The sequence below is a fragment of the Excalfactoria chinensis genome, chromosome 1 (assembly GCF_039878825.1).
Source record: "Excalfactoria chinensis isolate bCotChi1 chromosome 1, bCotChi1.hap2, whole genome shotgun sequence".
In the NCBI taxonomy this organism is placed as follows: domain Eukaryota; kingdom Metazoa; phylum Chordata; class Aves; order Galliformes; family Phasianidae; genus Excalfactoria; species Excalfactoria chinensis.
The window spans coordinates 53621391-53687425 of record NC_092825.1 but is presented as its reverse complement, the minus strand read 5'-3'; the positions used below and the strand labels follow the sequence as shown (position 1 = coordinate 53687425).

The 66035-nt window shown below is 44.4% G+C and overlaps 1 protein-coding gene across 1 annotated transcript; it reads right to left on the bottom strand.

Annotated features, from left to right (window-relative positions):
* Positions 1-9796: 9796 nt before the first annotated feature.
* AKR1D1 (aldo-keto reductase family 1 member D1) lies at positions 9797-43758 on the bottom strand. Its single transcript, XM_072338180.1, has 9 exons — positions 43464-43758; positions 28039-28206; positions 23474-23590; positions 18824-18901; positions 17091-17213; positions 15334-15443; positions 14737-14902; positions 13911-13993; positions 9797-9972 (listed from the first exon to the last, which is right to left on the bottom strand). Exons 1-9 carry the CDS (start codon positions 43554-43556, stop codon positions 9930-9932), a joined length of 981 nt encoding a protein of 326 aa, XP_072194281.1. The 5' UTR covers positions 43557-43758; the 3' UTR covers positions 9797-9929.
* Positions 43759-66035: the final 22277 nt, after the last annotated feature.

The following is a 66035-nucleotide window of genomic DNA, read 5'->3' as shown; positions in this document are numbered from 1 at the left end:
TCATTTTAATTTGCAGAAGGCTGAAAACTCATCTGATTGAATTTTTTTCCTTTTGCTGGAAATAATTTATTTTTATATTTTGTCTAGCCCAAAGTGATCTCTTGTATTCATCAAACTCATTTTAGTGTAACTTTCCCTCACCATTTCAGGGCATGACCCAGCCTAATATCTAATTGGCATTTAGAATGAAATTTCTCCAATAGGCAAATTTTCCCGTAGTTGTTCCCTTTCATTATTTTTGCTGGATGACCTGATCTGATCTAACTGGTGGTTTGTGTACTTTGGGAGCGTAGGCATCCTGCTTTCTCAAGTGCTCAGGCTGTGCCCTCAGATGACACAAAGTGGAATTGGTGTCCAACTCGAGCTGCTCATCACCAAAACATGCTGGAAGCAACCAGGTGAGTCACTGAGACCGGATCTCCAGTACTGGCTGGCAACATCTGCCACAGATGTTTAGTTCAAAGGACTTGGTAGACCGTGTATGCCAAGTGGCTCAAAAATCTTCCCAAGGGCCTCATGACAATCTGGAGGTCTGTGGCAAAAGACCCAGCCCAGCAGCTGCTGTGTGTTATTTGAGGGCAACAAGAGGGAATGAGGGCACCAGGATGGCTGAGTCTGTGTTAGACAGAGGAAGAGGCATAGACTGAATGGCAGCAGGGGAAGATTTGGTTTAGACCTTGGAAAAACATTTTGTACCAACTCAGCCCTGCTGCAAATTGCTGAGATTCTCCAAAATCTTGCATTTGCTAATATTTCTTCGAAACTCGTGGGGACTCGTGTTAGTGTTGCAGAAGTGGCTTCTGTAAGACAATGACATCTATGTTGTTATTGGTGCAGGCAGGCACTGCTGTTGAATGCAGCCCTGAGACACTTGCCAGGGGCATTACAGTGTTTGGCTATCCTGACACCAGCAAAATAAATCACTCAGAGTTAGCAATCCATTTGTGTGTGTGGCTGGGAACAGGAAAAGGAGCTAGTAAATAAGACTGGATATGTTATGGCTAGCTGTCTTTTGTCCTATTTGATTACTTGAGCAGATAGATGGCTGCTTACTTTAGGCTATTAGGCATGTTTGGTATACATATAGATTCATGGACTTTGTTATCTGATTTAAAAAAAAACAAAACAAATTGTTAGGATTACACTGTGTATTACAGGACTCTGCTTAATGGGATATGAAAATCGAAATGAATACCAAAGTTCCAGGCAAATGCAGTCCCCTCTGCACTATGATATGGTGCCTCCTTAAATTGAAAGACAACAGAGACTCACGGAAGATAAATGAGGATAAATGAAGTGATAAACAGAATGGCAACGTATAAGAACATACATAAAGAAATAAACATTTATAACTTTATTGTACATGAATTACCAATGCTGAAAAGTTTCCAGACTGGTAATCGTCTTTTGAATGATAAAACCCTCTGTAGCACTGTAAGAACGTCCTCACCACCTTGTTTGGAAGAGGGAAGTTTTATTGAAGTACAGCAGGACAAGTAATTTTATTTCATGAATTACTAGAAATGCAGAAAACAGCTAAATATAAGCAAGTCCCGAGAAAGAGCTCTTCTCAGTGCTTGTTCAGAGACATGCACTGCTTTATTCATAGGAGGTTCATACAAAACATCACACTAACAAGCAAAATACAGCTTTTAATGATGTTCACATAAGATACAGGGAAAGCAAAAAATCAATGCAAGGAAAGAAAAAGAATGAGGTTGCTTTGCACATTAATCTTTTCTGCAAAGCTCTCCGTCAAGAGTTTTCAACAAAGGGGCAGCTCAGAAGAGAGACTGATCCCAGCAGGACTGCAGTCTTTGGGAAATTACACCAAAGCATGGTGTTCCCCGAGCAGGTGGAAAGTCCCATCTTAGTGTGCCATAGTAGTTACAAATAGGCATGAGCAATTGCATGTGGGATCCTGGGAGTGCTCTTTGGGTTTCCTGTTTTAAACAGCAGGCAGTTAAGGACAAGCAAACTTTAACCCTGATGATGAACTGAAGTGCTGGAAGTAATTGTTCTGAAGGCTGCAAAAGTTGTTGAGCGCAGACTGTTGTGATTTGCTTAAACTTACCACATAGCCAAGGGAAGCAGTGGGAAGAAGGCTTCGTGAGATTTCCTGAAAACTTGTTCTAGGACACAAAAAGGGTCAACAAGATTAAATATTTTAGGGCAGGAAGAAGTGAAAAATGTGGTCTTCTATGATCTTGACTTACACTCTGCTTAAAAACTATGGAGAAGAGAGCAGGTTAAAGAGTGGTGGAAATTACTTTTGTTCTTCTCACTGTGTTTCAAAAGACCAAATATCCATCGTCCAGATTTTCGGAAGGAAAGACTCCATGCTTTTCTTCAGAAGAGACATCACTTGGAAATGGAAGTCTTCCAACAACCAAAACTTCAGTGTTTAATTCATGGATTAATTAGGCTGAGGCTCATGTCTCATCTCTGAACTTTCTTCTGATGCTTGTGTTCCTTGTAGGCCCTCTGAGGTCCTGCTGCCCACTGGAGCCCTAAGTGCAGCCTTAGAGACACAGATATTGCAGGACCTAAGCTTGATGCTGTGGTGGTGGACACTGCACCACCCAAAGCTTCCACCCTGCAAAGCAAGCCATGCAGTAGCAGAACAGCTTCTACCAAAATCACACCTAAACAACCCAATACAGACCATGCATTCAAGCCCACTCAAGGAACTTGGAGTTATTTATCTCAAACTTTTCTTTGTGCTTTTTCTTAGCTGCCTGCTTTCATTTTCAAAAGACAGCTGCAAATGCAAAGACATCTCACCCCCAAAAGTGAAGGAAGTGTGAGAAGACTGTGTCTATACCACACTACCCTATGGGTATGGATTCCCTTGCTGTCTCATGGAACCACAGGAGCACATGCAGGGCCCTGGCCAAGCACTGGGGTTGATGCAGCCCACTTGGAGCAAGCTTCCTCCAGAGTAGCCATAGCAGAGCTATGCAAAAGTTGGTTTCCCGCAAGGCCACCCTGGGACAATCTCAATGGCTGAAGCACTCTGCTTCAGCTTCCTTCTCTTGAGTAGCACGTGGAAATTAGGGGGAAGAATTTATTTCATAGTGATGCCTGTAAAGGGTGTGATTCATTTATTGTTCCTTTTGAGAATATCCCAGCCAGGTGACTAAGGCAGATATATCTACTGGTGACCCAGAAAGAATTGCGATAAATTTCATGAATAGGGGAAAGAAGAGAATGAGTTAAAAGAAAATAAAGTGTATATGGACTTTTACTTTCCGTGTTCACTTGTTTACCTCACAGCCTGAGCCCCAGCCAACCCAGAATTTGCTTTGAGGCTTTTTTCTATCTCTTTCCTTTCTCAGGTCAGGGTAACTGAGTATAGCTGCACCTGTGACTTCTTAAATTAGCAGTATGTAAGCTCCCTATAGCCTCTGGGTCTCCCACGTGTGAGGGCTTGGGTGGCCTGTTTGCTTTCCTGTATTTTTCTTGTCCTTGTTCCAGTTCAAGCTGCTGAGATGTGGGTTGCTGGCTTTACTGCACCTTCTTGTTCCCTCAGGTAAAATGTTTGCACTTTGTGCTTGCTGGGGCACAGAGATGGAAAGAGGAAGGAGGGAAGTGCTTGGTGAAGCAAGCCTGCCTCAGAGGTTTGGACCTGCTGAGCAATTCTGGGAGAAGGCAGGAGAACTTCTGCTCCTTGCTCAGAGAATAGGCTGGTAAGACTGGAGGCTGAGCTGTTTCCTGAGGAAGGGCTGGGAGTGTGCAGTAGTAAAAAATATCCATTGGTTTTGGAAAACAAAAAATCTCTTTGAGGACAGTCAGTAAAGCTTTGGCTAATGCTGAGCTAATGCAGAGGACTTGGGTACGCTGTTTTATTGTTTAAGCTCCTCTGAGATTCCCTGCCAGGTTGGGTCTGCTGTGCAAGTCTTGAGCTACTGGGTGCTCAATACCTGTTGTTGCTGGGTGCCTGAGAGGTGCTGTGCATGTCTGTGGCAGAGGAGATGTTCAGGGTGTATGGAGAAGCTGGCAGACCCCATCCCATCACCTCCTTCATGGTGATGAGCAGCAGGCCTCTGCAGAGGGGTGGGTTCTGCAGTCCTAAGTGTCCTCTGCCTCCTGGCTAAAAAGCTCCAAATCTGTTTTCTAGTATTATTGGAGCCCTGGTCTTACCTTCTTAAAAATGTTCTTTTATTGAATGTGACTGCGCAACGTTAAGTCTAAGCAGCCTGTGGGCTTGGACCCAGGCAAATTCTCAAGAGAGAGTTCAGTCACCTAATCCCATGTGCAGCATGCAGAGTGAGGTGGAAAAGTTCTCATTTTCCCACAGCGTTCCTGCCTAGCTGTCTCAGCAGTATCAGATAGAGTGGTATCATGCACTGGCCTATATACAAGCTGCTAAGTTAAAACTCCAACAACCTTATTCAGCTTGTAGCCATGAATTCCAGAGAGTGGCCCTGCATAGTTAAAAAGTCATATCTTGACTGATCTTAATACCCTTTGATTTCTCTAAATAGTTCATCGTTCCTGTACCATGATACAAGTTGTAAATAGAGAAATGAATCTATATCCCCAATTATATAGTTTGAAAAATGAGAATTGTGCCTCTTTCCTTACCACCCTAAAAAGGCCAGTCTCTGGAGCTCTCAGCTGTCTTCCTTGGCTTCCCCACCACTGTTTTTTTACCCCTTTTTTGCTTTGGCTCTGCCAGAAGCTATATTCTGTTGGATATGTCTTGCCTTTACATGGAATGAAGTTAATCCTTCACAGGGTCAAAATGACTGAGAGACATACAACATTAGTTGTCATGCTTCCTTTCTATTAAATTAAAAAAAAAAAAAAGTTTTAATTTGAAATTTTCATTTTCTAGAACAGCATGTCCGTGTTTCCAAGACAAAAGCTACAAGGAATAGATACTTCACATGCAATGTTGTTTTTAATTGCCATGTTTTAATGGAGCTGGGAAATAGTTTGGAGGAATGACCTTTTCCTGGAGGTGGACTGTACTGAGGCCTTTCTCTTCACAGGATGGGAAGAAACCAGAAGGATGGAGACAAGTGGCTGAGAGAGCTTTGCAGGGAGCAACTGCATGTGAGGGTGAGTCTTCCTTGGCAAATAAGCTTGGCCAGACTTGTTATTTGGGCAAAATATAACTACTGCAAAATAAACTTGGGAAAGAGCAAAGAGTCAGCATGGAGGTGTTTGGCTGGAAAGAACACACAAGGAATGAGGTTTGAAGAAGACAAGGTTGATTACACAAGGTCATCTGCTAACAAGAGTGCTGGAGCATTTCGGTGAAAGATATTTATTTGGTGGGTGAAAATCAGTGCCTTAATACAGACAGATCAGTAATATCTCTGCAGCCTATTGGGAAGGAGTGCTTGGCTACTCCAAGCTATAGAGTTTGCTTTCATTATGGTAATAACTTATAGGCATGCAGGGAACTGAGATTCGTGTTTACACATATAGTGATGAATGGGGTACGTACATCATCTTTTCCGGTACACAGAATTCTCTTTGATAATATGAATGATGCCATGTCCAAAAGAAACAGCAAAGAGAACAACTTACATAGCATAGGAATGAGCTATAGTACAAGGCGGAGCGGAGGAGGGAGAGAGGAAATCTTGATTCTTTTTCTCTGGGAATATTTCTTAGTCAGTAGTGAGAGAGTAGAGAGAGGACTGCAGTACATATCTCCTTCTTCTCAAGAAAACACATTTATATTTATCAGTTACCGAGTCCTTCCTGTTTTTGTCTTGATCAATTTCTTATTCAGAGTTGAAAAGCTTGATGTGGTGGATGGAGAAAGATCCCTTCCAAAAGTTTATATGGCTTATTAATTGAATGAGGTGAGACATGTAGGTTTAAGCCTCCATAACAAACCTGACTTGCTGCATCACTTCTGTGCTTTAACTGCTGAGTGAATGGAGCTGTGACGTTCCCCTCACTTGCTGCCTTTCAGCCATGCTCTGACAACACTTTTATTGCCTCCAAGTCTTGCATGCTAAGCAGATCAATTCTTGAGCATGGGAATGAACCAAGCAACTTGATGGTCTCTGAAGTGGAGAGCTCTAGTTTGCTGGGGAAAAATTCAGTGTTACTTTGCTTTAAATACTAGGTCAAAATAAGAAATAGAATCTTGAGATGACTGTACCTCCTAGGGGACCAGGGGGTAGCACTGGCTTGTTGACTAGGAGTATGAATTTCTGATCTGAGACTTAGAAGAACCTTTCCAAATGTTGGAGTTTCCTTTTTGAAGTTTCTTGAGTATGGGTCAATGAAGAACAAAGCAGAGTTCTGGAGACAAAGTGCTCTGTAAGCTTTCCCCAGAGTCTACCCTGTCTTGAGTGGACTGCGTTTGTTGGACTTAACAGGGGAAATGTAAAAGGATGGGTTTTCTTGCATCAAGAGCCTGGGGCCTCTGTTTTCTTTCCCTGTACTGGTGTGAGCCTTGAGTCAGAAGAGTGGCTCCTGCATTTCATATGCTTAAATTTTAGAAGAATCCTATTCAGTGTCCTAAACAGCCTGCAGTAGAAGAAATGCCTTTTTGTTATGTACAAGGCTACTCTGAAACTTGTTCTAGATTGTGAGCTCTCACATCATTTGTATTCGAGTGCAGATTTGTCCCAAAGCAGCATTTTGCCTTTGCTATATCCAGTGAATTTGGACTGATCTGAGGACGCCATCCAGGTAGTTTTACAGTCTACAGAGAGAAAAACTGAGTAGCTTTGAGTAGTGCCTTCTGTGCTGCATGTGTGTACACACGTGTGTTTTCATTTCCACCTCTTTCTTTGCCTTTTTAATTTTATTTTTATTTTTATTGCCATTTGGTTCTGCTTTACATTTTATTTGCAATGTGTTGTCCTGTTGTAACTATTGCTCATGCATGTTGATTTAAGGTTCCCTGAGGAGTCTGTCTGGCACTGAAAAATTAAAACGTACTCTTTTGGTTTCTGGACTCTCAGAGCCCTTTATAAGCTGGGGATTTTGCTCCAGGGGAGTAGGAAGTTGGGAAGGACTGAAATATGGCACTTCTGAGAATCAATTAACAGAAAACTTGCCCTAATACCTAACTGCGTGCTGATTACTTTACTCTAAAAGGCAAATGTGCTTTCTGTTTAGGTCACAAGTGAAATGAGCATTTTGAATCTTATTCCAACATGTCACTTTCTTCTCCACCTTCATGCCTTTCCTCTAGCTTTATGATGAATGTGCTGTTTTAGTCTTCTTTGGCCTGGATTTCATTTCGCTTTGCAGCTACAGGAAGAGTCACTAATTACTCAGGTTACTTATGGGAACGGCAAGTGAGTTTTCCCAGTGTAATTTTTGATCTGCACTTGCCATGTGCAATTACTATTAGAGTAGCAGCAGCTGGAGCCCCCTGTGCTTGGCTTTCTGGTTGGAGCCGGGCAGTGGGCAGCACTGACTGATGTGGTTCACACCAAACAATGCTCTCAGTATACCTCAGTTTGCCAGATGGAAGCAGATTGGATGTGGGGCTGGGGCCTAGGTCTGTCTCTTCTCTTTTTCTCCCCCTTCTCTCTTTGTGTAGTGGCTGGTGGAATGTGTTTCCCAAGCCCCCATCTGCTTGTTTATTTTCCCTCCTTTGAGCCTTTTATTTGTAGAGTAAGATGGAGAACAATGGGAAGCAATGGTCTGAAACTGAGCAAAGTGAAGGGAAAAACTAGGCTAGGCGTCAGAGGCAGTTTCATAACTGATGGAAATGACTATGGGAGTGTGTGCCCCTGGGAAGAAGCTGAATATTTGTCATTGGATTCAAACTAGACAATGCAGAGGAGAGCCTTATTAAAATAATGACGGGGGAAGCAGTGGGGAAAGGGATGTGCTGGCACTGCTTGGGCCAGACAAGCTCTCATACTTCATCCTGCCTGTTCACTCAGTCTGGATTGAGGGCTTCATTGTAGAGTGTTTCCTGTTAAAAACACTTCAGTGTACCATTGTCTTTACTCACATTTACTAGGTTTTGTGAAGGAGCTCTATTAGAACCCAGGGCTGTGCTTAACTTTTGGGAGAGGATGTCTGGAAGGGCAGATAGCTGAGAAGAAGCCAGTATGAACATTTAAGCTGGGCATTAGCTGACATTTGCAGTGTACAAAACGACCTTTGCCAAGGCCTGAATGTTGGCTGTGGCCAGAGACCTGCACCTGGTCAAGTTACAGTGCAAAAGTTTTTACAGTGCTACTGTTCAGTAGCTGAGCCCTGATAGTTCTATTTACAGTTTGTGCTTATGAAGTAACTGGAATAATGTTAGGTATGGTGGTTACTGTTTTCCTGTTTCCCCCCACTCTGCCCCCCCTTTGGCACTCTACATTTTTTGCTTGGATTTTGACCAGGCCCTCACCTCTTGTGAGTGGCAAAGTTGGGCTGTGATGGTGGTTCTGCCCATAGAGCTCCACCTGACCTTGGGTATGATGTGACACCAGAAGACTGAATGTATCTGTTCCTTCTCCTCCTCAGGTCTATCCTATGTGGTCCAAGTAGGCAATGGAATAAAATGGGAATTGCCCTTGGATAACCTGAAGCATAGAGAATATGCCTTTGCTGTCACAGCTTTATAAATGGATCTGTAAATGATATGTAAAGGCTATATGACCCTATGAGGGATCTGGCTTCTCTAGAGGCAACCACTGAGATTGTTGGGCTGGCCTGGCACCAGATCCATTTGGAAGAGCTGCCTGTTCTTTCTGGGAATTACTGTAGCAAACAGCTGTTCCAAAGGAAAATATTGTGCTGTAAGGAGTTAGTCGTTGTCATGCTGGTGTCCATGCTTTTGTCCATGTGTTACAGACTGCTGAGGACAAGATAGAAGGAAACGTCTAGGCTTCAGCCTAGTTCCTTCTATCTCTACCTCTTTCCTGGACCTGTTCATTTTCTGATCTCAAAACATGGTCAAAGGTGGTATTTAACAAAGACAAAATTCTCCTAATTTAAAAACTTAGCTTACAAATTCAGAATTTTCTTGCACAGAAGCTAAAAGACTGCAAGAACTCCAAAGTAGGAGTTTTCTTTTGTGAATCACAGCTTATGGAACAAGAAAGAAGGTCCTGGAACTGTTATCTTAAGGAGACAAGGCTCTTGCAAAGTATTTACGAAAGTGCTGGTCCAGGATGGCTATGAGATGCATTTGCAGCATGCTATGCAATACCACCCTTGCATAGCAGCTCAAATGTGGAGCCAGGCTGGTCTGTGACTCACTGAGGATCCTCAGCTGAGGTAGAAGGGAAATGAACATGCTTATGTGTTTGGTCTGAACTAGTTGAATGGGGTATCAGCAAATAGTCTGGTCAGGGTAATCATAGTATCATAGTATCGTGAGAGTTGGAAGGAACCTTAGAGATCGAGTCCAACCCCCAGGATTCGAGTCCTCTGTGTAGCAGCACGGCACTTCTACCACTTGCACCACAGGGAGGATTCGGACCCGGGCCTTCGGTGTTGCAAGCGGCAGTTCTTCCACCGTGCGCCACCGCTTCACTCCATGTATTGACGGATACTTAAATTTACATGTACAGAAACTTGAAATTCTATTCGCTCCCTGCTTCTAACTTTCTTTTGAGCTGTGAAACAATGTGACGCTGCTTTATACCTACTAAAGCAGAAATTCTTGATTCAGATTTGATGGAAAGTGTGCCCTTGAATGAAGACTGTTTGGCTTGAATGAATAAGTTTCATCTTCGAAGATGTTCATTTTTATTTATTGTCAGCCTTGCAAATTCAGTGTTCATGATGTTGAAGCCTACTAGGCTAAAAAACTAGACTTGCCAGCTTACACAGATCTGCTGTTCAACATAAATAACCAACTGATAAGACAACAAGAGGTAGAATTCATAGTTTTAATGCTGATTTGAACAGTCTCCGGGAAAAAGGAAGCACCAAACATTGGGTCTCTTTTAGCCAAGTCTGATGTTGGATTAAGAACCTGCCTGGACGCTCCATTTTCAGTATTCATCATTGAAGGGATATTCTGGATGGTCACGCCACCTGTGGAGAGATCATATTGAATAAGTGAGCCTCCTGGGATATCACATCACTGATGTATTCATACTGTACCTAGCAAAATTCTTCCCTAAAGAGGGGAAGGCTTAGAGGAAGACTGTTCTGCCGATTCTGATACCACCTGCCCTGAATAATCTTCCCTGCAGAACAGACAGAGTACACCTGTGCATTTAAGGAGAGGATAGCGAAAGAGGTCTATAGGTAACATTTCAGGTCTAGGTCTAGTTGGCCGTTTCTTCAAGTGGCTGCCATATCCAGACTAAGTCTGGCTGCCGCTGTTCCTCAAAACTCACTAGTTCAGCAGAGGTGCAGTTGCACTGCCAGATTAATAGCACCAGTAACGGAGTATACAAAGAAGCTTTGGGATTACTCCTTTCAGGAAAGAAAGGCATAGTCATGGCTGCATGTAGCGATGGTAGAGGCACTTCAGACTCCATCTTAAATGCTGCATACTCAAGGAAGATGCATGGTCCAAGAACATTGTAGAAGGTAAGTTCTGAGGGTAAACTGCAGATGAAAAATAACACTGTCTGTCTGTTAATGGCCAACTTATGAGAGAGGCAGTTGAGTGAGGAAGTTTGGGTTTCAATGTTTTTTATTTTTATTTATTTTAGAAGATGGTGCTAAACCACAAGTCCTGGGTTGACAAATATTTTCCACTAGCAAAATCTAGAGTTTCTGACAAACTCTCTCAGGTGCACCATGGCAGCTGGTTGCCTTGTCTTACAACAGAGCACAACAAATACTGGCATTTATCCCATATGTGAATCGTTCCAATTTGGGAAGGATACATTTCACAATATTGAAGTTAACTGACTGGAAGACATCAAGCATTTTGAATTGGTTGTGTCAAAACATTTCATTCTGATACTCAGCCAAGATGAATTGTTTACACATTAACAGATTGAGATGGCTCATAAAAACCACTGTGTCATGTTTTGGTTTCAGCATAATTTGACAGTCTCTCAGCCACCACTGTTATATCTAGTTTCCATCCATGGAGCATGCTTTCTACTCAGGTCAGATGTATTCAAAGACCAGAGTCCTCTTGTGTACCAAAATGATTCACTCAAAGGAGAGAAGATAGCTTGGAATAACTGGTAAGGAAGAATGTCCATAGCATAGACTGGGAGGACAAAAGAAATTTGCCAGATAATGTAAAACTTACCAAAACAATACTCCTAAATTTCTCAAGGGAAGAAACCATTTCAGACTAAGATTTCCTGGGCTACTCTTACCTCCATTTTTTCTTTTTCTGCTCAGATGCCTAACTTGCAGGTCACTCCAGTTAGTGTGGTATCCTGTTCCAATGGGCTTACCACACCATCAGAACAAAAGATTTGAACACGGTAGCTGATAACTGGCGGAGACACAGGAAAGTTGTATTTTTTCCATTTGCTGGGGTTTGCATTGCAACAGTGGAAGACTCTCCACAATGCTGGCTAACCAGAAATTTTTCTATATGGTAGTTCGATCTTCTCAAATACCTATTTCTGGATAAAATAAGGCATCTGTCTAGGCTTGCAAGCCATCTGTTGTACTATCAATTCCAGATGCTTTAGTGCTAGTGGGCAGATAGAGGTTTAATTGCTCCATACAGAGCAAAGTTACTTTTCTAATAAGTTATTTTTTAAATTTGAGGCCAGACTACATGCCACTTCTTTGAAAAAGAGAGTTGCCAGTGTCTATTCCATACATGCTGCTTTCCTTGTCCTCAGTAGCCTCCTGTGACCAAATTTATTCTAATAAATCAAAACATCTCATTTGTTAGCTTTGGATTGGTGACCTTGAAAGTTCTCTTCCCATTGGCATTTACCTCCTCTAATTTTGTTTCTGGAAAAGGCTTTTTCTGAACCAGGGCTACTTTTAATGTATATTCTCACTTACAAAAGTTAAATGATGTTCTATCTTAACCTGGCCTTGTAAAACCAAACAATTTTCAATACCAAAACTCACTTAAGAATTTGCTAGGCCATTTGTGAGAAGCTTCTTGGAACTAAGTGCTGCTAATTAATGGAAGGTTAATTTTTCTGATACTAAAGCTTCAGAGCACATTGCAGAGCTTAAATGTGAAATATGAACTCTATTATGATGCTTTTAGCTTAGTTGACATTTCCTGTCATGTTTATCATGGTAAGTGGTTTATTTGTTCCTTTGCAACATTTCCCTTATCTTTTGAGCAACAGTTGACATTCTAGAGAGCTACTGATGCTGCTGTCCTGCTTTTCATTATTATTAGTGCTTGAGCACACTACAGTTTAGCAAGGTGTATATGACTCAAGGTAACGAGAGAAATACATGGACATGAATCCCTTCAGCAATTGGCTACACACTGAGTGCCCTAAAAAGGGGAAAGCATATTTTGGTCTTAAATTGTAGATACTCTTAAGCTCAAGGTAAAGCAAATAGCCTTTTTCTCCAAGAGAGATTTTGGTCAGCCTGAGCCTTCTAGGGCAGTGCAACCTGATAAACTACTTTGTGATTTTAAGATTTAGACCATAAGCAGCAAGAAATGAATTAAGAAGTGGTCTAGCAGTTGAACAAGCTTCGTGACTTTCTCCTTTTTGTACAAGTGGATAGAACTCAACATGAGAACAGAAGAGGTGCCTGAAGACTGGAGGAAAGTCAAGGTCACTTCAGTTTTCAGAAAGGGCAAGAAGGAAGAGCTGGGAAACTACAGGAGAGTCAGCCTCACCTCTGTCCTTGGGAAGGTGATAGAACAACTTATTCTGGATGTCACCTCCAAGCAAGTGGAATTAAAAAAGGTTAAGAGTAGTAGTTAACATGTATTTGCCAAGGGGAAATCACACTTGACTGATCTGTTAGCCTTCTGTGACACTGTGACCAGTTGGGTAGATGAGGGGAGAGCAATGGATGTTGTGTACCTTGACTTTAACAAAACTTTTGACTCTGTCTCCCATAGCATCCCGAGTTAAGCTTAGGAAATATGGGATAGATGAGTGAACAGTGAGACGGGACTGAAAACTGGCTGACTGGCAGAGCTTAGAGGTTAGTGTTCAGTGATGCAGAGTTTAGTTGGAGACCTATGGCTAGCAGTGTTCCCCAGAGTTCAGTACTGGGTTCTATCTTGTTTAACATCTTCATCAAAGACCTCGATAAAGGGATAGAATGCTAACTCAGAAGGCTTGCTGATGATATGAAGCTGGGAGTAGTGGTTGACACACCAGAAGGCTGTGTGCCATTCAGCAAGACCTGGACAAGTTGGAGAGTTGGGCAGAGGATCCTTGTGAAGTTCCAAAAGGGCAATTTTACAATCCTACACCTGGGGAGCAATAATGATCTGCATCAGTATGAGTTGGGACTGATCTGCTTGAAAGGATCTCTGTGGAGAATGACCTGGCTATCATGATTGACAGCAGGTTGACCATGAGCCAATAGTGTGGTCTTGTGGCCAAGAAGGCCAAAGATATACTGGGAAGCTACTAAGGGAGAAGGAGCAGATCTCTTCTTAAACTATCTCTCTACTGCATATTTTTATTGTTTATAGTATTGCTCTTAATTATTCTTCTGTGCATCATTTTAGGATAAATTGTCTCTGGAAACAGTATGGCTACAATTCATAAGCAGTAATACTTGCACACTTGAATGCTTGCTAAGCTGGAAAAAGCTGGGAAAGAGTGGAAAGACAAGAAAGTACTCCTATTTGAATATAAGAGCTGGTATTCACGCTGCTGGTTAAACAAGGTCAATACTACAGCTTGTGACTGGCTGAGATAGCTATCTCAACACATAGTGAGTAAGGAATTGTAGAGATGGAATAGCCAGAAACAGACATCATCCTCTGGGTGGGCATTTGAAATTTGAACTTTCAGCAAGTGTTGCAAGCTTATTTTTGTGAATGGTCTGAGGTATATTCAGATTAATAGTGTCTGGTGAGAACTCAGGACTCATCCTGGACTTACATTAAAAGTTCCACGTAACGAACATTTTTGTTCAGGGCTTCAATTTCTTTCATCTCTTTCTCGGTGAGAGAGAAGTCAAAGATCTATTGGAAGAAAGTGTTGAGAATAAGTTAGAATTTCTTGTCACAGGTAAAGTTAATATGTTCCAGATTTCAGAAGTCCAGAAAAAGTCCTCCCCTTTCTTCTTCCCAAATCCATACCTGCTTGAATTTGTATGGACATCTTGAGGATATGTGTAATCAAATGTGACTGAACTTATTCACTTTTCCAAGAAGAGAGATCTGGTCTGGCATGTACTGGGATGTTAGCTTTGAATGGAATAAGTTGCCAGAGAAAGTGGATAACAGTGTGGGTAGAGTGCTGCAAGGGACACAGGAAAAAATACTTCCACTTATTTGGAGTGGATGGAGTGGTCAAGCCATTTGTTTTCAGGTAGTTTGGTTATAAGCCTTTTTGGCATGCCCATATACAGCACCTTTCCTTTCCCAGTAATACCGCTCCATAGCTGAATATGAGTCAGAACAGGTCAGTGATTGCTGAATACCTCCAGTCAGCCATTCTTAGGCTACGGATCTACCAAGTGACTTTGTTTCACTTGTGCTGATCAGTGCAGTAGTGAGAACTAGAATTCTTTCTCTGTTCTGCTCTGTTATTGTCATACTACAGTGCTATTAATTGATGGTGTCAAAAAGAATCAAACTGACACTGGTCAAGATTTGTGTCTATAGCCACAAAATAGCCCATACGAAAGGCAGTTTTCCCATCTGTTTCTATTCTAAGTCGGAGTAAATGGATTCTTTTCTGTACCATTAGAGTGAGAATTTACCTGAAAATTCTCTCTGATGCGTTTTGGATTGAAGCTTTTTGGGATGACCACCACTCCTCGCTGGATGCTGAAACGCAATGCAACCTGTGCAGCTGTCTTATTGTACTTTTTGCCAATGGCATTCAGCACAGGATCTTCCAGTAAAGGAGGGGAGGATACATTTACCCTGGAAGAGAATTGAGGAAAAACATAGCCTCTTTATTTTTTCTGTGTTAAAACATACAGGCATCTACTCATTCATGGGCAGAACATTGCACCTTTGGACAGTACTGTGAAGGATGGAAGAGAAGATTTGACTCTCAAAGGAAACTTCCTATGTCATTTCCTAACATAGATTTATTTTCTGCTACCTCAGTAGGGACTTCCATAGTCTCTTTCTGCAGAGGAGTCCTAAGGAGACCTCCCATATAGGCACCTGGCACTTTTGATGACAACATGCATCAGGAATGTTACAAGTTTACATTCACAACTATAATATTTAGATACTCAAGTTCAGAACTACTCTGAAAAGGCATTTCGCACAGATCCATCAGTGGAGACTTATTATTTTTTTCCAGGACGATGGCCCTGCTATTGGAGAGTAAGATGGGCGCTTACCATGTTTCATCCCTTGATGTTCCCAATGGACTGTACCCAACAATAACAATGTCGTGTTGCCTGCAAAATTCTAGGAGTTTGGGTTGGGTGAAATAGGGATGGCATTCAACCTACAAAAGTAACATAGAAAGAATGTTTAATCAGTAAGACCAGATATGAAAGCAGATGATATCGCAGTATTTGTAAGTACTGCAGATTAAAGATGACTTCTTGGCTTTCAGGAAAGTATATATGTAAGTTAATTAATATGGAAATTTGATTAGAATTCTAATGGTCTACTGCTGGGTAATGGATTTTTTTTTAATTTTTATTTTATTTTCTTTTTTTCTGGTGGGCAGCAGATCATTATCTATGATTATAATTTGTCTATAGGGCATTTGTATTGGTCTCAGTGGAAAGGTGGCACTTAGTGAGGAGGTGGAGGTGAGGGAGACTGACTAGGCTGAGAAGGCAACCAATCTCATATAGGTCAGATCACTGGTTCTCTATCTTTTCAGCATGACTAAATGTGATGCCATTTTTAGGGTAAGTGTTGGCAGAAGCTGTCCTGTATAGAGAAGTGAGCAAAAGGTGAGAGATTTCCATAGTGGGTACGATCTCATTACAAGCTCTGCCCTCTGATACTGCGAATATTGTCCCTAATTTCTTTACAGGAAGGGATTTTCTGAATGTGCTCTCACACTCTGGGAAAGGGATATCTACAAGGAGACAGAGAAACCTGTGTTTGAAAGCAGTCTGGAGATGGCTGGCACATCTATGCTTTCTGTCTGCCTATCCTTAATCTGAGCTTAATATTTTGCCTAGTTTTTCTTGAGCCTGTGAAGCAGTAGAAATGCTCAGTGCAGTCCTAGGGGCACTCAATGAGCAGCAACTGCATTTTGCAGCCACTGGGAATGTTAGTACCAATGAAGGGTACTGGAGTTTCCTCCTCTTTCAGTCTGTCTTCCCCTGTGCCAATTCAGACCCTCCAGACCACACACTGGGGATAGGAAGTTGGTCCCAGCTGGTCTCTGACCTCTTCTCTGATATTGCTAATGTGGATGCTCATCTGTGCCAGATGAGTCTGAAAAGTTTCCCAGTGACTTCTAGAAAATACAGTGAGCTGCCAAATGCCTTTCAAAGGTATTGAGCATTTGGATAGGTCACTGCCACATCTCTCCAGCTCAGAGCCCTACTACTGTGATTAACTTGGATGTCACCTGTCATCTTCATAGGCTTATTCAGCTCCAGTTGGTTGCTTTATTATTTTTTCCCCTTTTAGTTCATGTTTTTCTCCAGCTTTTACTGAAACTCTTACAGGAAAGGCAGAAGAGAGAAAGGAATTACATCTAATGGCTGTTAAACAAGTTTAGAGTGACCCAGGGTCTCTGAAATGTAGGGTTGTTTAGGTTTATCATCAGCTGAAGTAAACGTGGTTTCAGTGAGGACTAGTTATCCCCAAATGGTTTGTCTTGGGAACTTTTTGGATGCAAAGTAAGGAACGTGGCAGAGACTTAACCTGGCCATGCAGCTTGACACAGAAGCATGAATTTTATAGTCCTGAGACAGAAACTGAGAAGAGTGGTTATTCTAGTACCTTCAAGTTTTGACTTGAGCTTAGATAGGATGAGTAATATTTTCAAGCCAGTAAGCGTGACTATATAGAGGGCAGCAGCTATGGCAAAGCATCACCCTACTGCATAGGCTTTGTGTTGCCTCTGTCTTCCCTACTGCTGTGGTCCCACTGCCCAGGCACTGTCCTTGGCTTAAGGTCATACCTGGTTGCTGACAGGCTTGTGCTTAAGTCCTGGCTTGTTCAGGATCATCTCCAGCTGCCTGCGGTTGAAATTGGATACTCCAATAGACTTTGCCAAGCCTGCGTCTTTACATGCTTCCATAGCCTGCAAAGACAGCAAAGATTAGTGGAGTCTCAAATGCTGGCTTGATTCCTTGAAGTGTGCATTTTGGAGGGGTAGAAGCCAGCCCATTCTTGAAAGTGTGGACAACTCCTGCAGTAGCAGAGCTAGCAGTCCTATCATCATGAAGGCTGGTGCAGCACAGACCTAGCTGTGGAGCTGGTTGCCCCTCCTGCAGGCTTTGTTATACTTTTCTGTCTCACAGGAGCTGAAAGCTGGGAGGTAAGAGGCACCAGGTATTTGACGACCTCTAGTTGGCCCCATATGTTTTATATCACTCAGTGACAAGTCGGCAAATACAGTCATATGGAGACATTTTTTTTTTTCTTGCTGGCAACATGCTGAAAGAGCGAAATTATGTGGATTGAGTTTAGCCAGGTTTATTTTGATTGTTGCTCTCTTTTTTAAGCAGTCACCAGTACCTATTCTTCCCTCAGCCTTTTGGCTGAAAAGAGAGACCTTCTGTGGTATATCCTTTACAATAAAGTGCCAGCTTGAAGTGTTCAGACAGCTACTGTTTTGCACAACTAGTTGTGAAAAAGGGAAATCATCAGCTCCAGATGGGGAAATAAACAGCTAATATGGGAGCCCTGAGCCCCATGAGATTCTGACTGGATGCCTTTGCTGCCAGAAAAGGTCCCAGGCTCTCTTCTACTCTGAACTTTTGCTCAGGATTTCATCCATTCTCTATCTTCATCTTCTAGATCACGAGTGGAGCTTAACTGGGATGTGACTATCCAGTTCTAGACAGTGCAGGCTGAAGTGGAATGTGGAACAGCCTGTGGTGACTCTCTTGGTGTGAACTGTGCCGAATTAGCAATGCTTTTGCAGCTCACTTGATGTGGAAGAAATGCTGAACATCTTTGGCTATGAATTAAAGGTTATTTAAGGCTTCAAAAGGTGGGAATGTGAGAAAATCACCGATCTCACTTTCTGCCTCCCCTGAGATTAAATGGCTGTAGGCTTAAGGAGGTGTGTGACATCTTAACTAACACACATCACAAACAATTTTAGGTTGCAGTCTTCTGGGGAAATGCTGTTTTCCTGCAGGCTCCTTTAGCAGAATACTCTTACATTCTCATCCTAAAACTAAATTTACAGGGGAGTGAACTTGTTTTGATGGCAACTTTTAAAATGAATATTATTATTACTATTATTATTTTTAAATGATGAGCTTTAGGGGAAAAAATCTGGTTTATGTTGAAGGAAAAACATTTCCTTTTCTGAGGAAGATCCAGTCACTTGCTCCTTCAGGGCTTCAACTTTCTGCTGCTGTTCAGGGTCTGATAAAAAAGAGAGGAAATGGTGTGTGGGGGGGGATCCTACAGGTATATCAACTAGCAAATATGCGCTTGCTGAAAGAAGGGGTACAGTTCTGTTATAAAAATAATGAAGTGATGGCAAGAAGCAATGTCTCAAGAAACAGGAGTTGAATTTATCCACGAATCTAGTAGAATTTGATCCATTTGCTCTGTCAGTATGTCTCAGCTCTGCTTATGAAGGCCACAAGTAAAACTGAGAATGAGGATCTGTTGTTTTTTTTTTGGTGGGTGGTTGTTTTTTTTTAAGCTTATATGGATATTGTGTTTGCTTACCTCCCAAGTGGCACATAAATTTGTCTCGTGGTAGATAAATTTTCCATTTTCATCTCTTGGGTAGATTGCATCTCCAGGCTGAAAAGTAAAAGAAGAAAAACTTTCCCTCCTCAGAGCAAAGACTTTTTTTTCCAGTCTTTCTACCAGCAAACATACAAAAATAAGTACACTCAAAAGCTTTCTGAAACACCCGAAGTTCAACAGGTCATTCATGCTGGGCTTACCACATCCTCCACTGCGAGATAGTCCTTGGATAGACTTCTGGACTGTCATATGAGTGCATGCTTAGGAACTCCAGGATAGCTTTATTTTTCAATAAACTTTTGACCCTTACGGTATAGCAAACAAAGAACGAATATGTTTCCAAAGAGCTGAGCTAGAGTGCCAGTCTGTATTCCCTTCCCCTTCTTTCTGTCCCTCCTTTCTTCCCCTCCTTCCTTTGATCCTGTTTTTGTCCTGGGCATCTGAGAAGATTACCATCTCAATCCAGCTCCAGCTGGAGTGATCATTTCCAAGATTTACTACTTTACTATTTAATTTACTATTATAACAATCTATATGCACAGCTGTTGTACGTGCTGCACATTTTTAAGTGCACTATCTGTGTTTCTTGGGGCACTAGGAACTCTTCCTGTCTCTGTACTCCACAAGCAAGACTTCAGGCGTGAGTTATGAGCTGATATCTCCCAATGTGAGCTTTCTTTTACTTCCTGCAATGTATATTGCAGGCAATGCATTAACATTGCCTTCCCTTTTGTCTGACTGTAATTCCACTTTTTTTTTTTTTTTTTTTCTCCATGAAAGTCCTTCAGCAATGTTGAACATTCTGCCTGACTGCAAACTGCTACATTTCAAATGACTGGACGCTAGATGTTGAAATGATAATTCCTTGCAAACAGGATTCTTGAGTTCAAATTCAAGGCATTTCATGGGAAAAGTGAGCCTAGGGAAAACACGGCCTCAGATTGCAGGCACCAAGTTACAATCACAAGCCTGTCTCCTTCAAACATGCTGGCTTTCCTCAATGAATTCCCCAAAGATGACTTTTTGCCTTTGTTGCTGTATCTTGCTGGAAAAACAGCTTGCCTAGAAAGAGGCAGGTGATTACTGAACATATTTTTCTACCAGAAGGAAAACTATTTGTCATTGTAATTTGAAATGGAGAGAATTTATTTATGAAACCACAGTGATGTATTTTGGAACAAAGCATTTATCCCCATGATATCTGAGCAAGCTATTCAGACTATGAGCTCAGGGCACACAGGCACAGTGTATGGATTTCATGGAGTTCTGGGGATGGCTCTGAATTCAAGAATTTTTACTCTGTTTCAATCTATTAAATTCTTTTCAATGATACCTCTTTTATAGTAGTTAATGTTACATTACATAAAGGAGTCAGCAATTACACTAGTTCGGACATGCAGCATTTTTCTCTATTTCTAGCCCTTCTATTCTAAAAAGCCAACAAAACTGGGATGAAGGTAGTTGAAGATTGAGTTTATGGTGTCAGCTACTCTGGATTTTCACAAGGATAAATCCTTCCTTCTGCTTCCATGGATCTACACAAGGTTTCTGCTCAGTAGTCTCCAGGCAGTGCTTCCTTTGTCAAGCTGTGTTGTTTTTTTTTTAAGCAAGCAGTTCCCTGAATGACAGATCTGATAGCAGATTGATAGGAAGGGATAACGTGCAGGTAATATGATGGTGGTTGCTAAGTTTTTGAAGTCTCTCAGATGTTTGGCACATTTCTCACCTTGAGTTCTTATGGACTACACATCACTGGACATTGGCACAAATGTTCATCTTCTCTTGCAGTTGTCTTGGAGACAGCTGCACACCTTACGCTGAATACAATACACTGAATACAAGGTGGCTTTCTATCATATTGTTATATGAGCACTGAAGCAGTTGGGACAATGCTGCTATGCAGTGCTGCAGTGCTCACGTATTTCTCAAAGTCTGGGGATGCTCCAAAAGCTACCAGACAATTTGCATATTTGAAGCGCAGCAGTTGGTAGCAACTGAGAGGAAAAGCCTCCTCCTGTGATAATGATTTCCTCACCAACACAAATGCAAGGAGACAGGTCTGCACATCCCATTGCCTTCTCAAAATGTTCTTTGACACATGCGCTTTCTCAAGAAGGCAATGTAACAAATTGTAAATGCCTATTGCGCAAGCAGGACATAAAAGGTCAAGTAGCAAGGCTATTAATCTGTTTTAATTTATTATTTTCAAATCACAAAAAGATACTTAAAGTGAGTTTCAGTTTAAAGCTAAAATATCTCTTTTTCTCTGGTAGATGATAAACTAATTTAGTTGGGAGGGATCTAGAGATTATTTAGTTCATGGGTACCCACTTACTGACCATCTGACTAGAGGCATCTGAAAAACCTCACAGTGAATACAGACTCCTGAGGGAGAGGTGTGTGATGACCTGGAGAAGGCCTGAGAGTGCTGGGGTGTGCCCAGAGGAGGGCAATAAAGCTGTGAGGGGTCTGGAGCACAAGTCTTACGGAGAGCGGTTTGGGAAACTGGGGTTGTTCAGTCTGGAGAATAGGAGCTCAGGGGAGACCTCCTTGCTCTCTACAGTGACCTGAAAGAAGGTTGTAATGAGGTGGGGGTCAGCTTCTTCTCCCAGATAATGAAGGGTAACAGCCTTAAGTGTACCACTGGAGGTTCACATTGGATATTAAGAAAAATTTCTCAGAAAGAGTGGTGATGCATTGGAACAGGCTGCCCAGGGAGATGGTGGAGTCACCATTCCTGAAGGCGTTAGAGAACTTGTGTGGGTGTGATACTTAAGGACACAGTTTCCTAAGAAATATTGGTGGTAGGTGAAGGGTTGGACTAGATGATCTTAGAGGTCTTTTCCAGCCTTAATTATTCTATGATTTCTGTTTTGCCAGGAAAGAGGGGGGCTGAGCACCACCACCAGGCTAAAGGGAGGGAGAGAAGTCCTGAATGGAGAATCCCTATAAGGGGGAGAACAAAAAGAAAAGGGAGACTCAGGCTAAAGTTAACAGGTCAGTGATTAATGTCACCCTAGATATCAGCCATTCTTGGTGCACTTACAAGTACTGGCATAGTGGGGCTTTCCTCCTATGAGTGGTACTCTCAGGAAATAAATTCCTTTCTACCTGAAAGTCCCTGTGAGAACTTGCACCACCTGGCTGTGCAGAGGCATTTTCCTTTCAGACTTCAGAATGGGACTGTGAGCGCTGGCTCAAGTTCTTCACTGATTCCAAGCAGAAAGTATTTTTGTTAGAAGGCATTTAAGGAGACAGATAAGTGCCAGCTTTTGCTGAGTAGGACAGAGAAGGAGTCTGTTAGTGTGTTACACCTGTGCAGTTCTCAGCAAAGGCAAGCATCGTGTTTGAGGTGGGTTTGTTTTGTGAGGGAGGCAGCAAAAAAAGGAAACATTTGGCATAGAAAAATGTGCAATTTCTTAAGCAGAAGGTGACTTCTTTTTTAATCTCCTTTCAGAAGGGGCATGAGTAAATATGTGGGACTGCTACTCTTTTAACAGCAGAGCTTGTTGATACAAGCCTCGTGGAGTCAGATGTACATTACTTTAAAGCCAGCTGTCTATATCTTTATATTGTGAGACAGTGACCTTCGCTATGTGGGAGAGTGAACTACTAGAGAATACAAACACAAGAAAGGGGAAGCAGGAAATTGCAAGTGGTGGGAAATTTTTAAAAATGCACCCAAAAGGATTCCATACGTGGGACTGGATAAATAAAGTTTTGATGTCTTAAGTCCAGTACTGCTGGGAAGGTCTTAACAGGAAAAAGGAACTACAGGTCCAAGGTGATTGCTCCATTGCTAAATTGCTTCCTATCATCTTGTGCTTCTGGAATCTGTCCTTTGTCTCTTTTAGGAAAAAGGACTTAATTGGTTAAAAAAGTTGCGAAAAGATTTTGAATCTCAATTTTCTGATCTCAGTAGTATTTAATTTGCCTTCATATCGTTTACTTGCAAGTGAATATTTTAGAGCAAAGAGTCTGCGAAACCAGAAAGTTGAATGAGACTTACAAGAGCTGGTTGCAGGGAAGGCGTACAACTCTGGTGTGAGCTCCTCACATTCAAAGATTTTGTGACTGTAAGAAGAAGTTGCCAAGAGCCAGCAGAATGAAGGAATACAAGGCTTTAACTTTTCAGACATTTAAGAGCAAGAAATAGACAACCCACATTTGGGGCCAGCTGTCACCAACTAAAGCTGAAAGGAGCACTACATTTAAGGAGACTAAGATCACAGCTATGATTTGATCATTGGTTTTAGTGCTCCTGAGGCTTTTCTATTTTTGAGATAGAGTAAGGGACATCTTGCCCCATCTTCTCCCTCCCCACACTCTGCCCCTGGCTCCTCGTTGCTTCACCTACACTAGTTCTTCAACATAATTAGTCTTCTAACTCAGTTTGGAGTCCTGTCCTTTCAGTGGAAAGGCTTGATGCTACAGCTGTTAGCAATGAATCTCACACACCTGTAAATCCTTCTGTGTGGGTAATGCAGAATATGTGCAGGCACTGTACAAAGAACATCATCTTGCATAACTACTATTTTCACTGTGGACTGGAAGCTACAAGGATGATGCTAGATGGAAACCTTTGTTCAAGCCAAACGTACTTTTTAGGGCAATTTTTCTTTTTACCTTGAAAGCCATTGGCAGCTCAATAATGTAGAGGTCGACGTAGTCCAACTGCATGAGCTTCAGGGTTTTCTCCAGTGTGGGACGTACTAGCTCTGGTGGATGGCAGGTGTTCCACAGCTGGGGAAACAAGCACAGGCTCTTTCTGGTGTGTCATGAGTGACAGTGAGCATCTTCTAGCCAATTCCCCTCATCCCACACACTCTTGTACATCTGACAGAGACCATTATACACAGTACAAAGACATCATGCTCTACAGTGCTGCAAGAAAAATGCAAGGGGCCTTATCCCATCTTCTGCCAGAGGAATTTGTAGAAGTTAAGACAGGAATCCTTGCCCAGGACTGTCTGTCAGCTGACCCAGTAAAGCTACCAGATACCTGCTTGTTACAAGACAGGTTATTCAGAGTTGTGTTTATTGTAAACTCTTGCTCAATGAACTTAGGCAGATTCTTTTTGTTTTATGAGCTTTCCAAGCATATGCTTTCACTGGAAAACTTTGTTCCCACAAGAAATCTGTGGTCAGGTTTATGCTTGAAGGCTGAAGCTCAGATCATGTGAGCTGGCTGTTGAATTGCCAAGCACCTGGCACAAAGAGGATCTTTTGGTTTTCTCCTGTGGCCATGGAGTCTGAGTGACTGCTGACGTAGCAAAGTTTTAACTTACTCCCCTATCCTCACTGAAAGAAGTATTATTGTTTAGTTACCGTAACACAGGTGTGACCAGTTAAAGGATACCCTTTGCAACCTCTTTAATCAGAACCTGATGTTGCTATGGAGTGTGCTCAGTTGATTAGCTTGCAGTGCTACCTCTAACAGAACTCTGCTGATGCAAATCGCTTGCAAGAACAGAATCATAGCATTGTAATTAGTAACCAAGAACTCTTTGTAAACCGTTCTCTGAAGCTAAAATATACAAAAAGTGTAATTAACACACAATAGGAGGTTAAAAGTACCATCTAGTTGCATAGAATAAGTTGGGCTATTCTATCTTTATTGGGGGGATGATGGAAAGGGTTGGATGTTTGGGTGTTTCTTATTGTTTGTTTGTTTTCAGTGCACCAAACTGACATCTGGAGTCATTATGAGATTTTTGGCACCTTCGTTAGCTGGAAAAAACCTGATGTTTGTTGGTATGGTCATTGTCTAACCAATTCTGCTACCAATGCAAACAGTCACAGCATGTCAAGTTGTAGAACGAAATCATTCTTGAGATGTGAAATACATGAACTGAAATTTTCAGAAGATAAGAGGATAAGGTGTCAAGACATAGCCTGAGTAAGTTTTGAAGTATTTTAATTATTATTTACTTAGAGAGTAGACTACTTAGTTGTGCCAGCAAAGGCAAGGATGTTATTTTGAAGCTTAGCTGTCCTAAGAGCAATGCATATCTCCCTGCCCTAAGCTGATGCACCAAAGTGGCACCAGCATCTCAAAGTTCACACTGGATCTCACTCCTGTTGCAAGGAATGAAGAATTTAAGATCAGTGAAGTGTTGGCTACATGGGCCGAGGTGTAGCACAGTACAAGGCTCAAGGCCTTTTATGCTGGATTTCCTGAAAGCCTTTGGTCTGGGTGCTATTTAAGCATTTGCCAATCTTTGATTTTCATTTTACAAGTAAAATGAGATGTTCTTTTGAACTTCACATAGGTAAGGAAGCGAATCATTATACCCTTCATGTTTAGTTTGTTTTGTTATTTTGATTTAGAAATTTAGTAACTGGAGGTATGTTGACAGCTTAGGAGCTGTTTTTCCAAGTGCCCTTTGTAGCTCAGTGCTGCTGTTATTGCCAGTGAATATCCATCACTTTTAAAAAATGCAGAGGTTCTAAGGAAACAGCCTTTAGAAATAGCAAACATTTGTATTGCCTTAATACACAAATGCCATGGAAACTTAAGAGTTTCACAACTGTTTTCATGATTTGTACAAGTTATTGTATTATCTACCTAAGTAGAACCCATGTAGACATTCGAGCAGTCAAAACTGCCAGCTGGCTTTGGCATTTCAGGACACCATATTTCCTGGAAATGTTACTTATATTTTAATGAAAGAAATATCCTGGGATGAAAGAGGAGACCAAAAAAGGTCTTGCTATATAAGCCAAGAGAACTGCTGGCAATTGATAGAAAACCTCTAAAATTTCTGGATGCTGAGTTACTGTGCCTGACCAGCCAGCCAACAGTGAGAGCCAAGTGCAAGTGCCGATGATTTCAACTGGCAGTTGCAGCACAGTTGCACCAACTCACTATTCCAGTAACACTGCCACACAGCGGGGATGTTCTTGTTAGTCCCTGCTGATAGTCCAGCCTTTGATTGGCATCATCTTTGTTCAAGAGAAGGCCTGTATGAAGGAGTTGCATGTGCAGAATCTTGAGTATTTATTTCCAGGACTTATAATTCAGTGAGACTGAAGACAAACACAACTTTTGTTGTGCCTACTGCTTTCAAGAATGGTCTGTTACCATGTTTCTCAGAATATGCAACATTTAATGTTGGTCAGTTAACTAAGAAGGTCCAATGTATCTGCTGGTTTGATATTTGCCTATAGTTTGTTCAATGCACAGATGCATAAGCTACACAAAGCTAAAGATATGTAAGCTTGTTGGACAAAGACCACCCAGTCCTGCTCTTCCTGGGAGGCTCAGAGTGGCTGTTAAAATGTCCAATGAAAGCTGTGAAAATCCTGGACTGAGAGAATGATTTTTTGCAGTATATTTGCCACTTCTGCCTTTGATCACTTTAAAGGCTACAGAGAAGCTCTAATCAACATGTTCAACTAGAATTAAACCCTTTATCAAGCACAAACAGGGCACAACAGAAGGATAAATCCGTGTGTCCTATCTCACAGTCACAAGGAAGGCTGGAACTACAGGCACTGACTGCCACAGTATTGCGAGCTGCAACCTTCATACTAGCAGGACTTGCAGTTTAGGGAACAATTGAACTCATAATCAAGAAACAAGATGAAATTTCACAGCTGGCTCAATGTTTAAATAGCGGGTAAACATATCTAGTGATTAGATCAGACAACTGAACATAGAGAGGCCTAATAAAGTTTGGATAATAAAATTTTACTAAGAGGTGCTCTTTGGAGATCTAAAGGGGGAAGCAGTTGGGAAAACAGTGATCCAGCTCTAACATTTATGTACAAGTTTGTTTTTGTTTTGTTTTGTTTTGTTTTGTTTTTGAAATATTACTGGTAATTTGCAGTAATGAAGCTACAAAAACAGTTGAAATAAAATATTTTAACTAAATTAATCAAATATTTTGATTGAAATAAATGTATTGGCATATGAGAAACTGAGAGATTACCCTGATCAAAGTGGAAAGTCTGAGGACTTGAAGCTTTTCTCAGGATGGCAAGATAGTGACTGTTACCAGTAGTGCTGAGCAGGGAACTAGGAGAAGAGTTGCATACTTCACAGACTGGAAATTGCTTTACTTGGAAGTTGCTCTATAGTTGTTGAAAATCCTCTTGGTCTGCAAACTACCCAATCTAAAGCTTATTTTCCCAGATCATAAAGCTTAACTAAATTGCTTGTAGTAAAACAGGCCTTTTATCCCATCAGAACTTTCACTCTAGGAACCGTATATTTATTTCCAAGGCTGTTGAGTAACTCCTGTGGATTACGTCTTATTTGGGAAGGGAGAAAGGGAAAATATTAGGCTGTTGTATTCAAAGAAGCATTGCCGGAAGGGGAACTTGAGGCCATAAAGTCCATTAGAAACTGGACAGGAACCATGGACTTTCTGGCAGTCATCTGGTCTTTTTTTAGAAATGTGTTCTCCCTTATGCCCGCAATCTGGTCACTGTATTTGTAGCAGCTTCTATCATATGTTTTATTGGGCAGGGGATTTCTTTCTTCTAGCAGAGAACCTGCTCTTACATCTGGGATTTTAAAACAATAGCTTGCTCATGCACTACTCCAGTCTTGTTACTGTAAAGTGAAAGTGTGATGACCTCTTCTCTCCCAGTGTGTTGATTCATGATCATAGAAGTCTTTAATGACAGATGATACAGTAACTAGGGTGTAGGTTGATTAGTAATTCTCTGGCAGCAGTACCAACATAAGCACTTGCTGTTCTTCTGTACATAGACACTTGCATGCATGTGTTTGTTCCCACCCCTTTCGTTGTGCAATCTCAGGACAAATCTTCATGGGGAATTGCTCTAACAGAAAGTAACTCATTTGCAAGATCATTGTCCAGATCTGGCTCAGTATGTGACTATACAAATCCTTGTGCCAGCACAACACGTGTGGCAGTAACAGCTCAGGTAGCACAACTGAGTGTAGCAATGGTCTAAACTTGCAGGTACCTACAGTACCAGGCAGAACACGTACTTCATTGTTCCCATTGCTAACTCAGATTTAAAATGAGAACAGTGATTACTGTGCTTTATAGCAAATCTGATGCTGAAAATACTAAGGCATCATGGTAAAAACAGGAAAGAAGTACAAAGAATGTTGGATATGGAAATATATTGGAAGTTGACCATTGGCATTTTTAAGAAAGCCCATTCACAGAAATCCCAGATTTAGTGTAAAAAAATTGAGCATAACTTGTAACCTTGCCACAGTAAAAGATGTCTTCTCTCTTGATCTTTCCTTCAGCAATCTTCTCCCGGATGGCTTGTCCCACTTCATGCTCATTGAAATAGACAAAGGCACCATCAATATGGCGATAACCAGTATCAATTGCAATCTTCACTGATTCCAAACAAGTGCCTTTGGGAGTCTAGAGGGAGAAAAAAAAAAGAATAAATATAGTTCCAGCTTCCTGCTCACTTCTCATGCAGTGCTGTAGTGATTGAGATAGGCAGAAGGTTTATGCCCGTGTTCACCCATTCTAATCATCCCCCTTGTTGTCTGGATCTGGCTCAGTATGTGACTATACAAATGCTTGTGTCAGCGTAACATGTAGGACAGTAACAGCTCAGGTAGCACCACTGAGTGTAGCAATAGTCTAAACCTGCAGGCACCTACAGTACCAGGCAGAATGTGTACTGCATTGTTCCCATTGCTAACTCAGCTTTAAACTGAGAATCATGGAATCATCAAGGTTGGAAAAGACCTTCTAGTCCAGCTGTCCACCTACCACCAATATTTCCAAAATAACCATGTCCCTGTGTACAGCATTTAAACATTTCTTGAACACCTCCAGGGACTGTGACTCAGCCACCACTCTGGCAGCCTGGTCCAGTGCCGGACTGCTCTTTTGGAGAAGAAATGTTTCCTAATATCCAACCTGAAGCTCCCCTGGTGCAATTTGAGGCCATTCCATGTTGTCCTACTGCTAGTTACTCTAGAAGAAGCTGACCCTCACCTTGCCACTACCTCCTTTCAGGTCATTGTAAAGAACGATAAGGTCTCCCCTGAGCCTCCTCCAGACTGAACAATCCTAGTTCCCTCAACCACTCCCCATGAAACCTGGTCTCCAGACCCTTCCCAGCTTTGTTGCACTTCTCTGGACACACTCCAGAGCCTCAATGTCTTTCTTGTAGTGAGGGGCCCAAAACTGAACTGAACTGATGTGTGGCCACACTGGATCTGAGTATGGGAACCATCACCTTCCTGCTTCTCTGGCTACATTTTCTTATACAAGACAGGATGCCATTGGCCTTGGCTACTTGGGCATACTTCTGGCTCATGTTTAGCTGAGCCCAAACACCTGCGTTTCAGCATCTGAACAAAAACGTGTTGTGTGATTTTCTTTAAAACTCTCAAACTATGGAATTAGGTTGGAAAAATGAGCTAGAGAAAAAGAATATTCGCTGTATGTCTGGGAAAGAGAAGTACAAGAGTCTTCAGAAAGAACTGAATGTACTTGAGATGTAAATTATCTCAGAATTTCTCATCTAGAGAGTAAATATTTTCTTGCAGCAGCTGCTTAATTAAATTCCTTTCTCAAATGGAAGAAGGCTTTTTGGTTCATCAGAGCTGGTCAGCCTTCCATCTGGTCAGAAACTGCATGAATAGCTTGTGACACAAGAGAGCAGGAAGGAGGAGTTTGGATATTACTTCTTTCTTTTCAAACCAGTTTACTAGAAGTAAAAATTAGAGGTATTACAGTTCAAAGAGTGATGGTTCAGGAGGGTCTACTTGTAGTCCCAGTTGTGGATAGACAGTTGCTTTACAGTGTGGCTAAGAATCAGCAGGCTATTTAGTGCATGTTTATATACCTCTTAGCATGTCCAAGAGACATTTCTGTATTTTGTGCTGCACTTTCAATTACTCATCTTTACTGAAATTCAAAGGGAGCTAGTTTTGTTGTTTTCTAAAAGCCAAATTTTCTATAAGCTGATGTGGCAAGTAAAATATGTGCAGGGCAAGGCAAGCAAAAAAGTAGAAGTCTGGTCACAGAAAGTATCTGACTGATCACTGGACCAAAAAACATCTTGTTGCCACAGTTTGTTTAATGAGCGGGCAGCTCTAAGCAGTGCTGGTCAAGGGTGCTCAGCGATGCATAGCAACACTTTTCTCCCACTTTTCCATAGACATTGCTCTGCTAAGACAGGGACATCTGATTCATTTAAAGGTGCAATGGGATGTTGAAGGACCCTAGGACAATGATCTTTTTCACATCCATGGAAGAAAAGTTGATGAAGGCTTATTGAAGACATGTGGGATCAACATCTCTGTCTTTAAATCCCAGAGCTGCAGCTGGCAGTAGGTTATTTGGGACTAACAGGAGTGTATCCCTGTGTGCTCATTTTGCTTCTCAGCATCCCATCCAGGCTGACCGTGTTGGATGGGACTGAGTTGGCTTCTGTTCAGATTCAGGGGGAGAGCAGTCTGCCTAAACGTTACTTAAAACACAACGCTGCTCATGCTTGCCTTTATTTACTGCAGACCTGACTGAGGACTGAGAGGCAGAAAGGCACAATTTGACAAGCTAAGATAATTAGAACAGTGGCGATGCAATATTGTCTGCTTAATTAAGAGAAACAACGAAACACTTGTTAGAATGCTTTGCTGCTTTCACTGTGGGAGCCCACAGGGGCATGCTCAGCCCCACCAGGGTTCTTTCTGAGCTGTTAATGGGACATAATGAAGATCAGGGCAGCTAAAAGCCTTTCAGGAGCAGTCAATGGCGAGCTTTCTAGTTTTCACTTGGGACACGTTGGGAGCATGAGGCATAGTGCATTGACAACTTTCAGCACATTCATTGCTTGTCCCTACCTGAACCTGCATAGACCAGATTTGAGGAAGGTGAGAGACAAAAAGCTCCAGCATGGATGCTATGGGTCTGCAGTTACTGGTGACAGCAACATCAGACTTGTCACAGTTATGAGCTGCAAAGGGCTGTGGGCATGAGTGCATGGCTGCGGTTAACCAGAAAAGTAAGCAAGCTCAGCTTAAGGCTCTTGTGAGCTCCTGACCAAGTAATGGATAGTAATCCAAAAGAGAAATGTATTTTAAAAGTGCAGTCTGTTTTCCATATTAAACCTGATTTTTCAAACACTATGACTTTTAGACATTTTCAGCCTGTTTGACCGCTGTTTTTAATGTGTGGATAAGCAGAACATTCAGATTACAGTGACATGTTACCTTAGTACAGATTAATAAGTGCCTGTTTTTGTTGTTGTTGTTGTTGTTTTTGTTGTTGTTTTTGTTTGTTTGTTATTCCTCTTTGTTGAAGAATCTAAAAGTGGGGTGTGGATCTGATCCCAAGATTTCCTCTCTCTTTTCTCCTTGCACTCTTATGAGATTGCATGAGCACAGCTCCCAGTTGTTTCCTCAAGCTTTAAATTAAATTCCACAAAGCAAGTAAATGCTGATTACCGAGTTCCATAATTTCTCATACATCAGGGCTGTTTTGGTCAGTGATGAAAGCAGAAGGAACATGGAATGAAGAGCAGAAACTCTCAGACTGGGGAATGGTATCAGTGCAGACATGGGAAAAGAGGGTAACAGAAGGAAATGAGCAAGCTTGCAGCTACTTCAGTTGGCTTTGCCTGAATAGACTAACTTATATTAGTGCTGAACTTCTATGTATTTCTTAATTTTTTGCATGGGACTTGTACACATCTGTACAAATAATCTTGTGAAAGACTCCTCCATCTCAAGGATTAATCTTATTCTTTAGGGGCCAGAGAAGGTTTTTTTTGGATCAGGCCTTGATTACCAAGGGCTGGAGATGGGTTTACATTAAATACAAATGTTTTCATTGCACTAGTTCATTTCATCTGATGTGGTGTATTAGCTCTGACAGATTCTGGTTTAAGGTGCTTCAGATAAAAATGCAAGGGAGAACCTAGGGAACAGTCTTTTGGAAAATCCAGCCTTTATTGAACCCTCCGAGCTGAAGGCCTGGGACATCTGTGAGTCTGGAAACTTTATACCATGTGTTTATTTTCATTCTGATGGAGAAACTATCATCTCTAGCATTTCACATATCTAATCCTTCCAAATCCTGCAGTAATGGGCTGCGGTAAACTGTGCTGATGAGTTGCACAGGCTTGTCATGTTGTGGTTTTGCCACTTTTTAGAAGCACTGCTTTAAGTGTTGTATCTTATTCCATTGTTTCTGACAGCCCATATTAAAACAGCGTGACCCAGATCAACACTGCTCATCTGTCTTTCCAACAGAGGAGGCACAAGCCTGGATCTCTCCTTTCTACCCAGGCTGAGAGTTTTTTTTCTTTCCAGTCTTTCATGGAGATAGAATCCCCCATGAGCAAACACGGTGCTGCGTAAGGTCTGGCATCTCCACCAGGACAGCTAGGCCTCGTTGGCCTTGCAGCAGGCAGTGCAAAAAGTGGCTGTGTTCTCTTCAGGCAGCCCTCTATATGTCCTTGCTCTATTTCCCTACTAAGCAGAGGTCATGCGTGGAGCAATACAAATATCTGCTGAGTCATTAGAATGTCCCAGCACAGTGCTATGAACCTTTGTGCTTTGCAGTAGTCATCCAGGAGACACTGGCCTTAAGACAAATCTTTTACTTCTTTATTACTTTTTATTTAACCATAGACAGGAGGTGTGCTTGACTCTTAGCTGTAATTAATGCTTCAGCTTCTAATCAGCATGCCCTGCACCCATGCTACTTTGATCAAGGGCTGTTATTTTAGAACTGGAATTTTATAACCACTTGTACACTGTAGGTCAGATGTTATCTGTGATGCTCTTACACTCAGTCAATAATGTGTGCCAAAACAGGCATTACATTTATTACATCTATTCTGATAAAAGAAGAACCAGTCAGTTGAGTAGAACCACTCACTGTATCACTAATAACTCCTTTAATAGCACCTAAGTTATTTTTAAGATCATGCAGTTTAAAGAAATAACATACAGGTTTTTTTCCCTCCATCAGTCTATAGCTTGTAAACCTACCAATTTACCGGCACGCATGAGGGATTAAACCTGCAATCACTTCCTTCAGATCCACGATAAACAAATCTGACAGAAGGGTGAGGGAAGCAGACTCAAATCTGCTACTTCATTGAAAGAGAAAGAAGCAATTTGGCTCTTTCTCCATAAATGAAGTAGCCAACTGGCCAGTTACCACATTTTATGAGTCTGAAAAAGCAATGTGCTTCATCAGGTCTGCCTGTCTGAAAGGGTCTGCTCTCTTTTCCTCTGAGACCATCAAATTTTTTTGGGGTAATGTTTGTTCCAGACACCTTCCATCACATCCCATTTTGTCAAAAGCTATTCTCCCTACCATGGAAAATACACAGCTTCAAATTTGCTCAGTATTACATGTGATCAAACCACTGGAGAATATTCTATTGTGAAGACATACCCACAAATTTTGTTGTTGCCTGTCCAGCAGAATAGTATTTCCTTAGCAGTGTTCGTGGTGCTCCTACTGCAATTTAGTGTTGCATTTCAGTTTCCTGCCATTCATTCTGCTTCTTCTATAGCATCCTTCTCTGGTCAGCAATTTCCATCATCTTTCCAGCTGTTTAAGAGGGATTACAGTTACCTCTGAAGGAGGGACACATCGGCGACAGATAGCAATCTTGCATACAACAGCTGCCACAGGCAGTGCTTTTAAATGTCTTAACATCACTGTTGTAATTTATTCCTTATTAGTGCATATGGCAAAAAGTTACGGTCTGACTCAGGCTCCCACGCTCTGCTTTGCTTTGCTTTGCTTCGTGCATGCAGCTTTGCAGTTGCCCTAGCCTCGGCAGCCTCTGCAGTACATGGGAACTGAGGCAGCAGCAACGAAGGGAATGAGTAATTTGCCTTAGTGCTGAGCATCTCATCTGGTTAATGGTATCCAGTCCCCCAGCTGGAACTGGTGATCCTGGGAGGAAGAGCTGGAGGTGCTGGGAAAGAGGGCTGTCTCCTGGAAAAATCTGACTTGAGCTGCAGCTGAGTTACATGAGGGATCCAAACTGTGGGCTAAGCACTCCAGTGCTAACCTATAATTTAAGATGTGAAGCTGCTGTTTAGGAATCTTAGTCAGCTAAATACAGGAAGGAGAAAGTAGGTACATTCCTGGGCTCAGCGCCTCCGTCGCCAGAGCTCGGCACTCACACAGAGATTCTTATGCAAGTTTCTTGAAGCCCAATTGCTTATTTCCATTTGCCTCTTTTCCAGACAAGCTGGCAAAGAGGACTGGCTTAAGATGTCAGGAGGAGAGCATAGAAAACGTGTACTGAAGGCAATACAGGAAAGCGCAGGTTGAGTTTACAAAGCCAGAGGATATAAGCCACACAAGGGTACATTCTTAGAATTGTTTAATCTTGTAAAGGAGACGCTGTACTGTACACCTCTTTCTTGGAAAATGCAACTGCCAGCACATCTCTCTCTCGTACACAGGAAAATCTGGCTTTCCTCCCCCGGAAGTATTGGCAGCCACCATCCGGGAAGCAAAACCCGGAGAAGGGATCTCTGCAAAACCAGGGCTGAGAACGGAGGCAGAGAGCATAGCTGAGATCCAGGAGCTGCTGTGCTGGCCTGGGGTTTGCTGTGCAGGAGAGTGCATTGCCTTAGAAAGTGGAAGGTAGCAAATGTGCCCACAGTAGATGCAGTGAATGGTGATGCTCTCTTCCTCCAGTCACATGAATGAGCACAGATGAAGGGTGCCTTTGTCTCTAGAATGATGTCCCATCAGTGGTTTGAAGCCTGAGGTTTGATTGCCCAAACAGCAGCAACTTAGATTGCATAACTACAGATTTAGCATTTCTAGAATTCCTCTGACTTTGTTATTCTGGGATTTAGTCAAAGCTGTGTTCAGGAAAGCCTTATTATTGTAGCTGGCAGGGGCTGCTGGAGGTTTTCTTACCACTTGATTGCAGAATCCTCTGTTTTAGGATCACTGCAGCTTTCCAGTTAATGCAAACCTGGGCTGAAGGGCTGCCATGCCTCAGTTATAAGCAGCTAGAGCATTAAAGCAAACCAAGCAAATGGTGTGCACACCTGGGTGCTGTGCTCTCAGCATCAGTGAATTGGACTGGGGCAATTTTCTGTAGAGCTAGAGTGTACTGTATCCACACAGCCCTAGAAAGCACATATCTAATTACAAGGGTGGATGCTATCAAAACACCCTTAAAACAAGAAGTATGATCCCAGGGATGCAAGAGGCACAAGGGAAGGATGAAGCACCAGCTTGTGCAACAGCAGAGGGGAAATAAGAGGTTGCCTGTAGTTCTTCTGCTTCATTCCTTAGAGTTAAAGGGGAGAGGTTTCTGGCACCAGTTGGCATAAGCATTTGCAAAGGCAGATGCAAAGCTTGGGGAATTCCACCACCTAGTTAGCTGAACCAACAAATGTTGGCGTTGTTGAAGCTGAGAGAGGCATTTTCTGCACAATCTTTTCAAGTTTTGACAAATGCAGCCTCCTAGGTCAACTGAAGATGCAGCCCAGATGTTGGCTTCCCGTGTGAGCCGCAGGAACATGTTTACGCTGTTCTTTGGGGAACTGCATGGAATCAGGGACACATGGGAGCACACAGGCACGCTTAACGTATGGAGGCACTCAGGGATGTTTTAGAAAATGGAGCAGGTTTGTCTGGAAAATTGGATTCTAAGTGTTCTTGCCAAAAAATTTATCTTTCAATTGTGTTAATTCAGATGACTCACTTGCAAGAGTTCAGTTTTTCTTCACTCTTCAACAATGCTGGCAATTCCCTGTCTACTATTCTGTAGAACAGTCTTCGTAGCTTTGATTTACAGGGAAGGGCTTTCCCTGAGGTACTTGAGCAGAGTTAAAAATTCAACATCTTTAGAATGCCAGAGAAAGAGGAAAAAATAATCTTTTTTTGGTCAATATTTGGGCTACACATTATTGCATTGGTAACAGCTAGCTTTGTAGTTTTTGGAAGAGGGATGTATTGAAACAGCTAGTGCTCGTCACTGCACTGCACAGCTATGGAACGGAAAAGGTCTGCTTCCCATTTGGTTACTTTTCAAACAAATATCCTTAAGACTGTTTTTGGGTAATGCTACCGTCCTAAAAGCTTATCTGGATTAACCTGCTATTAGTTTTGCATCTGGACTGATTAAATGCAATCCCAACCTCCGTCACAGCCAGCCAGACAGCTCAGTGGGTCATACTAGCATCTGATATCCACCATCCCAAAACCATACCAGCACCTAGCCAAGGCTGTCATCTCCTAAATGTCACCTTGCTTCTGGAATGCTTCCCTCTGGAGCTCTCAGGCAATGGCCAGCTCTGTGTGTGTCAGTGCCGTGTTTGGGAGCCAAGAGAAGCCGTGCCAGGCTGGCTGTGAGAGCTGGCTCCTCAGCTTGGATTACACAGACATCGCTGCACTGGGGCCAGGAGATTATCTGGCTGTCATCAGCTCCATCAGCTGAGGTCCTCTACTCTGCAGCAGGGGGTATGTCTCCTGCTCCTGGAGGAGCATGGAAACATTTTACAGCAGCTCTGGTGTCAGCAATGACTACAAGGCTTATATTTTTAAGATGAGTGTATATAGTGTAAAGCATGCTTAGGTTTGGGGCTGAGAGGTAAGCCGCTCTAACTAACCAATGATACAATCTACTCATCAGGGCAAAATAAGGAATCTACTTTTTCTGCAACTAGCAATTTTGTGGCCGCTTTGCTCATAAATCCTTCATAGGTTGATGAACCTTGTAGCTAGGAAGTTAGTCCTTTGTTTGCCCTCATCTGTGAGGCTGGGCCCATCCTCACTGGGCATTTCACACATTGATCATTTCAGTGAATGCAGCTTTTAATGTGCCCTGTATGATGAGATACTAATCATGTTGAGAGCTGGAAACACCACAGAAGCTGCTGGCACGAAGCAGACGTTAGTCATACTATCAGTTTGTTTTCTCTCAAGCTTCATGATTCACAGAAACGAAGAGCCACAGAGATCTCAGCAAAGAAGACACAGGAAAGTAAACAGGCATTTCTGTGAATTCAGCAGTGTCTTAGAATCACGTTTTTGTGCAAATAAAAGGCATAAGAACACAGCTGACATCCTCAAGAAATTTGTGCGCAAGTGTCTTTCCTTCCACTTGAAAGAGGGTGATGAATCATTTTGTCAAATCCAAAGTTACTGGTAAAAGGACAGTTTCTACACAACAGGTAGGTGTTTCTGAGCTTGCTACATATCAGGAAAATTATCAGCTTCCTTTTCTGATTACCTTTTTTTTTTTTTTTTTTTTTTTTTTTTTTTTTCTAATGAGATGACTTAATTTTCTTTTCTTAATGAGTTAAAGATGCAATCTTGCATTTATGCAAGCCGTAAGCATTCCATTGTATAATGTGAGGCTACAAGGAGTTAGCAGGAACAGAGGCGTCAAGAGGTGGTTGCAGACAGGGGAGGAGAGGTCATGGCTGAGCACCAAGGAGAACACGTTGAAGGCACAGATATGTAGAAAGGCTGTTCCAGCTACAGAGATGATGTATGGCAGAGCGGGAAAATCTCTGATTGTCTGCCAGACAAATGAACTCCGCTTTTCACTGGTGGCAAATATTGAAAGCATATGATAGGGAACTTTAAAATGTGTCATGAAACTAAGGTTTTTAGCAAAAGTTGGTGATGAAAGAAGGATTTTGTTGAGAAACATCTGACGATGGGATGAGCCGCAAAAGTACCTGAAAGGTTCCTCTGGTCATCCCTTGTCCTTTGTTGTACTTGCCATCTATGTAGCAAACAGCAGCAATGGATTCAGGCAATAATAAGAGTGCAGAGTCACTGCAGCTTCTCAAAGCCTTGTGCAGACTCCTCCTGTCACTTCTTTCTTACAGAGCTTTTGATCGTGCTTCCAAGCCAGAGGCCACTCTTCTGCCTGAGAGCCTGTCATCCTGCTGCCTGCTAAAAGCTGGCATCAGCTCCTGTCTCACTGCAGCATCTGGAGACCAAATACTAAGAAACCCTAACTTCATCTGCTCTTGGCAACCAGGTCTTGCCAGTGACTGTGACTTGGTCAAGGAATAAGCATTGAAATCTGAGAGACTGTGCAGCAATGGCACCATTCAACTTTTTTTCTTTTTTTCTTTTTTTCCCTTGAAGTTTACTTTGCTTCTTAAGTTCAGGGCATAAATACAAGATTCTATAGCCAAGAATCTCAGCTGACTCCCCTCCAACCCCTTTTCCCAATATTGTTGTCATCAAAAAGGTAACATACTTCCCTGGCGTACACCTGGTGTAGGTGGTGGTTTTGTGCAGGTTCATTGCAGACCTAACTCCAGGCTCTCAGTATCTGATGAGCTCACATACATCTCTGGGTGTAACTAGTCATGTTAAGAGTACTGTGGTATTTTTTGTTTTTTTATAGTGTGTTGTGGGAAGTGAGATGAGGCTGTAAGGACTTGTGCATGTTACAGCAGTTCCTTCTCTTGCCTTCATTATCTCTTTCAAGTAAAATCTAGCAGCAGAGTGGGAGGTTTACCTTGGGATGAAGACCAAAGGCGGTTTGGATTTATGAAGGAGAAATTCACAGAGAGGAGATTGGGAAGTAGAAGCCTTTGAGCTTCAGCCCTGCCTCCAGAGCTCTCAGATATCGCTCCTGCTTGGGACGTTCAGTACCTGCTCAGCCTGATAGTTTTGGGTCAAGCCAGGTGACTTTCCTATGAGTCACCTGAAATCTTTGCTGTCTCCATTCAATCATGTTTCAGAAGCTGGTGATGGCTGGGAGGGAAAAAATGCGAATTAAATGGTATGTAATCCCCCATATTGCAGCTTCGGTGGGAATAAGTCAGCTGTTGCTTCTTTTGTCCTCAAGGTAGCCTATGGCCAGCTGCAGCGAAGAGCAGGCTGCAGCAGAGATGCACCATTAATGGTGATCAAAACAGTTCAAGTGTGTGTGCCCTTGTGTGAGGAAATTTTGGCATAAAAGGTCCTACAAAAGCACTAGGGGCTGTTAGTACTAAACAGCGAAAGGTTACTTAATTCAGCTTCTAGCTTGGGTGCAAAAAGCAATTCAGGGTGCCAAAACAGTGTTTTTACTGAAGCAAAACAGATTTTTGACTTGGTCACAAAGATAGGATGTGGGAGCACTGGGTGATCTTCTCCTCATCCTGATTCAAAACAGTCACTTATTTTTAAACAGAACCCAGGCTCACACTCACATGGGTGACTTTGTGTCAGGCAAGGACTTGGGGCACAACCCTCTCCCACCTGGTAGAAATCACGCAGAGCTGTTCAGTAGCCAAACCTGTAGAGTCTGTGGGAAGAGTGCTTTCCTGTGGGGCACGTGTGGTTCTTCCTGCTCCTCTCAGACTATCACATGCCCTCAAGATTATGTTATTTCTCTGGGCTGTGTGATATGAATTTGGTCCCCAGAGACAGAGAAGAGGGTTGAATCTGGTTTCCCACCACCCATGTGGGTTCCCTAACCAGCAGGCTATTCAGGGTAAGGCAACCACTACCTCCAACTACTTTAATAATCCTTTGATTACTCAGCTTGTACTGCCAGTGCCCAAAATGAAACGCTTTGCCATTTGTTTTGCCTGAAACTATTCCACAAAACTGCTTCCAATTCGTAAATGGATTTGGCTACCTCAGAACTTCATTTTCAGCAAAGAAGTCACAACTTGCCAGAAGTCCTCACCCAGCACTATACTTGAGCGCTTTGCCCAATCTTATGTTTCAGATGCAATGCCTGTTGTACAGTGCGGTTGCTGCAGCCTTCCCTCCAAGCCCTCTCCTTCCTCAGTCAAAACAGGAAGGCAAGAGAGGATCTGCTGCCAAGTCCCCTTGACCTTCCATGGAGATGGTGAGTATTTACATGGAGGCACTGTGCTCTTGATCCTCTCTGTGTTGAAAGGGATGAGTTATGAAGTGAAGTGGGTGTCAGTGAGGTGTAGGATTTCCAGGATTTAGGAGCATTTTTCACACCTTTCTCCTCCATTCCTGTTCAGCACCACTCTTCATCTACTCCCTGCCAAGTACAGGTCCCACTCATTGGTCTTGCTGAGAACCGAGTTCTGGTGCAGGGGATGACCCAGCTCTGCAGCTACACATGGTTCACCCTACCTCTTGTGTCCTTCCCTCCCATCCAACTGGGCCTTCCTTCTCCCTCCCACAACCCAGCGTCTTGATTCCCCCAGGAACTGGGTTGGCTTCCTGGGGGTCTCTGAGGAGGGAAAGAGGGATGTGCAGCTGTGCAGCCCTGGCAAAGCCACTCCTGCATGTGTGGAGCTTTGTTAGGAGGATCCATGCAGTCAGACAGAGGCAGAATTGGCCCCACCTTGTAGAGACTTCTGGAGGGCCTTGATAACCCAGACTCACTGATTTCACTGTGGTTCCCTCCCAAAACCATCAGGAGAAGGGACACAGGAGAGCAGAAGAAAGAAAAGCAGGAGTCAGTGACCTATTTTTCCTGCTTTGATTTATTGGTAGACAAGACTACTCGTTTCCTTCCCTTTGAGAGCAGGGAAGGAGAACACAGAGCCAACCTTAATGCACTGTGATCGTGCATTGTCAAATTTGTTGTTGATACAGGTATTAGGAAACACCAATTAAAGCAGCAAAAGTGATTCTAAGTGCCTTTTTGTTTGTTTTTTAATCTGAACTTATCACTAACTGTTAGAGCTAGTGAATATTCTTCACTTTTTGCTGAGAAATGTGTTGACAGCAAGTGGAGTCATTGCATTTTCCTGCTGTGCTGGTAGAATGAAAGAGAAAGAACCCCCCTCCCCATCACTGCCAGTCTCAAGGAATTAGCTCAACATCTGGCCAGAAGAAAATCTCTCCTGTACCTGAGGGGAAGGAGCTTTCTATAAAAGTAATGTGATCGTCAAACAGACACTTTCTCGGTGGTGCAGTGTTGCTCCAGCAGAGCCATGTGCTTCACCGAGTCAGTAAACTTACACATGGGACTGAATACCGGCCAAAGTTGTTTGGTTTTGATTTTTTTTTGCTTAGTGTTTCACAACGGCAGAAGTGTGACTTATCTTCCAAAAGAGTCTTGAAGAGAACAATAAAGTCATTTAAGACTAGCGAGGCGAGCTGCTGACACATCTCAATTCTGAAGGCACTGCTGTGCAGTTTACCCAGACAAAGCCTGAAACACCAAAGCTGTCCTGCCCATTTTCTTGTAGCTGGCTGTCGGAAGAGCCCATTTCCCCACTCCGTGGCTAATGAGATATGCCTGGTTTGCTCAACCAGTGCGAGCATTCCTGCACTTCAGGAAGAACACTTTGGCTCATTACAAGCTACCAGGCTGCCGCTCAAGATTGAGAAAACAGATTTATTTTGGACCAGGCAGTCTGACACAGAGGTGCCAGGGTGAATAACCTTTGGAAGAAGTCTGCCTCCGAGAGCAAGATGAATAAGCTGACAAGCAAGCGGCTCCATGCTCTGTATCAAAGCGCAGAATGGCAGTGTGTCACAGAGATCTGACTCACGAGCAGAAATAGCATGCTGGGGACGGCTGGCACCATCCCTGCCACCCGCTGCCTGCCCCCGCCACAGCAAGTGGGTTGCTCAGAGGCTTCTGCTTAAGCAATTCAGCCAGTAAAGGCTGCGACTGAGCATTTTAAGGGAAACACTCCAGTGCTAGCTCATAGCCTTGCTTGCAAAGGTAAACCCTACAGGGTTCCTCACTGCCACGGCTTTTTTTCAGCTCTCTAAGCAGGAGGCATAGGACTCTAAGCAGGAGGCATAGGATGGGAGCACAACTGTGCACCCCGCTGGAAGCTGTGCCGGGCACAATCAGCGCTCAGCAGAGCAGCTTGTCCCAGCTCAGCCACACTTCATCGCTGTGGGAGGATGCTGACAGGAGCCCTTCTATCAGCAAGGCAGCCTTTTTGAGCCATGACTCTTGTATTCATCCTGCCCTGTGCTCAGCAGCTGCAAACACTTCTGCAGCACATCCTGTGGCACCCTACTACCGCGCTTCCCCAGCTGCTCCTCCCCGGCACCTTCCCAAGTCTAGCAACCCATCCCAATCCTGGTGCCAGGCTGCAGCCCAGCACTGCAGATCAATGTGTCGTGCTTCACCTGGTCTGCTGGGAAAGTGGGATTTCTGCAGTGCCTTAGCAGTTCCCCCTCCCACTCATAACTTTCTATCGTGTTTACCCTGTGCAAAGAGACAGCTCAGAGAATCAAACTCCTACACTTGCCGGGGCAGGGAGAATGGGTGCTGGGATTTGCACCCGGCCCCCACCGGAGGTGTAGCCATCAGCGGCTGCAATTGCTCCAAATGGGGGTTTCCATAGCAGTGCCCTACTGTGTTGTCCTGACCCCCATTCTGCCACGAAAGCACATGCAAAAAGCCAGCGCCCCGGGGCTGGAACCCACCTACCTACTAATGATTCATTTGCCGGCTCTGCTGGGGCACCTCTCCTGCCAGCAGCCTCACCGTCAGCTTCAGACCCACAAGACTGCAAGCGTAGGGGTTGGGGACGCGATGCACAGGTCTGGAGCGAGACGCTTTAAAGTTTACTCAGAGCTATTTTGTTACTAAACTATGCAACGTGCTGCTTTGCTACACAAAAGCTCCTGCTCGAGAGTTTAATTTTGTTTCGCTAACCCTCGTTCATGGAACACCACTGGCTAAAAATATCCCCAGAAACCTCAGAGATGCGGGGGACGGTGCCCAGCGTCTGAAATCACAGATTTCCTCTGGTTCTTCCCGTGTGAGCCCGCGGTGCTCAGCGGGGAGATGGGCAGCTCCGGGGGCTCTCACAGCCCTCTGCTCCATTCCTGCGCTGCATGCATCAGCCTTTGTTGAAGTCCTCTGGCAATATTGGTAACGCACAACGGAGTGTTCACTTGTTGCTGATTAGGAGTTGTCTTTACGAAGGCGTTTTAAAATACCGTGCGGCGCGTGGAGTCGCGCAGAATATTGCATCTCGACACTGATACTGTTACACAACAAGTGCTCCGGCCAGGCTCACTGTTTCTACTCTTTAAACAAAGAAACGAACAGAAAGGAACGAAAGGATCGATCCGTCCGGAGCGAGACCAGCGAGCTGCATTCCCGCTCCCAGGTGCGCAGAGGGAAGAAGCATCAGGTGTTCTCCCACCGCCCCGACATAGCGCCAAATGCGACAGTTCCACGGGACGCCTGCCCGAAACGCACAGCACCGAGGGATGCAGAATATTTGAGAGTGGTTTAACCGCTGGCACTCAGCTGTGGGAGCTGCAGCAATCAAGATGCAGGAATTTGGGGCTTTGTTTTAGGAACATTCCTTGGGAAGTGTCGGGGCCAGTTGCGAGACGCTCCGAAATCCCTCATCTTATCTGCAGCGGGGCCGGCCAGGGGGACCCGAAACTCGGCGTGCCCGCCGGAGGCGGGGTGCGGCTCGGAAGACCGGGATCGGGGTGCCCTGCCCGGGGGTGCGCGTCCCCATCGCCCCGAACTCCGTTCTGAGAGGAAGGGCACCGCGCAGCGCAAGCTCGACGGGATCTTTTATATTTCCACCTTTTCCTCCTCTGCGCGCCGCGCGCTGCCGGCACTCTTAACGGGAGCGCTCGGGTTGTTTAAGTTTGCAGAGGAGAGGAGCGGAAAGAAAAACCGAGCTGGGAAGGGGGAGAGAGGAAGGGAAACGCAGACCCGGCTCGGGGCTGTGCAGCGAGGGCCGCCGTCACCTGCGGGGGACGCTCGGACCCGGACTTACTTTCTTGGGGTCGGCGTAGGTGCCCAGACCCAGCAGCGGGATGCTGTTCCCGTCGCTCAGTGGGACGCGGTGGCTCTCGGCCGTCAGACTCATCGTGCCGCCAGGTAGAGCCGCCCCAAGCCCGCGGCCGCCTCCGCAGCCGCCCCGCGGATCCCTCGGCACCGCGCTGTACCGACGGCGGTCGTGCGACACCCGAGGTGCGAACTGCCCTCTGCCGCCGGCGGGGAGCGTCTTTTTGGGGGGCCGAGCCACGTGTGCCCGCCGCGGCCCAGCACCGCGCCCCGTCGCGCACCGCCCCGCGCCCCGCCCCGGCTCCGCGGCCACCGGCGGCCCCCGCGCACCGCCCCGGCCAGGAGCTCCCGCGGCTGCTGCGGCTGGGGGCCCCTGGGTACCCCTAACCCGTACGAAGCCCCGAGGGGGGCTGCCAGGGTCCCCTGTCTGCGAGTCAAAGGGGACCTCTATCATGCAAGCAATCTTAGCAGGGTTCTGGAGATCTGTAGGTGTATGCTAGCTTGCATCTGGGGAAATGGTAGTGGCTCTCAAAACTGGGATGTCCGCAAAGAACACCTTTCAGGGAGAGTCCCTTGCATCAGCTAGGACACCTGCACAGTGGAGATGGGAAAAATTACACTTCTGCTGATAGGGACCTGCCAAGCAGCTGGTTATCAAGTGCAAAGATGAGGCTGAAGGTATTGCCGGCAGTGTGGACCTGCTGAGCAGGTGTCTCGCGGCTCTCAGCCTGTACCTGTGTGCAGGCACTTCCTTGTGGCAGGAGGAAGGGAAACCCGGTGAGCCCTCCGTGCCTCCTCAGTGCTCCCATGTAACTGGCTGCTGTAGGCAGGCTACAGGAGAAGCTGTGATCTGTCTTCGTACTCACCGTGCCTGAGCACAATGTTTACAGGACATGCTGATGCCAGCTGCAGCTCTTGGTCACAGTTCTACTTCTGCTGTGTTTCCAGCAGAGGAAAGCATGAAGTGAGATGGAAGTGGGATAAACTGAGAAGTGTGATGTGACAAAGGGCATTTAGGGCACTCTCTAGCTCTAGCCAATGGGTATCCCATGAGGAGGCTCCAGTGCCCCAGCACTCCCACACTCCATCTCAGGCCAGAACCCCATTTTTCAATAACTCTCCCTATTCCAGCACAGCTTGCTCAATTTGCTCAGCACAGCCAGCTCATCATCTGGTCTGGCATTGGAGCTGCATGGGATCCCAGTGGAGCCCAGCCCAGCACTGCCCAGGGTGCCTGGGATGGGCATGTACACAAAGAGCCATGACAGCTGAGAAAGCAGATGGGCACACTTTTTTTTGTCTTAGTTACTGGCTTGAAATAGCTTTCTTCCACCAAATCTAGAAATGCTGTTGTCTTTAGGGTGGCTGATGAGTATCCTTTAAAGAACAAAGGAAGCCAAACGATGCAGCCTGGAGCCCTTCGCATGCAGTCCTTAGCGACAATTGATGTTAGCTGCTCAGGAAAGCAGAGCGCTCGGTTTCAGAGCTCAGATGACTTCACCAGGCATTTTACGAGGACGCGGTATCTAGCAACTCCCACTGAAAAACAATGCAAGTTTCTCGAGGCAAAGCTTTGGCTGCCGGTTGTTGTTGATCAGCAGCTATTCGGGAGCTTTTATAAGATGCAGATGTGATCTCGGCTCTTTCTCTAGGAAACAAAAACAATGAGGTTTCAGCCTGGCCTTAGCAGCAAGTAGTGAGAATCACTATCATATCAGCACCAGCCAGCAGCCTCTGGTAGGGCTCGTCGTAAGGCATGCAGTAACACCTTACAATGCAGCTGAGGTGGATTCACCATTCCTGAGCTGATGGTGTAATTTTATGGTTACATGAGTCATCTCAGAGTGGTAGAGAATAGGTCCAGAAAGGTGAAGAATAGGGCTTTCAAGAGCAGCACTTTCAACTTCTTACTGTTAAAAAATAGCAAAGCTCCCAGGTTAAGAAAGTGAGTAGTGGGCCCTGAACAAAACTTGTCAGCAGCCTGTTAAGGTAAAGAAGAAACTCTCTTTCAATGTAGTCTCCCTGGTTCTCAGACATCAAAGGATGAGAATGAGAAGGAACTGTTGACTGGAAGGATGGAGCTTCAGGTTTCATGTTTTCTCTGAGATTTGTGGGCTGCCCTCCTGTTGTCAGGAGGCCGATGTTTTGGACAAGGGATGATGTTAAAAATAGCATTCTCTCTGTTCTTGTAAATTCAGGCATGTTTACACATAGTAGATTAGATTAGTGGGTTTCTAGAGGTGGGTGACCTGTAGGAAAATAGGAAGTGCCCTAATTATGCTTGTGTTTCTCTATGAGATAATAGCATTAGATTAAGAATGTGTTTCTCTAGGAGACACAAAATAAAAAAGAGCATGTTGCCACACTGCTTCTAATTCTGTAGGAGCTGTGCTTCACTATGTGCCATCATCTGTGCACTCTCCATGTGTTTTTAATTAAAATTTCTTAAAACATGGTCTTAAAGCCTGCATATTTTCAGCCTAGTCCCTTAATAACTCACATGAACTAGCACGTGTCTGTCGTGCTTGCGGAGTACCTATTTGTAATGTGTACCTACAGCCATTTAGTGCAGAGATTTTGGTAGCACGTGTCAAGACTGATATTTCTTTTCCTTTCTCCTCACTCAGTGTGATAAATGAACACGTCTAGAGAGAAACTTCCAATCTCTCTTCATATCCCCAGCAAATAAGCGTTCTGTGGGGGGGCTATAAATGAAGTGAGGGTTTTTGTGTGTTTTTTTTCTTACCGCTTTGTTCAGTATGGAAACAAATGTTCTAATCTGAGAATCTTTTTCTATGGAAAAAAAGAAACCTGAAACCCCACCATGTTGCAGCATCCATTTAATCTTCATTCACAGCTTCTAATTATCTTCCCATGCACCACGGTAGATCTCTCAAGGACACCCAACGAGATGAGCGATACCTTATATTGCTGGGTAATTCCCTTTCGCAGTGGCCAAGGGTTTGCTAGCATGGGAGCGTTCCTGATCTTTTCCCTTTGATCGTGTTTGTTGCATAATGCTCGTGATTGCAACCGGGATAACAGTCGGTCTAATGGGCCTGCTTGGGAGTTTCTGTGCAAACACTTTTTCCTGGCTCCCACTCTTGCATGTCAACTGCTTTGCAAACAATGGAACACTTAAGCGACATGTTCTGGTTTATTTAAATGATTTTTGCCTGCTAAGGATTAGTTCTGGGTGAGTGCTGCCTCAGAGGCCTAACATTTGCTTTAAGGCTGTGCCCGACTTGCAGCTCTGCAGTGCTGGGAGTGTGATACACATGTGCGTTTGCTGAAACCCTTCTCTGCAAGACCCACAAAGCAGTGCAAAACCTCCTAATTTTTCCAGCACTGGCACAGAACTTCTGCAATGTTCATAAGGAGAGCACAAGGACGGGGAGAAAATGTGCCTACCATTTGCGCCTGTGGAGAGAATTAGGAAAATACTTGATGGCTGGGCCGCTCACGCTTCTGCTTCCTATAAACGCGCTGTGGCTACAGCTGTGATAAAAGGGAAATTCCTAGGTATCCTTGACACTGTTCCATCACTCTGAGTAATGCTGGAAAAGCCAGGCGACTGCTGGGTTGGATGGCTCCTGGGCACACAAGGAATGCCAGCAGCTGCTCAGCATTATCCTATCATTGCCTCCAGCACTGCTGTGCTGTGCCTGTGCCCGGTCTTTCCGCAGCCACCTCTGTCCATCCCCATCCCTGTGCTGCCTCGGGTCTGGCATGGGGCAGGGGGCTGTGGTGTTACCTTGAGCATGTGCTGGCATGGCTTGTGCCAGGACCTGGCTCCACATCTGACTCTCCTGTTGCTTAGGGTGTTGGAGCTGAGCGCATCTGCAGTGGATGCTGTATGAGCTTGAACACCGGTCCTTTACCTGTGGCACTTGCACGGGCATGGCTGTCCACCGGGCACCACCCTTATTCTCGTGTTTGAGCCTTCTGTGAATGAAGCAAAAGCGGCTTAGCTTTTCCTGAGTCTGTTTACTGATGGTATCACTTTCTTCTAGCAGCAGTATCTCAGTTCCTGTTCCAGACTGTCTGCTGTGGCACACACCTGAGCCTGAGGCTGGTGAAAACCCTCTCTCAGCTCCCTAGGCAAATGTCAGGAGCTGCACTGTGGACTCTGGATTTCTCACGTACCTGCCCTCATCGTGCAGGGAGGTATTAACCTTTGGTTCTAAGTGAGCATCCTCATATCTCACCTTATTTAGCCTGGCTGGCTATTTGATCCTATTCAATAGAAGCATCTTTCCTTTGGCATCCTGTAAATCCAGGCCTTGACTTGAGGATTTCCAGTGTGCCTTCTACCCAGTGCTGGTGGAAGATATCTCCCATGTTGCATCCAGTTCTTGGCAGCCCCCAGAGAAGGGACTGAAGGAGGGGATGGGCAGGAGGGCCTTGTGAGTCACTTGCTTCAAATCATGCTCTTAGGACATGGTGAAAGCACCAGCAGATCTCAGCTTTTTCCCCAGACTTGAGCTTTTCCTTGCCTCCAGTTCATACAGAGCTCATCTTGGGCTCACCTTTCCTCCACACAGCACTACTCTCCTGCTCTTCCCTTGCATAACCTATCACATGTATCTCTTGGGTCTACCTTAGGGCTGTGCATTAGGTCTTCTAGTTCAGCTGTGACGAGCTATCGTTTTACTTCCTCTTACTGAATAAACAGATGTTTTCTGTGTTACCTGCTTTAAGAGTCTCACTGGCATGCTGTTTCTTTCCTTGCCTTCAGCAACGGGCAGACACATCTGACTAATTACAGCAGAGCCACACAGGCACCTTTGCTACAATTGGGACAACATGCAAAAACAGAACAAGAGTTTCCATGGCAGAACACCTGGTGAGATTAAAATTAAAAAAAAATTTAAAAAAAAAAATAAAAAAAAGCAGGGAATGAGAACTTTTCCCCCTAACTTGTACTCTTTTACAAGGTGAAAGCAACACCGGCTTGGAGATGAGGCTGCCAAATTGTTCAGCCTGGCTGCTCACAACACTTCCAGCACACACCCCTTCCACAGAGGATCTTCCTTTGAAGCACACTTCGCCTGCCCCAGAACCAATGTCAGAAGGAGGAAATGGATCAAAAAGACAGTCCTGCAGGGAAAGTCTGGTGGTTTTTTTGCTTGCAGGTATTTCTTGTGAATGCTTTAAAAATGAACAACACTGTGGGCTTTGCTGATGCTTCCTGCTAGTGAGAAACACCTTCTGTGAGTAGAAACTCTAAAAGAGTGGGCTCTCAAGCAGTCCACTAAAGCATTTTGGTCTACATGCATGCTTTGTAAAGTGTGCCAAAATACCATAGGAGACCGGAGAGCTTGGTTTTGTGTGGACAGCAGCCCACAGGTGCAGGAAGAACATTTTGTGTTTCTGTGCGTCACAGAAAGAGAGGTAATCGGGTTGGCTGGATGTACAACTGCACTCAGCTTCTAATTCCACGTTATTATCAGGGCACGGCCCTGACCGCCAGAGCTCAAGGACACTGCTCTCAAACATAGGGTTTGGATTTTGGGTGGTGCTGTGTGGAGCCGGAGCCAGAAGCTGAGCTTGATGATCCTTGTGGGTCCCTTCCAGCTTAGGATATTCTATGATTACCAATGTGCTGCTTGCTGACCGCAAAGGGTTTGTCCTGCTTTGTCTCCTCAGGCCCTCTCAGCAGAGAACAGCCATTCTTTTTGTCTTATTTGCAGTGTAGGTGAAAAAATAAATCAATCTGCTTTTCTTTTTTTCCATGTTGCCACTGAGTTTTTGATGTTCACATGCACGTTAGAAAATTGGGAAATCTCCTGGTGTATTGAGTAATGTGCTTACCGTACTCTGCCAAGCACTGCCAGCCTATCAGCAGTCTTCCAGACCACCTTGTGCATTTGAAGCTCATTGGCAGGTTTAATTAACTGATGATCAACTATCTGCCCCTTATGAACTGTCTGTTTTTTCATCCTTCCACATTCCCATACTTTGTGCCAACTCGTGCCATGAGACAGATGCTGTTCTTTGCCCGAAACCCTCCTGGCTCTGAGGAATAGCGTAGCATCTCTGCTAATCAAATGGTGGTGATCCAATTTTGGATTAGGAAATGGAGGCAGATAAGTGATTTCTTGTTTGCGTAAGAGTGGAAAAGCAGGGGGAGCAGAGCTAGGGATGGACCCAGAATAACTCTTGGGCTGCCTGTCATAACAAGAAAGGGGAGCTTGCAACAACTTCATTTTTCTGAGATGATTTATTTAATCTTCTGTAATTACTTTAGTCAACATCAATAAAAAACAATATGTTCTTTTCTAGCTTCCACAGGTTATTTAGGATCCCTCATAGCCATAATAGATTAATAGTGGCCCTAGGGTAGGACTGTATTATTAAACTTTTATTAAGTGTTTTAAGACCAATTGAAAACATTGCCAATTTGAGCTTTTTAAATTGTTGCGTGATATTTTCTTCCCATTTTTGGCAAAGCATCTTTGAAGTATTTGATCCTGAAACTTTTCATCATTTGCAAAAAATAAAAATAAACAATAAAAAAAATAGCAGCGTATGCTCTCCGATGCTGGCTGTACACTGTGACAGCAATTCAAGTTATACAGATGCTGTTGTGGAAAGAAAAAGGAATAACATTTTCCAAACAGGAAAATTACTTTTCCCAGCTTTTTTGTTTCATTTGTAGGTGTATTTTAGGTCATACTCATGGTCTCAGTAAGTGATGCTTTAGGAGATTTTGAGCACTCCTTCCAGTCTGATGTTGTGTCTTTCAGAAAGTCATATAATAGAATCATAGAATGGCCTGGGTTGAAAAGGATTACAATGATCACGTAGTTTCAACCCCACTGCTACGTGCAGGGTCACCAACCATGAGACCAGGCTGACCAGAGCCACATCCGGCCTGGCCTTGAATGCCTCCACAGCTTCCTTGGGCAACCTGTTCCAGTGCGTCACCACCCTCTGTGTTGAAAACTTCCTCTTAATATCTAACCTAAACCTCCCCTGTCTCAGTTTAAAACCATTCTCCCTGTCCTACCACTATCCTTCCTGAAAACTATCAAGTCTCCATACTGACAAATAGGAGAATGCCTTTGCCAACATAATAATAATTACTAAATAGCCTGTGTGTCTGAATTTCAGGGAGAGGGGCATGAAAACCCAAGCTGACATTGTTCTATTTGTTGCAGACGTGTCCTGTTTCTTCCATGGAGAAGGTTAGCCTGAAGCAGCTCTGTAAAAAGAAAAGGCTCTGCAGGACTCAAATTTTGGGGCAGAAGGGAGAAAAATGAACGTAGATACAGTCACAGTGGGCTTTTGCAGGTAAAAGAAGTGTACTTACAACAATATCAGAAATATGTAGAGGAATTACAGGACTCCTTGATGCTGGGTCATAGGATTAGCTTTGAGTTGGATGTAGCTTGGGGTGGGCACACACTGGGACTAAGAGGCTGCCTGAGCTCTGTGCTCTCCTTGTCTCCCTCCCTGGGGTGCAAATCTATTCCTGGAGCTATAAGCTAGTGGAATAAGATACAGTAAGAAGCAGCCTTTAAGACCAGATCTCTTCATTCTGGTGCATGCCTTCATGTTTTGATTTTGAAACGGAAATTACTTTTGTTGGGATCAATCAGAATGAAACGTGTACACGCTCTTTTTGCTCTCTCTTGTCTCTCTGGGAAGCAGCTGATTTCATCCACACTTGATCTCCTGCCTATGCTTGTTCCTTGCCTCTCATGTCTCTTCTCAGTACCTTTTTGTTGTTGTTGTTGTTGTTCTTGCTACCGTGATTAAAACTCCAGGATCCTTGCTTTTGAGGAAGGAGCTTATCAGGGCAACCCTTGGGTTGTTCCAGTATCCTTTGCAGGACAGAAGCACCTCCTCAGCACCTGGAGCCCACCTGCCTCTGTCTTGGAAGGGCTAGAAAAGCCTACGGCATCAACATCCTTCCCCTGCATTCAGTCTATGCACAGCCCACCCACATTGCCCACCCTCAGCCCTGCACGTCGTGGGACATGAAACAACCCCAACTGTGGTGGACACATCCCCACCAGGCGCCTGGTGACCTCCACTCCACAGGACTGATATATGCCTGAGGGACCAGCAAGGCTGGGCTGAGAGCCGTGGCACGCTGCAGCTGGCATCCCGCAGACCATTCTTTAGCTCTGTTTTGTATAAACCCTTGTCGCCGTAGCACTTCATCTGGTGTGACGAGCACGCATGGTTTTTCTCTCTGCTTTCCCCCGAGGAGAGCCTGGTGTGGGCAGCGCAGTATTTCTGCTTCGCTCTGGTTATTTTAGAAACAAACTTAAAAACATATGTTCATTTCTGTTCGTTTATGTGACAGAGGCAAGGTCGAAGAGATAGGCCTGGGAAGGGGAGCTGAAACCTCCCTCAGAGCTGGGAGATCCTATTACACAGACTTTATGACAGGCTGGTGTTTAAATTTCAGTATAGGCTGCCCCACTGCTGTAGTTTTAAATGCCCCTTTCTTTTATAAATGTCTTCCTTTTGTCTCCTTCTCTTTCCCTCACTTTCTTCTTCTGGACAATTTCACACTCAGGACTACCCTCTGTTCTGTAGAATTTGTCATATATAGTATATAAACACATTGGTACAATTATTTATAGTCTTAATTTTTACTCTATCTAGATTCCCATTGCATTGCACACAGTGTCCCTGCTCCACAATTCTTACCTGAATCTCCACTCTTGTGAGGGCAGCCTGTACCTCTGAAATAGATACGTGTTAACAGAATAATAGAATCATAGAATTGCTCGGGTTGGAAAAGACCTTCAAGAGCATCAAGTCCATCAACAACCTAAGCATAGTACCCTAACTAACAACCCTCTGCTAAATCACGTCCCCATGCACCACATCCAATCTACCACCCCAATATCGCAACAACAGGGGCTGGCAGGAAACAGCAATGTAAGGTTTTCCTGTGGAAAAGCCAGAAATGGCATGTCTGGTTTTCATTCTTCATCAAAGCAAAAGGAGAGTTTTATGTTGCTGGTAGAGAGAAATGTGGGGAGGGGAGATTCCAGCAGATGACATGGTGATACTGGAGATGTAGAGGTAAGGAGAGGGTTGTGCAGACCTGACTTGACCATCCTGGAGCTTGTCTGCTGGGGCTGCTCCCTGCCTAGGCAGCCCTTGGAGGTCTCAGAAGAGAGAGGAAAAAGGATAAAACACATCTCAATTAACTTAATTGTGAGAGAAGAGCGCTTGGATGAGATGCAGTCAGCTCTGGGCATTGATGAAGGCAGTTGTTGTGGATTTCTGGGGTGTTTTGATAAACTCTTGCACTTTGTTGCTGTGGTGGTGCTGTTGAAAAGTGACTGTGGTAGCTGAAGAGACTTTGGGTTGTCTATCGTGGTGTGAAAAAGCTGAGATTTTTGGTAGGAGTACTCCTTGCTCTTCCTCTTCATGACATTGGTGGGAATTCAGCTGCACATTTCAATGAGAGCATTGTATGACCCACAGCGAGTCCCTCTGCAAACCAAGAAACATCCTCTCAACCACTTCTGAGATGTCTGGATGTCAGTAAAAGTGATCAGAGTCCCCTTTGTTGTTTGGAGAGCGCATTAGCCATAGCGGAGCAATAAACTTTCCCAGATTTTATTTCCTTAAAAAAAAATTAAATAACAGGTTGGTTGCATTTGTAAACAAAGCAGTCTGAATGTAATGGTAACAGAAAGTGTCAGGAACTTGTACAGTTTTTATAGTTCTTTTTCCCTGGGCGATTGCTTTTTAGAAAACTCAGTGCATATGATTCTCTTTTAGTAGAAAATAAACAGAAAACACATGCCCAGAAGCCGCTTCAAAAGGTCCGTGCTGCAGCGTGCCATTGCTAGAACTGTGTAGAATCTCCTTATGAAATGAGAAAGCAGACAAGTTGCCTTCTGGCCCTCTGGTTCAAAGCCGGAGCTCTAGCCAGCGTAGTGAAAGGTTTATGAACCTTCTGGAGAGTCTCCACTGCGTGTAAGGGAACTTACACTGCTGTTCTGCTAGTCCTTTGAAACCAGGGGAAACCCCACAGCTTGAGGATGCAAACCAAGCAGTGGGAAAGGGACAGAACGAAAAAGGTAAGAAAATAGTAACTAAAAGCATAGCGCAATCACTGGGTATGTGTTGCCATTGCTGATCCTGTAAATAATCTGACTCACTGTGGTTTCCGCTTGGTGTCTGGCTTTGAAGAGTCTTGGTGGTTTTCTTTGCCTTCCCAAGGGAGAAGAAGGCAGGTAAGGGCAGGATGACTGCAGATACAGGATTCTGAGGTCTGGGGGATTGACTCATTCTCCATGTACATTGAGGGAAGCAGCACAGTGCTCAAGCAAGCAAATGAAGGCTTGCATAGTTTGGGTAAATTGATTAAGAACAGACAAATTGTTAGACCATTTTCACACCTCCTCGCAAAGCTTTGTGATACAGTACTTGTAGAAAATTTTGCCCTAACCAAGCTGGATAAAAGCCTGTGGTTCTTTTCCAGAGAGGTGAAGAGAAATAATTTTCCCTTGTACCACTGATGGTCTTCTGGGCTGGTTTTGCAAAGTGGCTCCCAAGCAGTTCCTGCTGTGTTTCCCTCTCCCCAAGCTCCTTCTAATGATGCTGGAGCTGCGGTCTCCTCCAGCAGCTCCCAAACTTCCAGCTTGTGATTGCTGAGAGAGCAAATGTCAGAGCAGAGTTACTTCTGGACGCCAAGAGCTGACAGACTGCACTGAGTCTCTGATCCCCCTGTGTGTTGGTGCTACTACTATAGATGTAGCTGCATGTTGCGGTCTGACGACTCAGTTCATTTGGTTGACTGGAGAGAGTCCCCTCTTTCTGCAGTGACCAAAGTGAAAGGCACATTTAAACCCGAGGAAGAACTGGCAGCTGCAGGTGATGCCTGCTGGAAAGCAAAACCTAAGAAATTACACTTAATGAACAGCAGATTGCATGCATTTTCAGTACGTCTGTGTGTGTATGCAGGGGGAAAAAAAAAAGGTAAGAAGGACCCAATGCCCATTGGGAATGCAGAGCAGGCTGTTGCTTTGGGTTGAACTGGCAGTGACTTGGTCTGATGAAGGATGTGGTGTTAGTCGCTGTGCCTGTTTTTCCAGAAGGGCAGCAGTCCCACCACCACCATTCTGGGTGCCCATCAGGGCCACTAGTGAGCCATGCAGCACAGTGCACTCCTCTCAGCATGGCTGCTGCACTTTGGGTTTTCCAGTGGGGACATCTTGGCAAAGGGATTCAGCCGGATGTGTTTAAACTAATAAGTTACATCTACTACACTGCTTTTTAGTTTGCTTACATGTCCTTTTGCAGTGCTGGGAGCACATTGGTCTTACACCAGATCTTTTAATTGCACTTATCTGAATGTCTTTGGTTTGTCATGATGATGAAGTTCTTGCTCAATTTGTTTAGCCACCAGGGATGTTGTTCTCTGCTTTAGGAGGCCTCCGTGGTTCAGGTGGTACCACAGCTTCTCTTGGAAGAAAGCCAGGATTTTTCTGGTCAGCAGAGTGCATTTTCATTTGCTCACTAGTGTTTTGCTGCCTTTATCTCTGTTTATATTATGTTGCCATCCAGGGCACTCCTACACTTGTCCTATGTTTGTGTGGCGCCCAAAGGATCACCCCTCTGCAGCTCCTGGTCTGCCTGTGGGGTGGAAAGGCCCAGGGGGAGTGGGTGGTGGTTGTTAGAAAGATTTCAATGTTGCATACAGGTTTTCCTACGTGCTGAAGCATGGGAATCCATGTGAAAGTGTCTTAACTCCTCGTGTGTTTATTATCAAAGTCCTTCAGGTTTGTTTGACTATTTTCTTGTGTCCAGTTTCTTATCTGATGACTTCTGGTTACCTTTCTGTTTCAGAGACAAAGTCCAAAGAAAATCGGCATCTACTTCTGGAGGGAGGAGCTGGCAGAGAAATGGGTTAACTCTGCCCCCTTTTTGATCTGAAAGCTGTCCTTGTAAAATAACTGGAAATTCCGAAAGAACTGCATCTCCTGAAGCTTCTTCTGTCATGGTCCCCGCAAAGATTATGTGTCATCTTAAAACTGGGGAACAGAATTCTTCTCCATGAAGCTGTGACCTCATGGGTGACAGGACTGGGAGACATTTTTAGTGCAGGCAAACATCACTCAGGGCTGTTTTCAAGGATGCCCAAGGATCAAGGTCTCATGTCATTCCCATGAGTTCCACACTGCTGCTTCATCATCCCTGGTGCTGGAAAGCAGGCTCTCAACTTCACCTGGATTTTTCTGTCATTTAAAGGCACAAAACATCATTGCATATGTATGCTCCGCCTGCTTTAACGTAGTGTTTGCTTTTCAGAGAGAGCACAGAAGCAAAGAAAGCTAAGTTATGCCCTGGAAAGTGGCTGACAAGCATTTCTGGCTAAGCAGGGTTTTGAATGGAAGTCTGAAAACTCTGCTTATATTGTACCATTATGGCTTTAAAGTCAGGTGTCTTGACTGCTAGTATTTAATGAGTGGATACTGCAAAGGGAATATGAGAAGATTTATTGCTAAGAACGTGAGGTAGTGGGGTCACTGTCCCTGGAGTTGCTCAAGAAACATGCGGATGTGGCACAGAGGATGTGGTTAGTGGGCATGGGAGTGATGGACTAGTTGTTGGTCTAGATGATCTTAATGGCTGTTTCCTTAATCTGTGTTTGTGATCTGCCATGTGGCAAGAACAAGGAACAGCAGTAACCAAGGCCTTGCTCAGGTGAGGGTGAATAGTCTTGAGTGCCTGACAAGGAGAATGCAAAATGCTTGAGGACAGCAAGGCAGCAGACAATCTTGTAGTGGTTATTTATGGCATATTTATAACCATCTCCAGGTGACTAACACGGTGATTTATTTTCAGTGCTCCGTTGGTGTAGAGAGAATACTGCACTGGTGTTAATGAAGGTGAAATAGGAATAATGAAGAGGTTAATGGTGGAAAGCAGAAAGAAAATCCCCTCCAGGGTCGCTTTGCTCTCTAGATGCTCTATGAGAACAGATTTACCTCAGCTATCAACTGCTTCCTCTGTTCTCCCTGATGTAGTGGCGGTAATGTCACACTTGTGAGCCATGATGTAAGGTGCCAGTGAGTTTCAGCCTCAGGAGATGAGCACAGCTCTCAAGTCTCCTCAAGAGCCAGGCTAATAACACCTTTGCAGGTGTCTGAAAAACCCTCTTCAAGTGGCTGCACAACTGTGTGTTTTACCAAAACTGCAGGAAATACGGTGTTTTCCAATAGCGTTCCACAGACACTGCACCAATTTTGGAAGGTTCATTAAAAGAAAAGAAAAAAAAGAAAAAAGCCTATTGAGCTGAATAAAGCTGAATCAGCAAATCACAGATACCCAGAAGGAACAGTGTCCTGTTTATAAGGAAAGAGTGTGGTTGCTGTGGTCAGGCAGGTGGGCAACAGGCCAGGTCATGCCTCCCCAGCATATTTTATCTCGCCTCATGTCATAGGCAGGATGTGGGCGATGGATGGGTTCCTCCTCCGAAAGGTGAGGTTGAGTCACACAATGCAAGGCTGCTCATTTGCTGGCTGCTTCACCACACACCAGATGAGCCTCTGCTTCTTCACCTGGTATCAGTGGAGATCCCAGATCTTCAACCAGCAGGGTCAGTGCAAATATACCTTGGTGGCTTGCCCTGGGGTGGAGGAACCAGGCCACAACCAGGCCTGAATGGACCCTTTCTCCTCAGCCAACTGCTCAAACCTGTACAGTCTGCTCAACAAGCGGTGGTGTGACTGTAACACTCAAATCATGCTTTGGAAGCCATTGGGCTGGGGCAGCATCCCTGGGCGTCCTTGCTTGTGCTGTGGGCTGTTGGTGCAGCCTGTGGGCTCTAGGAGGACAGTGGGCCACAGGGGCAGCTCTGCACTGTCATCTGGAGCTAAGGGGACTTCTAGCAGTGGCATTTCAAGGTCTGGTTTTCCTCATAACTACAGGCATCTGTTTGTTCCACTGTTGCTGCCATTTTCTGGAGAGCAGCAGTGAGATTAAAGGTACATTATGAAAGAAACCCTCAAACTCAATTCTAGATACAGGTGAAATCCAGTTGTGGCATTTTCCAGTGCCACAGATGTGCCACTGACACAAAACTGATGCTGTCCTCCTGCATAGCCTGCCTGACGGGCTTACTGAAGCATCAGGATGTAGGCAAGTGTGATTTGAGCCACACAGAATATACAAGATTTTCACGTGGAACAGGCACTCAGAAACTATCTGCTGCTTTCTCAATGCTGTGCACTTACCTCTGTGGTCAGGTAGCATCTCCCCTTGGGCAGCTGTTGATCTGTTGCATGGGGTAAGACTGAAAGAGACATCACTATGTCCCCCTTTTCCACACATACAGCCTGCTGAGACTTCAGCAAATGTATGCAGCTACACGTATCAGCGCTACAGGATATAATAAATAAATACTGAAGACTGTAAGCGGATTGCTGTCATTATATGTTCTTTCAGGGTTTACAACGATTAGAGAGTCTTCAGTTCATGGTAGCTTTCCTTTGAGTTAATGTGCTCACTGGAGGACAGCTTCTCTGGCAAAGCTGTCACCGGGGCTATGCCAGTATCTCATGGAGCGACTCAGATGGTGCTCCCAGAGTGTGGTTCTCCTGCTGAGGACTGTTGCAACAGGCAGATGTGCTAAGGTGTTGCTGAACAGCATTCTCTTTCTCCCCACTCCAAGAAATGCATCATTCCCCGGTGTAGATGGAGTTCTTATTTTTCAAGCTAATAAATCAAGTCCAGTATATACATGCCCCCAGATATGCTCTGGAATTGCTGCTGCTGCAGTTACAGGAAGGAAGGATTTCACTGTTGCTGTTGCAGTGTTTTTCTTGTTTCTTGTAGCACACTTTTTAGACAAAGCCCCATTTCCCTTTCCCTCTCCATCTCCCTTTCCCTCTCCATCTCCCTTTCCCTCTCCATCTCCCTTTCCCTCTCCATCTCCCTCTCCCTTTCTCTTTCTCTTTCTCTTTCTCTTTCTCTTTCTCTTTCTCTTTCTCTTTCTCTTTCTCTTTCTCTTTCTCTTTCTCTTTCTCTTTCTCTTTCTCTTTCTCTTTCTCTTTCTCTTTCTCTTTCTCTTTCTCTTTCTCTTTCTCTTTCTCTTTCTCTTCCTCTTCCTCTTCCTCTTCCTCTTCCTCTTTCCCTTTTCCCTTTCCCTTTCTCTCCCCTCCCCTCCTTTCCCCTTCCTTCCCCTTTCTTTAGCTCCTTGGCCAGTTTTCTTTTCTGAACCCCCCAAACTGATCAATTTCCTTGTGTGTCTCTACTATTCCACCCTTCACTTAGAATGAGGAAACTTCCTCAACAGCAGTGACCATCAGAAAAGCCTTAAGTAAGAACTCTTCATCTTTATTTAGCCCAGACTTTTCCTTTCTGTCTTGCCTCAGGCCAGCCATTACCTTGATCATAGAACAGTCTTCACTGTGAGGAGTGCAGGCAGAGCAGACACCTGCCTGTCCTTCTGACGTGTTTTCAGGCTCCTGTACTGGGGCTGGCTGAAATTTCCTATGTGATGTACTGAAGTAGTTGTGAAGTAACTGGATTTCTTTTTTACTTTTTGCTGTGGTTTCTCCATGTCTTGTGAAGTGATGGGAAAAGAAGGCCAATGTCTGCTTCCTTGAGCAGAGGAGGCTCCTGCTCTTTGGAAGAAAGATTCCACACCCTCATTATTCTTACTGCTTCTGTGAAGTGTTTTCATAGAATCATGAAGGTTGGAAAAGACCACTGAGATCACCCAGTCCAACCAGCAGCCCTCCCCCCTCATGCCCACTGACCACATCCCTCAGTGCCACATCCATGCTGTTCTTAAACACCTCCAGGGACTGTGACTGCACCACCTCCCTGAGCAGCCTGTGCCACTGCAGCACCGCTCTTTCTGAGGAGAAAAGTTTCCAATATCGAACCCAAACCTCCACTGATGCAGTTTAAGACCATTCCCTCTTGTCTTGATGCTCTTACCTGGGAGAAGAGGCTGATCCCCACCTTGCAACACCTCATTTCAGGTCACAGTAGAGAGTGATAAGGTCTTTCCTGAGCTTTCTGTTCTCCAAGAACAGATGATGTACAGGAGGAGGAGAATGTTTTGTTACATGCTGATCCGGAACATGCAGGAAAACAACCCAAATTTCCCACATTTTTATAGCACGTCACTATTTCCCACCTGTCTCTGTGTCCAGATCAGATTTGTTGGTGTAGGGTCTAAGTGAGTGTGGTACATGTATGCACGATAGGAGGCTTTTTCCTTCCTTGTGAGATGTCGTTGCACAAACACGCACATAAGGTATATCCAGTGCGTTTGCACCCGCGTACAGGCATTGCATACCACCTGGCTGTGTGCACGAGGTATAGAACCCTTCACTGCTCCTCCAGTGGAGCAACAGTGCCAGCTGCTGGTGCGGCACCGGCCTGCCAGCCCCGGCGGGCACCGGGAGCCGCTCCTGTGCTGCAGCTTCTGTACTCAGAAATAGTTCCTCCCTCCTATTTCCAACACGAGGCTCCTCCGGGGTCATGTAAGCCCATGCTGGTTGCTTGCTTTGGGACGTTTCTCACTGTAGTTGTAACGCTTTAAGCTATTTAAAGCCTCTTCCAGACTCCTTCCCGGGACTGAACGCTGGGAGGGAGGAGAACTTTTTGCTGTAGGCAGCGAAGGGGCTGCTGGCAAAGGTGTCGTGTGCTCTTTGGGAGGCTTTAGTCATGCCACGGCAGCAGTTTGCCAGCTGCAAATTTGAGATTCTCATTTGTACTCCAGTTGCTGTCAGCGCTGGGAAAAACGAGGTGGCAGCTGATGTGCAGGACACTGTGCCGTGGTTTTGGTCAGAAAAAGGGAAACAAAAAGATGGAGGGGAGTAGGGAGCATACAGATGTACATGGGAGTTTAATTAGAATTCCAGTGAAATGCTGAACAGAATATATGGACTTATTTTTCAAGAGCTGGAAAAGGCAAGCCAATTTCTCTAAGAGTTTCCCATGAAAAAATGTTCTCATTTCTCTTTTGATCCACACTGCCGTGTCTTTTATCTGTCTCTCTTCCTTTCAGCCTGCAGACACAGAATCATAGTGTCATTAAGGTTGGAAAAGACCACTAAGATCACATAGTCTAAGCACCAGCCCATCCCCACCATGCCCACTAATCACATCCCTCGGTGCCACATCCACACAGTCCTGGAACACCTTGCTTTGTAGTGGGTCACAGTGTTTGCAGAAGGTGGCAGTCAGGGGAAATGAATGGGGAGTAGGAAGCTGGGGGTTGGAGGGAGGAGGGCAAAAAGGAAAGGAAAGAATGAGAAAGTGTGAGAAACTAGTAGAGCAAGGGAAAAGAAAGTGAATGGGTAAAAAAGGATGGATGGATGGAAGGGGACAAACAGGCAAACAAGCTGAAAGTGAGTTTGATGAGTCAGGGTTTCTGTGGTTCTCTTGCACCTCACAAAGTGCTGTTTTTACTCCCTCCCAGCCACAAACTTTCTTCATAATTATTTTGGAACAGGGCATAAGAGGAAAACAAATAAACCAGCTATTCTTAACTGCATGTGGGGAGCTTGGGCTGAGATGCAGGTAGGCTGCAGACATGGGAGAGCTCTGCACTGAGGTCAGAGAGCTTTGGCCACCTGGCAGGATACAGCCACTGTTGCTCTGTTATATGGGTATTTTTCCCTAATGCCTTCACAGGAACAGCTAAGACAGGCAGGTCAGAGCTACAGAAAAGGAAAACAAATATTATATTGGTGCTACCTGGAAAGACAGGAGCATCAAAGCTCTTCCAGTGAAGCTGAAACCTCAGGTTTTTTTTGGGAGGGTTGTGTCAGGTGAAGTTTATAAACCCTATGAAAATAGTTTCCAGGCAGACTGTTGCTGACTCAGCGCTGCAGCCCCAAATGGGAGCCTTGAGGTGGTCTATGGGCACTGCAGGGGTCAGGAGACCTGGCACAAAGTGTATAGAGGAGGGCAAAGTACAACCATCCACTTTCAGTAACAGCAAGCAGCCAGGTTGACCTGAGTCCTCATGCATAACCTCACCTTTGTGTTGGAAGATATACAAACTGGTCTTCCAAAACCCCAGCTGGTCCTCCTGGACTTCCTTTCTCACCCATCTCCACCCTGCTTTCCCAGCGCATTGACACGTAGCAAGAATAAAGCTCTAAAATGAGAAGCATTACTGTGATAGTTGCATTTTCAGTTTGGGCATTGCGTGGCATTCAGCTGGATTCCTTCTTTGAGCGTTCATTGCTTAAATCGCCTAATTGCTGTATTTTATTTTCAATTGCAGAGTAGAGGGAGGTTTTTATTTAGCATTATAACCTCATTTCACAAAGGATTTTTTTTTTTATAAGAGTTTTGTCGTTTACATCGCTCATTATGAGAATTTCAGGGTCTGCAATTTAAACATTTTATTGGTACCAATTTTGGCTGAACCCATAAAATAACTGTTAAAATCTGTTCATAAAAAAAAATAATAAAGAGAAAACCACGGATTTGGTCAACAGCAGGAACTTATTTGAGAGACTAAAGGCACGTCTGGAAGTCTGAGGGAGAGAGTCAGGAGTGGCTGGAAAGCCACCAGGGAAAGCACAGAGACAATGAGAGATGGAGGAGAACAGGATGTCTCCTTCAGGAGAGCTGTCCCACCATAACAATTCCCATAGCAAACTTCCTAAGATTATCAAAAGTAAAATAATGCACGTGGCCTGAAGGAAAGAAAGATAAGGACTGGCTATTTCCTATTCGGTTGCCGTTGGTACTCACTGTTGCTGTGCACCTTCTGCATGGAGACACAGAAACCTTATGAAGCTCCACAGTTGCTGGTGAATAATTAAAAGACCAATCTCTAGGATTTGTGTGTGAGTACATACAGCATTTTCCTTCTCAATAAAATACTCCCTAACTGGTCTGCTTTGGATTTGGGTGCCATGGTGTCACCCCTGCTTTCCCTGAGCCAACTTTACTTCATTCCCCAGGTCTCCACAATTCAATCTCTTCACACATGCCTGGTGCTCAGACCAGTCTCACTCATCAGGAGCACACAGATGTGAGAAAGGAACAAGGTGCTGCTTATGAAGAAAATTCTGTGAGATTGATTTTGTCACTAGGTTTGTAATTAAAGTGTTTTGACTCCTTGTTACTGACATAAGTAGTTGGGCTGGATATAATCCTGACTTTCACTCCACTCCCTTTTCTTGCAGGGCTGCTTTCTGGCCATTCTAGTGGCACAACCTGACAAGCCATAGCACCGATATTGGGGAAGGAAGAACTGTGTAAGTCTGCCTAACCCCTGGCTGAAGCTGTTGTGTGAGAAGGAATCCAGTTGCACAAACTTCAACAGAAGTCACGCCACACCATGTTGCTGTGGGAGAATGTTCTCATCCCTATTTCCTATGGGATATTAGAAATTATGGGATTTGTGTGCATGTTAAGTGCCTACTATTTTCAGTGCCCGGTTTCAGGTGTAGTCTATAATGCTACTGGGAAAAAGAGAACACATTTGAGAGAGGTTTCTCCTTACATATACCCTTTGGGAGTTTTGAGCAGAGCACCTGGGAGTTCATAAACTCCTGAGGGACTGATGAGAACCCCCCCCCCCACATATGAAATTTCTAAAGTATACTATAACTTCTGTTGCAGGGTCAAATAGTCCCAAATAGGCACTCAAACAAGTAGGAGGAAGGGGCCAATGAGGACCTTATGTAATTCAGCCAGAATGAATGCCGAGTCCTGCACCTGTGATGGATGAACCCTAGAGCTGATGGAGGCTGGAGAGTGGCTTGGCAGGAAAGGCCTTGAATGCCTTGACTTAGGGCTGGCAGGCTCTTCTCAGCACATCTGAAGGAGGGACAAGAGACAGAGTAGCCTTGTCTGAGCTCAGACCTAACCTTGCTTTGAGTAGGAAGCCAAACTCAGGATGTGCCGATAATTCCCACCTGAATTATCCTGTGGTCCTATAACATGCTGCCTTTAGAAGTCTGAGGCTCCCATCCCCAGTCTGCCTCCATCTTGCTGCGAGAAGCTGCCTCAGTCTCCATGATTTTTCTCTCTCGTTTTGAACCATCTTCTGTGAAGTGATTTCTATTCCAAACCAGTGGAGTCTTGTTATGGCCATGTTCTGATTTATTGTGTTTGCACAAAGTCAGGAGCTGCAGTGAAGCCATACATTTCTCTGAGTAAAGGGAGCAGGTTGCATGCTTTATTACCCATTACAGGCCTTTGAAATAACCAGTCTCTTACTGTGAATATATGTTATTATTTTTCTTAACAGCAAAGATAAACTGCAAGTCTGCACAGTGGTGCCACTAGATGTCCCTTGTCACCCAAGTGATGTTGGTGGCTCATCCCCAGTGCTATATGATGTGGTACTGTAAAGAAACCAGTGTTTAAAACATTCAGTATGGAGAGATGCTGTGGCTGTCTAGATAAAATGACTTGTGTTATCCTCAGAAAGGTATTGTCACAGGTATCGATTGCTTAATTCTCCACAGAAAGAGACTCCCTAGTAAGGTGTTTGTTCTGAAGGGGTGTTTCTACTGGGGCCAACCCAGATTTCCTGGTGAAAGATGCTCACACTAGGAAATGCTGGATTCCTGAGCCTAACGCTGTGATGTTCAACAATTTTTCCATCTCCAGTACAGGCCTGGGTAGTGTGAGATGGGATCTGGCAACCTGTGTCAGCATTGCTGCTGGGGAAGGGACAGGTAGCTTTGGGATTTTCTTGTACTTTCTTTGTATTGATTTTGACCTTTGGGGCAATTTTATATTGAAATGGACCAGTAAAAGAGGCTGCTTCTGTGAAGAGGTGTTGGACATTAAGCACTAGCTTAAGAAGGGGGAAAGCATAGAAACAGAGGAAAAGAAATTGGTCTCAATCTGCTTCAGACAGAAACCCAACAAATCACAGTTAAAGCCCTTCATCCTCTTTGTTGGCTGCTGAGAGCAGGAGATCATCTGCTTCATGTGGGCTGGGAGAGCTGAGCTGCCCATCCAGGACAGCAGAAGATGCATGTCAGGCTCCTTGGGGAGGTCCTCAGGGCCCTCTCTCCTGCCCCTCTACCCCACCAGTGCAGACAAAGCCTGGAAGGCTCATTGTGTACCTACAAAGAGGGGACGGGGCTGAGCCTCTGAGGCATGCAGTGTGGAGCAGGGAGAGCTAAGGAGCAGATCTGCAGTTGGGAACAGTGCCTAGGGGGGCGTGGAGAATCCCCCCTACCCTGATCCTACTTGGCATCCTCAAACCTCTCCTTACACATCCCAGCCCCAGCAATAGGGCAGTTCTGGTCTCTCCTGCAGCCCTTCAAGAGTTAATTACTCCACATGCCATGTGGCCATGTTTTCACTGAAGTGGAAGCTGTGTTTCCATATGTCCCTATCTCCCACAGCTGACATCTCGGTGAGGACATCTGTGCCACTCTGCATGCTCGTGCCCTTGCACAGCTTTACCTGGGCTTGTGTGGAGTGATTCCTCCTCTCCCTTGTCCCCCATGGTGCTCTGTGCACCTACCACTGCTGCATGAGTAGGAGGATGCACCTGTCCCCATGCTGCTCTGAAAGCTTCTGTACTAAGTTATCAGCCCCAGGTAATGTTTCACAGAATCATTAAGGTTGGAAAAGACTACTAAGTTACATCAGTAACATACTATGAATATTTCTGAAGTGTGGCTAAAAACTAACTTACCCTAATCTGTTTCTTAGGATGTGCCACTGTAGCGTGTGATTGCACAGACTATGCTGCTGTGTACTCAGAGTCACATACGCCTGCCTGAATGACTGAACTGAAGTATTTGCTGCTTTCTACTTCATTTAAACCTGCGGGAGCTGGTAGCGCTCATCCTTCCCACATACTGAGGTATCCACACGTGCCACTCGCCAGCCTGGGGCTTCTTCCCCAAGCAATGGCTGAGCAAATCTCTTAATAACAGAGCAACTACTTGCAGATTATTGTGATCATAATTTGGCTGACATAGCCTTTATTACTAATGGCAGTGCTGGAAATGGAAAACCCAGCTTGATGCTCAGCTCCCTGCTGGAAAGTAATAAAATAAAGAGGAGGAACAAAATCCGTGAGTGTATTTGCTACCAAACCTTTGAAAAACACAAAAGTGGAACCCTGCCAATGCTGTTGCTGGCAGTTTTTCAGACCAGAGCCTCTCTCCAAGGTAGGATTAGAAGTGGAAGTGCATTTGTATCTATTACATTAGCGTCATGTTGTTGTGTATGAATGGAGGGTTTGCAATCATTTGACATCTATTGGTTTCTAATGCAATTGTGGTGCACAGCTTTTGTTACATTCAGCGCGTTTTTTAACATCTTCCAGTCACGGAATAAGTAAAAACAACTTCAGTTATTGCCACAAACAAACAAACAAACAAAGTGTTTGTTTTCCAATTCAAAGAGTGGTCTAAAGACGAGTTTCATTGAAAATGCTCTTATAAAAATGGAGGACATCGCAGCTTTTTGGTGAGGTCTTTGTTGACAACATCGGCTGAGGGAGGTTGGCTTTTACGTAGCCTCTTTTGTCCATCTTTGTGCAATGGCAGCTAAATTATGATGGCAGAAATTTCTTGTCTGCGGCAGCTGAGAAGGGTATGATATGAATCATATAGAATCA

Excerpts from the sequence above, each read along its gene's own strand:
- AKR1D1 (XM_072338180.1), bottom strand. The coding sequence starts at position 43,556 with ATGAGTCTGACGGCCGAGAGCCACCGCGTCCCACTGAGCGACGGGAAC. Across the intron at positions 14,903-15,333 it reads ACATCAAGGGATGAAACATG|GGTAAATGTATCCTCCCCTC; the intron begins GTAAGCGCCCAT and ends ATTCTCTTCCAG. Across the intron at positions 9,973-13,910 it reads CGTTACGTGGAACTTTTAAT|GTGGCGTGACCATCCAGAAT; the intron begins GTAAGTCCAGGA and ends ATCTCTCCACAG.